This window comes from Elephantulus edwardii, unplaced genomic scaffold, assembly GCF_000299155.1.
Source record: "Elephantulus edwardii isolate Elephantulus edwardi_28Jun2011 unplaced genomic scaffold, EleEdw1.0 scaffold00278, whole genome shotgun sequence".
NCBI classification, from domain to species: domain Eukaryota; kingdom Metazoa; phylum Chordata; class Mammalia; order Macroscelidea; family Macroscelididae; genus Elephantulus; species Elephantulus edwardii.
In genome coordinates this window covers 811,180-882,595 of record NW_006400028.1, presented here as the reverse complement: position 1 = coordinate 882,595, position 71,416 = coordinate 811,180, and the positions used below count along the sequence as shown (strand labels likewise).

Here is a 71,416-nt window from a genome sequence, read left to right as displayed (position 1 = left end):
ATCCAAAGCAAGGGCATAGCACTGATAAGCTGGATGAAGATAAAACAAAGTAAAATCTGTGTACCATCATTCCTGAATGGTGCTGGTGATATTATTCCAGCAGTAGCCTTCTCAGTATCGTCTCTTTCCTCACCCCCCTTTAAGCAATGTCTTCCCACTGGCATTGCTTGTAAAACAATTTGCAACTCAACAGATGAAATCACGGTCAAGGTGAATTTGATAAACAAAATCTTTTTTCCTCAATTCTCTCATAGGGCTCTAGTTCCCTCAGAGAAAGATATCGTTATCCTCAAGCTGGATCTGACTCACAATGACCCTGATAGGCTTAAGAACTTAAAACACTGCCCAAGCCTGAGCCATTCTTATGTTTTCTGCTGTGAAAGTGGACAGTCTCTTTCCATGAAAAGCTTCCTGAAGACAAGGACTACACTCTATTTTTGTTGTTGATGACAAGCCCACATGAAAGTGTTGGCTGCCCTTAATCTTCCTAAGGGCCCAACCATTGACTCCACCTTAGAAGACAACAGATTATTTCCGTTCTTTAGTGTGTGCTGTTCATTCAAATGCTAATCAAATAAGGTAATCAAAAGACCAAATATTCCATCTCAGGTCTTTCATGTACCTCCTTGCTCTTTTATTTTCTGATTTGTATGTCTTTTTCTATATCATCTTCTCTAACGCAGTGTTGGCTGAAAGCAAAGGATTTGATAAGTAGCTAAGGAAGAATGCCATTAAAATGTTTTAAGCAGTGTTCATACAATGTACAAAGGCAGGCTAGTTACAGATCACAGTCTACCTAAATGCTAGTGCCACTCACCCCAGGACACAATCTTTCTGAGTCGTGTACTCTCCTGGGCCTCAGGGACCACACAGGAAGCAGAAAGAGGGTTTTGGTTACATCAATTTTAAACAACAGCGGGTGGCCCGGCACAGTCAGATACAGAGAGAATTATGCAGAATCATTCTAGTTCTCAACGGGAACTCCACCTAAAGTAACAATACAAGGACATCACGGCTAGCAGTTGGTGTTTTAGGACTTTGGGCAAATTACACTCTGGATTTTGCATTTCATTATCTGTAAAATGCCAGTCTTGACGGTTTGCTAGCCTGACAGCGTAAACTCAAGTTTACCTTTTCTAGGTCACGGGTTTCAAACCCAGCCCGAGAGCTGCTTAAGGTCCGGAGGGAAATTGGTGTCTCATGAAGGTCCCCATCTTTGTTCAAGATGGGGTGGTTTTCTTCCATTTTCCCTCAAATCGACCGGGTTTGGACGGAAACTCATTTGACAGTCCCAGAGAGCCTTCTGCGGGCAGGGCTCCCAAAGCCCTAAAGCGCTGTGCACCGCCCTGTGGCTGGCCTGGGCACAGACAAGGCGGAGGAGAGACCTACCTTCTCCTGGGCCCTGCTGAACTTCTTCTGCACCTGCTTGGCAAAGAGGCCAGCAGCACCTCCAGCCTTGCCCTCGGCCATCCTGCGGCTCCCCGGGGGCGGCTGCCCGGGCCCTGCGCCCTGTGGTTTTCTCGCCCCGGAGAGGAAGTGCCTGCTCCCAGCATGCCTCGCTTCCGGTGCGGGCGGGCCTCGCACTTCCCGGCTGCGGCCATGGCCTGCGCTCTGCCCGAGTCCTAGGGCGGCCTCGAGGCTCACCCCGAGCCCCCCAGCGTAAAGCCAGGCCCACGGTGCGGCCCTCTGAGACCTGCGGCAGAGTCCACTCGGAGTCCCACTTCCTGGGTACCGCTGCGGTCTGTGCTGAGGTCCCAAGGCCCTTCCACGTGGCAGCGGGCAGGGCCAGGCACATCGGGCCGACTGGGCACATCCCAGGTTGGGCCTGTTCGGCAGAGGTGGACACTGAGGCCTGCTCTCTAGAGGCTCATACTCAAGCCCAGCTTCTGTGAGTCCAGTTCAACAGGAATATCGGCCCAGTTAAACAGAGTTCACGAATGTAGGTCAAAACTCATGCTTTAGGGAAAGCAAGATAATGATGGCAATTAGCATGGAGTAATAACTGAAATAAGGGCGCTCTGGTAGCCTCGTGATAAGAAGCTGCGCAGCTGTCCCAAAGGCACTCGGTGGGAATCCAACAGCTGCTTTGCTGGAGAAAGAATGGATAATCCTGTGATTTACTGCCTCGGAAAACCCATTGGAGGGTCAGCTATTAAAGGTCAGCCCCGACTTCACGGTACACAACAAGGGTGTTGTATCGGGAAATGTGTTTCAGTTATATGATTATGTGCACTGGGTCACCAAGTAAAATGTATTTCTTACGAGAAGTTGCAATTTGAAAAATGGCAATCCACTGTTAGCAGTCTTGGGATTGATAAAGGGAGGAGACTGTAGACCGCATTTGAAAGGGAAGAAGTCTACACCATACCTCCGGCTCCTGATCTCAGTTAAAAGTGGAGGTACACATGAGTTGGAGAGACAGGAAAGGAGAAGACTTTTCCCTCCAGTTGGAGGGGGAAAACCCCACAGACATAAACACAGTCTTTGGGAAAAGACATCTTGCTGGTAAAGATGAGAGGAAGGTCCCCCTACAAGATGGATTGACACACTTACTGTAACAGTGGGCTTGTGCATATTGGAGATAGTGGTAATGTTGTAGGATAGGGCAAGTTTACCATCCCTTGTTCATAGGGTACTGTGAATGCAGTCAGCTCAGTGACAGTTAACTATGTGTGTGTACGCTCACAAGTTCTTCTAGCTAGATGGCTATGGGTGCACTTGATGGAGGTAGAATGTAAAGCGAGACATAAATTGTGCAAATTAGGTGGACAGGGCCAAGATTAGAACTGCTGCTTCTTTAGGGAGAAGGTCTCTAAATGCAGGACATTCCTTGGTCTGTTTGAAGAAATAGCTGGAATTTAGATTCACAGCAGTGAATTTTTTTAAGAATTTTTTTTCTAAGAATTTTTTAGTTGAGGTAAGATATCCATAAGGGAAGGAAAAGGGTCAAAATACAGCTCCTAAGGAAAGAAGGGAAAATCTGGAGTCCTGAGACAAAATTGAATGCTCTTTTCTTCTTTTGTTTTCCAGCTCATTTTTCTAATCCCTGCACTCAGGACCAACTATGTTGCTGGGGGTATTGGGAGAACAAAGAGAAATAAAGTACAATCCTTGTCCTGTAGATGTTAAAAGTATGGAGGTGGAGGGAGACTGTAATCAGATTATGTTATTGTTGTTGTGTACCACAGAGTCAGAACTGACCCATAGTTGACACTCCAATGGGTTTCCAGAGGCAGTTAATTGGGAGGAGATAACCCATCCATCTCACGCAGAACGTCAGGTGGCCTTGAACCACATGCCTTTGAGATTGCAGCACAGCTTCATGCCAGTCCAAATGAAATCAGGTTATAATGTGCCAAATTTCATTTTAGCTGCCATTGATATGGCCCTGATTCATGGTCATCCCAGACATATTAGGACAAAATGCTGCCTGGTTCTGTGCCATCTCTGTTATGGGTTATGGATCAGGTTACTGTGGTCCATAAGGTTTTCACTGATTTTCAGAAGCCAATCACCAGGTCTTTCTTCCTAGTCCATCTTAGTCTAGAAGGGCCTCTGAAACCTATTTAGTGTCATAGTTGCCGCACAAACTTCCACTGACAGACGGGTGGTACATTCAACCTAGTGGTGCAAAAGTGAGATCTCTCACTTGGTTGGCAAGAATTCTACCACTAAACTGTCAGTATCTCCATTAAATTCATTTATGGAGATGGACAGAATGTTTAGGTGGTTTCTCAGTGCTCACTGAGGATGGCCTGAGAGGGGCAGATGGAAAAAAATGGAAGGCCTTAACATTGGATGGGGAGGAGTGGGTGATGGCACGCACAGTAGGTGAAGAAAACACAGAGATGATGGTGATGATAGGCATGTCTTTAACAAGAGGCTGTATCTCTCCTAGGTTTTCACAGCACTCTTAATAAAGCTCAACAGTTGTCTCTCATGAAATTGTCCACAGTGTTAATCTCTTGGGAACAAGTGAAATTGGCCACCAAATCATGCAAAAACAGCCCTTAGAAGTTAAATATATAGGGAAATTGAATAATATAAAGGGTAGACAACTTGATCAAGATTATTTGGCCCCTCAGTGATGGAACCGGGAAGAGAACATAGGCTTCCTTACTGTAGTTGAGCTTCTTGCAGACAGTGCTTTTGTGTTTGTTTCCTTGAGGCCTCTGCTGACATACCTGACATAGCAGCCAATTCCAGAACAGACCTCAGACAAGTTTTCCTACTATGCTTTAACTACCTTAATACTTCTTGTTTGGTCTTCAGTGGCTGCTAGGAATAATTACTCCTTGTCACCTTAGCAGCGAAGCATGCACTATATGCACCAGTGCCCCTTGCTACTTATCCTCTTAGCCTCCTTTCGGTTCCCTTTTGTTTTCTCCCTGGTCGCTTTACCAGACTGGAGCCCCGGGCAGGATGAAGCAGAATTATCGGTTTCCCACTTCTCAGCAGTTTATAGAACCCTGGATCCGGTTGTCTATTTTAGTCCCAGCCTCCAAGTGCTGACTCATACTTAGTTTGAGGCCCCATATTGCTTCCCCTCTCCCCTTCTGTTCAGCCTTCCCCCCACCCCAGTGCTTTCCTTTCCTTTCTCACTATCTCCTTTTCTTCTTTCCCCCCTGTTATTTCCTCCCTAATTTATTTTCTAATTCATCCCTTTCTTTGTCTGCTTACTGCTTAATCCTACCTCTGGTGTATCCTGGTAGTTGCCAAAAGCTGGGAATGAGCACTAGTTCTGGGTCCTGATGAGGAAACCAAAGGGCAAGCCCTGCAGTCTATCTGGGAGAGTCATGCAAGTTTAGGTGGGACCATCTAAAGCACCCCATGCCTTTGAGTAAAGCACATGTAGAGTTGGGGGAGAACAGGTTAGTAGACAGGTAATATAGGTCCTAAAATAGCCCGGTGGATAATGTAAAACCACTCAGTTTGTGAATAGGTAGGGGTAGTGTCAAAGAGAGCACTAGACTAGAGTCGAGGTGAACTCTAATCTGGTACCTATAATCACCTTTCTTTCTGAGGGCTTGAATCCAAATAGCATGACACAGGATGAGAATGTATATTCTGTTTTATTTTCTTTGCTATATCCAGTTTAGTAGTCTCTTAGAATGGTTTCCTTGACACAGGATGAGAATGTATATTCTGTTTTATTTTCTTTGCTATATCCAGTTTAGTAGTCTCTTAGAATGGTTTCCTTGATGGCATCAAGTTTTTCTGAGGACTTAAGAACCACCTTGGGAAGGCTGTCGAATCCAGGAAAATGTTCAGTTGTAGGCAACGATCTGAAGGAAAACCAGTGAAGTCCATAATCAGTGACATCTATCTACCTCCCTTTTCTGTTTTCTTCAGAGTCCAGTTAAATATGACCTTTTAGTGAAAGAGTGAGGTGTAGGATGCAGGTTTCAGCTGTTAAGATACGTCATTGCACAGGCATATACACAAGACATAATGGCAAGAATGAGTTTCAAATTTGCTTATGAGCTCATCCTCATACTGCAAGACTCCAGAAAGTATTTCAAGCCTTGAAGGAGCAGGAGTTGTGGAGCTTTACCACAAGGTCCGTGTATTGTTGTAAAGAACCTCACTGAACCAAGGGGAGCTCTGGTGGCCTAGTGGCAAGAAGCTGCACTGCACTCCCAGAGGAACACGGTTCGAATCCACCAGATGCTCTGCCGGAGAAGGAGGCGCAATATCCTCCTGTACCAGTCAGATCTGATTTGACGGTACACGCACACAAAATAAAAATAAAAAAAAAATAAAAAAAAAGAACCTCACTGAACCTTGAAGCATTATTTAATATGGTAAAATTATGCTCCATAGAGTAAAGCAAATTCTCATAATGCCCTTAGAGCTTTTCAGAGAGGGTATTGGTGCTTCCCTCCCTTATCCAGAATGTTGGCTTTTCTGGAAACTCTTTCCACCTTGGCTTCAACAGAACAATACTGATATATGTCTGGTTCAAGCTTGCTGCTGCCACTGTCTTACCCTAAGCAATAAATTGTGTGATGAAACTTGCTCAATGGGTATGTGAAGGAGGACTCAGGATGATGACATAATTGAACAAAAGTGCTTTATGAAGAGAAGGGATGAAGAGCCACTTGAATGTGGTTGAGGAGGTGATGGCTTTCCCACACCAAGTTTGTTTCCCATCCCAGGTAGGGTGTGAATTCCTTGGTAATCCTATTTCAACCTCTCATTTATGAAAACTCACATTATTTATCCAAGAGATGTAAGCAGAGACCCGAGTGAAGACTGTGGGCTTCCTGGAGACGTTACAGCCCTGGCTGGACACGAAACTGGTCACTCCATGGACAGTGTACTGGCCGTTCACCAAGCAGTGCAGGGGTCCTCCAGAATCACCCTACGGTGAGGAGAAGCAGAATTGAAAAACTGCCCATCTTCCGATCTTTGTGTCTTTGCTTTGTCTCTTTTTTTGTGCCTGGCCCACGCCATCTCTGCTGGTAAAATGCTGTACAGTTTTAAAGCTGCAATTCAGATTCTCATCTGCTTTATGTCCTCACTATCAAGATGAATCTCTTTTTCCTTTCTTAATAACCATAGTCCCTTCTTCTTCTATTGCAACACTTATGGTATGGTTGGTTTTGTATTATAGTTTCATAATTTGTTTCCACCTCCCACTCATATTTGCTAGCTTCTTGAGACCGGAAGTAGGTCTTACTGATATTTTCCTTTCCAAATTGTTAACATAGAACTTTGAATGTCATAAACTCAGTAACTTATATTGGCTTAAATGAAACTTGAGGTGGGGAAATCAGTGACTAATACAAGGTAGGTAGTCAGCATGTGTTAAACTAAACTGGAATGAAAAGGAGAGAAAGAGATATGTTAGGTAATAGTTATGTGCACTCGGGCTTAGAATTTGAGAAACCTTTGTTTATAGAACATGACTTTGATCCTCTGCTTCCAGAATGCCAGAAGCAGTCCTATAATTCCAAAAATAAAATTGGAAGGTATTTCTCTAGTCTGTCTGACCAGTCTAGTAGGAAAGATCCTGACATTAGAGATCTCCTAAGAAAATTATCTTGTTCTGTCTGCCACCTGACAGAGAAGTCTATTACAGATAGACCCCATGTAACACTATGAGTGACCAGGTTTTTACATTTCCACTCTGTAATAAAAGCAACTGGCCAAGAATCGCCAAACATTTAAAGAAAACCATCAATATAAAACTGAAAGAGACAGAAAAAGATTATGTAGGTAGAATAATACTAGCAATAAATAAAACTTTAGATAATACCACACTCATGAATAAGAATAGCATGCTATTAAACAGAACATTCAGACAGCATATAGAAGCTTTGGAAAATATGAGAGGAGAAATAAAATATTAGAAGTGGAGAACACTTTAGAACAAGTAAGCAAAGCATAAGGAAAATAAGAAACAAATGTGAATAATAGACAACTAAAATGAAAAGGAAATAAAACCCAGTGTTTTCCAGAACCAAAAGTTCTAGAACTTTTACGGATTAGAAAAGTCCACAAAGTGTCCATTAAAGTGAATGCAATTAGAATCATACCAAGACTTAGTGGTAGGGTCAAGAGGAAATAAAACAGGTCACTTACAAAAGAATAGAAAGCTTAGGGCTGAGGCAGTGTTCAGTTGAATACTTAACCAAGCAAATGAAAAAGGCGAGATAATCATTAACTTTAGAGAAAACAAAAGTTATTCCGGAAATGAAAGTTCCAGAGATGTAGGATGATTCTTTTAAGTAGAAATTAGCAGTACCTTTCCCAGCTGCTTCTTAGAAAAACTGTTTTCAGAACAGTAGAATGGTGGAGAGGTCAGTGAAGGAGAAGAGGACCCTCAACCAGATGGATTGACACTTTGTAGCAATGGGCTCACGTATGTCAGAGATTGTGAGACTGGCACAGGATAGGATAGGGTTCCTAGGATAGCTGTGAGTTATACTCAACTCAGTGGCATCTAACAACAACAGTCTATCTAGGGGTCTTGGAACACAAGACTCCATTTTAAAACTGGGAAAATTTTGGGAAACCAGAAAGTTTTCACTAAAAGTTTTTCAAATTCATAAAAACTTCCTTTTTTTACTTCATTCTATTTTACCTACACTACTAGCCTTTTACTGACTTTTCTTTCTCCTCCACCTGGTTTGCACTTTATAAATTAATCTATAATCCTGTCCTTGTGTCTCAACCAAGCTGGAAAATACAGCCTTGGATGAATCAATTCCCTGTCCTACAACTGGGTCTTTGCATAAAACAGAGTGAATCCATGTGGTCATTACTATAAAAATAAATGGTCTTCAATCTCAGCCTGTTTGTAGCAGCTTGGAGGACAGTCCTCCCATTTCGCTTAACAGTTACTCCAGATATAAACAACCCATATTCCTAATGTTCCCCAGTTAACCTGACTCCTCCCAGGACGGTAGAAAATAGAATAATGTGGAACAGCTTCCAGCCACCTAACCTGCAAGTTCTTCCTGTTCAAAGCCAGCTCCACCTGTGCTTTTGGCTCCGTCTTTTCTTTCTCTGGACCTTGTGTTGTTATTCCTCTCTGACTCTACATGGTCCTACCCTCTCTTCCTATAATATGCTCTTTTCTCTTTAAAATCTCCCATTCTCAACTCATCACTCTCTTTACTTTTTAATCTACCATTTTATTTTGTTTGCTCTTCTTTCATCCAAGATTCACTGAGCACTTTACAATTCCCTGCTTTATTAAAGTCTGTAAATGGTGCCGTTTGTGCATGACTAACTTGAAAGCTTGGTAATTTGAACACAACCACAGAAGAAAGGCCTAGCAATCTGCTTCCATTAAGATTTAAACTTAGCTTGGGGAGCTCTGGTGGCCTAGTGGCAAGAAGCTGAACTGCAATCCCAGAGGCACACAGTTCAAATCCACCAGATGCTCTGCTGGAAAAGGAGGGACAATCTCCTCCTGTACCAGTCAGATCTGATTTGACGGTACGTGCACACAAAATAATAAAATAAAATTAAAAAAAAAACCACAAAAACAACAAACTAAAAAAAAAAAAAGATTTAAACTTAGCTCAACTCGTAAAGCCGAGAAAACTAGGGAGCCATTCTACTGCTAACACATGGGGTCAGCATGATAGTGCCTCTTCATTCCTTACCCTCTCCAAGTACACTTCTGCTTTCACCATTCCTCTGAAATTTATCTTTCAAAGTTTGCTACTGATACCCAGTTTCCAAATCCAGTCAACACTTTCATATCTTCTGGGACTCTTTTTGGCATTACATTTATTTTAATGAGCTGTCTCTCTTTAATTCTCTGTAAAATTTCTTTCACCAGGTTTTTCCTGTTACCTGTAACCATTTTTATCTCCTTGAGAATTGTCTTTCAAAATAGTTTATATTCTTTGGTGATTTCCCAACCTGCTGTTCTTTTGCCATTCTAAAACTTATCCCTTATTCTTGGGTATTTCTAACTCAGATCTTTCCCCCTAACTATATATTTTGATAGAATACAATTTGATTCCTCTTTATGTCCCCAGCATTATCTAGTACACACAACACCTTTAGTGACTGTTTTTGAGTTACATTAAGTAATCTGGAAGATGGTATGCTAAATAGGAGAGGATTCTTTTTATTTATTAAATGTAAACTATTATTAAAGGATTTGGACAACTTTCCTTTACCATACCTACCAGTATATACTGCCATAAATAATGCTAGGTTGAAGAATTGGTGGTGGTAGAGCTACAAGAAAAGTTGAAGATTGACAAGAGAGACACTACCTTATTCACAATTACGCCGCCAAGTGCCTGCCCTATCACTGACATATATCAGCACACGTGTTGGGCTTCTCGTCAAGCTTTTGAGGTAGGACATAAGCAAGATGAATTTTAAGGTCTTTTCCAACTATGTGATTTGGTGGATAGAGAGTTAAAAGCACAGAAGTAGAAAGCCAGAGTAGAAAATGGAATCTGTATGTGGGTGGGTAATTAAAAAGTGAGGAAAGGGTGGAGGAGGAGGCAAAGGAGAAGGACCCTGGAGTGAGGCTTCTTACTCCTCCTGTGTGTGTTTACCTGGCATCCGGAGCGAACCCCATCTCCACCAGCACACACCATGGTGTTCTTCACAGTGGAGCCCCAGTAGGAGGAACTGGAGCAGGTGGCGTAGTCCACAGTGGGCAAGTAAGCCTGCTGCAGAGTCTGGGCCAGCTGGCCATTGGCTGCATGGGACACACAGCATTGCAGGGTCAGTTTCAAAATCTGTTCAGGCAAAACCCCTCTATGCTCCACCAAGCCTTCTAAAGTTACTAAAGCTCTATTGAAAGCCAAACCTAGAGCAATTTCCTTTTCTCTGCCTACATCATTGTCATGGATCCCTGTGCTTATGTCTCTTTCTCTCTGTCAACTACAGGTTCCTTCCTCCAGGGAGTCATCCTTGATTACTCAAGCACCAAGCCACCAATTTCACTCCTGTCCTTTTTGCACTCTTGAATAACAACTGAGGAATCAGAATGTTCGTATTTGTTGACACCTTATCTGACTATTCTGCTTCATCTTTACACTGTAAAACATGTTTACAGAAACCATAGCACTCTTGTTTCTATATCCTAGTTACTTTCTTTTATCTGGCTCTTTGAACTTTTCAAAGACTTTGCACGTATATCATTTCTTTTGATCCTTACGGCAATCCTTTCATGTTATAGATCAGGAAATTGAAGCACAGTGACATTAAACAAACTGAGAACAGAGCCGATTAGAAGCATGTCTCTCAGATTTTCTTAGCTCCAGGTTTTCCTAGCAGATTAACTGCTCACAAGGCCTTGCTTTTCCTTCAGAAGTTTAAATCCTGCCTGGTGGCTGATGAACTCCTGTGTCAAGCCTAGTGGCTGTCACTTTTAACTGTTTCTGCTCATAGTCTTCCCACCTTTCCATCTGACTTGAATGACATTCACTACCAATAGTCATCTTCCCATGATGACTAGAAGAAAGTTGAAGCTTCCTCTGTCTCACTTACCTGGACCTGAAGCTAACCCTGTTCAGCTACCCCCATTCCAACCCACAGCCCATTGACAACCTGTGGAGGTAGCATGATGGTATAATGACCATAAAAGTGGACATTAGGATGCCTAGGTTCTACCCTCAGCTTTTTGTCAGCCAGCCATATCGTCTTGTACAAGTTCCTTAATTTTTTTGAGTTCCTGCCCTCTCACATAGAAGAAGGGGTTGATATGGAATGAGGTAGCCTAGTGGATATCTTTTGACTGCTAACTGAAAGGTCTGTGGTTTGAACCCACCAGCTGCTCAGCAGGATAAAGATGTGACAGTCTGCTTCCGTAAAGATTACAGCGCTGGAACTCACTGAGGTAGTTCTCTGTCCCACAGGGTCATTATGAGTTGGAATCTACTTGATGGCCACAGGGTTGGTTTAGTACAGAATACTTTCTAAAATAAGGCTTTTGAAGTTAGAAGAATCTATGTATCTCTGACTTGATAATTTCACATCCCATTCTTTTCTCTTTGTTGTTGAGTTGGAATCAACTCATAGCTGACCTCCCCTTTGCCCTGTTGGGTTTCTGAGGTTATAAATCACACAGGAGGAGCTTGCCCATCTTCCCCCTCAAAGGATCCTTTGTGAACTTGAATCACCAACTAGGTGCGGCTTTTGGGTTAACACAAATCCATGTGGACCATGCCACAACATTCCAACTATTTCCCCTCCTCATCTCTCTTAATGCACCAGCTAGACAGAGAAAAAAGTCCCCCATGAGCTGAGCTGCCATATCATGTTCCCTGTGATGTTGTTGTGTACTGTCTAATCAAAACCCACTCATAGCTGACCTGCCATCAAGTTTTCAGAGGCAGTTGATGGCAAGGAAGGAGATAGCCTGTCTTTCTCCTGCAAAGCAGCTAGTGGATTAGAACTGTATGTCTTTGGGTTGGCAGTACAACTCTTTGCCACTAAGCCACCTGAGCTCCCTAAGTGGGTAGATTAATGCCAGTGGAAGTGACTAAGTAGATCATTAGTGACTAAGAAGCTATCGAGTGCTAATGGAAATTACTTACTCATGGTCCTGCCCCAGCCTGTGATATAGCAAGGACTGTTGTTAGGCAGGATGGTTCCCTCTTGGGGCAGAACACCCAGCTGGACATAGCTGTTGAGAGAAACGCTCTGGGCCAGGCGCAGCAAGGCAATGTCATAGCTGCAGGAAGAAAGGAGACTGCTTACTTCTGGGGTCAGTTCTTCCCTCAAGTCCTTTATAGGTGGTTGTATCCCATGGGAACCAAGACTCTGAGGACAATAACAACAACACAATCCTGAAAACAAAGATGGTAATTTGCTAAGCCTCAAACTTGAGGAATTAGTCTTTTGGTTAGCACTGTGACTCATTACAGACTATGCCACAGGAGCTCAATAGGAATTAGTCATTTGGGCTGTAGGACATAAGCCGTTTAACAGTAGCACCTGCTGGTGAGGCCTTGATATTGCAGCCTAGTTCTTGTTGCTGTAACCAAGGGGAATGGTGCTTTCAGCTAGGAAGAAGGAACAAAATGATTTGGTGGCAGAGAAGAGCGCTTATAGGAAAAAAAAAGCTGTATTTAGACTCTAGAAGCTTTGCAGGAATATCCCAGTTACTTAAATCCACCCAGTTCTCCAACCCCACACTATAGAATTGACTGCCATTTTAATTCCCTAACAGAAGTTTACAACTTGGTGTTGTAAGAGTTCTTCTGTTAGGACCTACTTGAAGAAATTAAGTGAGCCAATCCTGTAATCCACCCTCTTAACACACACACACACACAGAGTGGGATGTGACTCATAATGGACCTTTCCTTGGGCATCCTAGGCTACTAGGCTATAAATCACCCAGGAGGAGATTGCCCGTCTTTCTCCCATGGGGCTACCAGCATGGCCTTTAGATTAGTGGCACAATGCCCTGTGGACTATTGTGCAAGGTAAATTCTCAAAACTTTCCTGGATAAATGTACCAGCTTAATGCTCCACTCCAAAACATGGCATCTTCTCTCAATCTCAACTGGGACTCTCTACCAAAAGCAAAGCCACAGACTTGGTATCAGACTATATTTATATACCTATAACCCCCGCTAGTCATAGGTGAAGAAAGCCATGACCACTATAGCCGAACCAACCAGCCCTCCACCTCCCAGCCCAGAGTCAGATAATAGCCCTGTCCTTACCCAGCAGCCACATTATTGCTGTTCCAGTAGGGATGCACCACAATCCTCTGCACGTTCACATACTGCTCGGTGCCTTCATTCTGGTACAGGTTGTGGTCTCCGACCACTACACGGAAGGTCATTTGGCTGGAGTAAGAGAAAGAAATCCTTAGTAATTCAGAGACTTCAGCCTTCTTTTCCCTCCTTAGAGAAAAGTTGGAAAGTCATCCAACATCTCATCTTTAGGACAGGAACCCATCTTAACCAGCCCAGACAGAGGAGGAGGTAGAAGATGAGAAAGTAACACTCTCCTATTCCCTAATTCATTATTTTAAGTTAATGACAAAACTCCTAGCAACTTCTTTTTCCTGGTTTATTGGGCTAAACATCATAGGCTGAGTATCTAGTACTCTGTGACAGGTGTGGTGAGCCTAAGTAAAGTAATGCCTCTCATCTCACAGGGGGATTTTGAAGGACATAGAAAGTTCTATACTAATAGTTTTTTTTTTTTAAAAGCACTTTTATTTCATTATTTTGTGTGTGTGTGCCATCAAATCAGATCTGACTGGTACAGGAGGAGACCGCCCCTCCTTCTCCGGCAGAGCATCTGGTGGATTCAAACCGCGTACCTCTGGGATTGCAGTGCAGCTTCTTGCCACTAGGCCACCAGAGCTCCCCTATACTAATAGTTTTTAATTAAAGCATGGTCTCTGAAGCAGCAGCATCACTTGGGAATTTGTTAAAAATGCGAATTCCGGACTTGATTCTGGGCCTACCAAATAAAAAACTCTACCAGATGGGCCCAGAAATCTGCACCCTCAAAATATTTCTGATTCATGCTCAAGTTTTAGAGTCACTGCTCAAGAGAAATAGGAATAGTTACCAGGCAGATTTTGAATAGGTACTTGCTAAATATTTACTCACTTATAATTATCACAACAACTCCACAAAATAGGTGTTATATAGGTATTGTTATTCCATTTTAATGAGAACAGACAAGGAACATAGATAAGCTAAATTTCCCAAAGTTACATAGCTAGAATGTGGAGTGGAATTTGAAATAGGACCTGCCTGACTCCAAATCTGTACTTATTATACTGTAGTGGAATTGTATATTTGGAATCCAAACACAAATAGAAATAAATAGGCCATCATCCATTCCTTAAGGTGGTGCCCAGAGAGTTGGGCACCAGAGTTTGTCTTTTCCTAGAAGAGTTAGGCATACAGACTCTTCAATTCTTAGGGGCCCAGTAAAGCTGGGTTTTGCTTTTCTCACCTGTCCACACAATGAGCAGCTGTCATCACCCAGTTCTGTCTAATGAGGGTCCCTCCACAGGTGTGATACCAGGAACCTCCGGACAAGTATTGAAGGGAAATCTAGATCAAGAGGGAAGAAAACAGAAATTTCTTTTTCTCAAAGGGCATTGCCCCAAACTATATTATAACACCTTACATTTCTGCCACTGGGCTTGAGATGACAGGTTTCATTTGGCCTGCCAATTGCTTGGTCATTTGGTAGTAGGTCCCTGGAGTGTGACGTTGAGAAGGGGCATGCAGATGCCTTAGTAGATCAGTAGGAAAAGTGTTCCACTTTTGGATGATGTTTTCTGCACTAGGGAAGTGAAAGATAAATATATTTGGCATCCCTGCTAGAGGTTTTGGCAATGAGCCTATAACCCAGGTCCTTCCTTTTTTATTTTTCCTTATTGAAATGAGTCCATCAAGTAAGCCCCACTGATTTAGATCTTCAGAATTCCTTTTCCATTGTTCTCAAGACATACTGTTACTAGGTACTTGTATGTCAACTATGATTCATAGAGATCTTACAAACAGCGGATCTGAGCCTTGCCCTGCCCTGTCCCATCTTCACACTCTCCTCCATGCTAGAGTCCATTGTTACAGTTACAGCATCAGTCAATCTTGTTGAGGGCCCTCATCTCTTTCTCTGACCCTTCATCTTTCTTTTTCCAAGGACAGGCCCCTCAAAATGTAGCAAAAACAAAACAACAAAGAAAAAAACCACCTAAAAGCCAAAATATATAAGTCAAAGTTTCTATCATCTTTACCTCAAAGAAGCATCCTAGTTGCACTTTCTCCAGCATAGACTCGTTTGTTCTTTAGACAGTCAATGGATGCTCAGTACTCTTCACCAACACCACAGTTCAAAGGTATCAATTCTTCCTTTGTAATCCTTGTTCATTGTCCAACATTTAGATGCATAGGAAGCAACTGGAAATATTATGGCTTTCATCTGGCTCACTTTAGTCTTTAAACTAATGTCCTTACTTTCTAGTATTTTAGAGAGGTCTTTGACAGCAGATATCCCCAATGCAACACATCTTTTTGATTTCTTGGCTGCTGCTATCATGGGTATTAATTGCGAATTCAGGTAAAAATGAAACAATTTACTTATTTTCTCTATCTATCATGTGGCTTATTGATCCAGTGGTGAGAATATTTGTTTTCTTGATGTTGAAATGTGATCCATATTGATCTCCTGCAGGAAGTGCTTCAAGTCCTCCTCACTTCTGCTAGGTTGTATCATCTGCATAATCTCCCCCCATTTCAGAGGATACTTAGAAGCACTTTTGGAATGCCCAGTTGATCAGCTCCTGTGCTCTCCTTTAGCGCCATATATTATACTATAGCTCCGCTCTTAAAAATTGGGCCTCAAACTTTGGTAAATTAAATCTAACTCTGACTGTATTGGTTCCTCTCACAATGTGACATTTAATACCAGTTATCCTGACAGTTTTAAACGTTTGTGTTTACTTGAATCAAGGCCCAGATGATGTGTTACAAAAATGGGACCTCTTTATATAGTCAAATAAGCAAAATCTTCTACTTGTGAGTGAAGTATGTGTGCCAGTGCATGTGTGACACACTGTATGGAGTGGTTGGTTATGTGTGTCATTTGAATTTGCAAGCTTGCAGTATGGTTGTGTGACTGTGGCACAAGTGGTATTGCTGGGAGTAGAAATAGGGTCTTTATTTGGTGTGTGCCTGGTAGAGAAAGTGAATGTTGTTGAGTTTTCAATATTTTTCTCTAAATTTTCTGCATTTAGAGACGACGTATGTCTAGTCTTATCTATCTTTATATCGACAGTGTAGGCAGTCAGAGCCACCTGTTCATGAGAACATAGTAAATGCCTCTGTATGCTCCAGCAACTCTTATTTTGGTGGGAATCAGAGGCAGTGAGGAAACACCCACCTGAGAGGGCCAGGAATTTCTCCTGGACTCAGTCCCTCCGACTACCCGGGCGTTGGTTTCCGGAAAGTCCTCGGTGCTGTGTCCTTTGTGAGGCAGAAGAAAAGTAAGTGATGACTAAGCGTGGGATCAGCTCGAGTGGGGGAGTGGGAGTTGTGCTTTGAGGAATGTTAGCGTTGTCTGCAAATTCACAGTCTCCTCTCTAACAAATTAGGGGCTTAGCTGTATGTTCTCTGAACCCCTTCTGAAAGCTGTCTGCTGCTCCTAGGTGTCCCCAGAAGTCTGGCAAAGTGTGCAGGACCCATTTCATACACCAAGCTGGGGCCCCAGAGGTATCCATCCACTCCTCTAGACTCAGGCTCCTTGAGGTCTCAGCTCTGCTCAGAGTCATTCCTTCATCTAGAGACCTTTCAACCTCTGCTTTAACACGGTTCCTCAGGGGACATTCCAATTGGGTATGAGTGTTTCTCTCTGTCAGTAGTGGTGTTGGGGAAGCCCAGGCCCTCTGAAGAGGCTGCTCTGCTTCATAGATCAGGAATCTGCCACCTGGGGGTGCTGTGTGGCCCTGATCTTTTCTATCATGGACTTCGGAGAGTAAAGTTTTTGCTTATAGGCAGTGTTCCACCCCTCCCTGGTACAGGGATCAGGTCTGGACATAGGGACAGCTTTCGGACCCTTTTGTTGAAGTCCCCCTCACACTAGCACTAGGGCCAGATGACCCACTTACCATAAAGGACCAGGGTGGCGAACACCAGGAAGCGCAGCATGTTGCCAGCAGAGCAGACCACTGCCCCCTTGCACACACCAAGCCCTCTTTATATTCCTCTTATCAGCAGCTTTGCTGACCTTCCTCCTGCCAGCTGGCAGGGCTTCGGGTGGAAGTCAGGGAAAATCACAGGTGACATGGAAATACAAATGAAAAGATTTCTTTTCAGGTAAACTCATTTATCTGTTGTTCAAAGACAGAACAAGGTCAGGGCCAAATTAATCATCTGCTTTTAGTTGAAAAGCATCCAACAAATTCTTTTTTTCAGCAATGGAGATCTGGAACTGGAGTGCCCCCTCATCAAAGTCCACCACTGCTGTCCTTAGTGCCCCTATATACAAGAAGTGGATGCAAGGGTGGAATGGAGGGCAGGAGCATGGTTAGAGGAAGCCAAGCCAAGAAGAAGTCAGCAGCATCCCCAGGTTTCAGGATGCAGAAATAGCTACAAATGCAAGGAGATGAAAGCAGGAGAGAAAATTCTGATTGAGGAGAGTACTGAGAGACAAGCTTCAGAGAGCCAGATGGGAAACCAGATTGAAAGAGGAGAATGTGGAATGGATCCGAGAAAGCCACCCTTAGGACAAGGAAATATTGTGAGGGGTTTGAAGGTGGAGGGTAGAGATAGCCAGAGGTGGGAGTAGGCATACTTTGCAGGAGATGGAAGGCAAGGAGAGGAGAAAGGAGGGAGGCACAGGGTGCCAAGAGCATTGTAGGTGGAGAACTTTGGGTTGGGCGTAAAATACGCAGAGCCATTGTAGGCCCCAGAAGAGAGGTGGATGCAGAACTGTGGGTGGAGCAGTGATGAAGGCAAAGCATGGGGTTTTTATTTTGGCAAGGAAAAGCCAGGAAGCCGAGAGGGAGGCAGGAGATTTACCTGGTTCACCTAGGAACTTCTTTGCATTAGACACGCCAGAATTCAACCTATGCTTATAAGATCTCATAAGATCCTATAGCTCTAGGAAGGAGATTCCAAGACAGGCTCAGAGTTCCAGATCACCCTCTTTTCAGACCCGTAAGCTGTGCAGGGCAGCTGTACTTTGTTTTGCAGCTTAGGTATCCTGGAGGACTCCCTTTCACCTAAATGGCCTTGGGAAAGACGGCATAGCTGGCTTAGATAACCCAGGGCTTCTTTTATTATTTCCTCTCCTACTTGCCTGCTTTCTCTGGAGAGAAAGGAGATAGCTTTAGCTGCAGCATGAAGAGCTGAAAGGGAGCCTGTAAGGTCTCCTAAAGCCCCTTGATTCCCCTCCTTTAATGATACATATTCCAGGGTGATGGGCATCCAAGTGCAGGGGCCAGTGTTTTCTCCATCTCTGACTTCAAGATACCTTGCGTAAACCTCAGCTTGAGGACCCCAATACGTACTTCAAAACCAGACCCTTCAGGCAGGCCTCCACTTAATGCTATCTCTGATCCACTTAACTAGCCTCACCTCCCATACGTATAGTTTGGCCTACTTTTAATTCTTAATGTTAGCCATGGACTACAGTCTAAGTTTAAATTCTGAAGTCTGCATTCCTTCTGTCTAATTCCAATCCTAATACATCCTTTTGCAGTCTTTGCAAACACAAAAATAAATGTACAAGGATATTTGTTAGAGGATACCTTATCATCATATAAAAGATTTTTTTTTTTACTTTATTATTTGTGTGTGTGAGAGTGTACCGTCAAATCAGATCTGACTGGTACAGGAGGAGATTGTCCCTCCTTCCCCGGCAGAACATCTGGTGGATTTGTACTGTGCGCCTCTGGGATTGTAGTTGCAGCTCCTTGACACTAGGCCACCAGAGCTCCCCTTAAAAGTAGATTTAAAAAAAAACCCAAATATTCATCTATAGGGGAAGTTTAAATTTGGTTTGACCATATGATGGAATGTTAAAAATAATCAGAATTAAAGGGACTGATATGAAAGAAAAAAAATCCTTAATATAGTGAGAGAGGAGGGTAGGTGCAAAGAATAGGTGTTGGGCTGCTAATGGAAATGTTGGTTGTTCGAATTCCTCAGGAAAGTTGAGGCAAACAGCCTCTGTAACGATGAGTAGCTTTGGAAACCCCATAGGGCAGTTCTGCTTTGACCTATAGTATCCCTATATGTTGAAATACACTTGATGACAATGGGTTTGGTTGATTTTTTTTTGTGTGTACATATCCATTGAAAAAAGATCTACAAGAATCAAGAATAAGATTTAAATGAGGAATGGATAGGTATGGGAGGGGGTGAGTAAAGATTAACTTCTTTTTCCTATTGTGTTTTTCTTTATTGACTCCTTGATGATCAATTAACAATGGAACAAATCTGGGACATCTCTCCATCTTTGGCAATGCTCCACACTTTGCAAGTGGGAAGTAGCATTAAGCAGCCCTCCAGTGCTCAGTCATTGCTCATGTAAGCAGCCTCAGGAACCAGACAGTAACCCAGAGTTAGAAGCAGTTTTGAGATTTGGGGGCCCTAAGTTATCTCTGAGAATGGTGAGAGCAATGGGTTTGAGGTACCATACAGATGTTGGGATAGTGTAAAGTTGGTCTAATGGACAGGTCATGAAGCTGGTTTTTTGAGCCTTCCCATCATTACTGTCAGCACCCTCTCCCTCATCCCAACTGCCTTCTTTTCTTAGTCCTCCCCTCAACCCCCAGCTTGAGCATATGTTCTAGGTATGATGTGTAGTCTTTCCTCCCTCCTGTTAAGTCTCTTACCTCCTGTGAGTTACTTATTCAACTGCTCCTGGGAGAGGCCATGATCTTTTTGGGCAAGAGTAGGGAAACTTGACAAATAGGGCTCTCTGGTAGGACATGTTTCAACAAGTTTGGGCTGGGGAGTTGTTAGGAAACGCTATAGTCAATATGAAGGATGATGGAATACTTGGCAAATTGTCAATGCTTGATTGATGGTGAACACAGAAGAGAACAAGGCTAGGATTAGAGTAAGAATTTATGGCTCCTTGTATTTATTTGATTTCTTAACATAGCCTTCAAAGCCAGTCTCAAATGGGCTCCAAATCACTCTTCTACAAAGCTGGTTTACACAGTTAATAGAGTGTTTAGGTACTACAATACTTTAGGAGTTGATGAAAACATTTTCATTTCTTTAAAAATTATTAGGGAGAAAAAGCAAATGCAACCTAGATGATATTTAGCTTTCTACCAACACAGATGTAAAATGTAACTTGATTTTTATTCATACAGATGTAAAATGTATTTTACTTTTATTCAATGGAGCAAGGGTTCCAGGAAGGCAAATGGGTTTAGAGATCTAGTCTGTTCAAGGTGGTTGGCAGTAGACAAACTGAAAGTATTTAGGGCCCACAGATGTCATGATTCAGCCTTGTATGTCTGATCTCTGTTCCCCGCACTACCTCACCCTGATGTCCTTTTCAGTTTTCCAGGATCACTTGTGTCTCTGTGCCTTTGCCCATGTGATTGTTCCCGTTAGAACTCGTTCCTTGAGTTCTGAAGTTAGATGTCACTGTCTTTTTGAGGCCTTCACAGATTCTCCTAAGAATCTGTTCCTTCTAACTCACCTAGCACATATCTTGAATATCCCCTAGCTTGTCATTTCTTTATCTTGTTTCCCCAGCTAGAAGAATGTGCTGTATTTGAAAAGGTCCTCATTTTACATCTCTCCATGCTTATGTGTACACAGTGCTCAACACAGTTTATAGTCTAGATTTGGGCCAGAGGATGTTTGGAGACAAGAAAATGGTTCAGTTCATGAAAAATACAGGAGAAGAGAAGCTCAATACAAACTTTTTTTTTACCAATGTCATAAGACATTTATTTCCTGCTGAGATCACATGTCCAATTCTCTCCTCTTCCAGAAAAGAATTTTTTCCCCTTTCTCTACCCCAGGTCGTCTGCTGGCCATTTTCTTCTCTCTTTGGCTGGGTACTCTAGAATGTCTCATCTCTGCGGTCCCAGTGGCTCTTCAGGACCTGGATATCCAAGTGCAGAGGTGCGGGATAACGGAAGGTAGCTGCAGTCCAAAGGCGCCCTCATGTGGCAATGCCCAAGATGACAGCCTGCCACTGAGAGGTAGAAGAAACACAGCTGGGTAGAATTTTAGTCCTCCCTAGGAAAACAAACAGATTCGTCCTGGAAAGGGTTAAACCGGGTGGCTCCTTGGAGGCAAGGATTCTGAGGCTTCGTCTAACATACTTTGGACATGTTGTGAGGAGAGACCGGTCCTTGGAGAAGGACATCATGCTTGGGAGGGTGGAGGGACAGCGCAGGAGGGGAAGGCCCTCTATGAGGTGGATTGATTCAATGACTGGGGTAATCGGGATGGGAGTGTCAGAGGCAGTGCGATTGACACAGGACAGAGCAGAGTTTAGGGCTGTTGTACATAGGATCGCTATGAGTCGTAAGCGACTCGACGGCACATAGCAACAACAAACAAGTCAGCTGGACCTTCTATTTCAGACAAAGAAGCCACTGGGGTCCAGCTGTGGTCACGTGGGTGGCGATTTGCTTGGAGAAGTGGTGACATGCATGTCATGGCTGCACCACTCATTGGGTGCTTGACTCTCTCTGCACACAGTCCCTGCTTCCTCGGACTTCTCACAGCGCACATTAGCTTCAGGAGCTTAGGTTTCTAGCTTCACATTTGCCAACACTCTGCTGTGTGGCCTTGAACAAATTATCTCCTGATTCATTTTACAATATGAAAATAATCAAGTGGGACTAAAACAATAGTTTTCAGTTGTGCTCTATAGATTCTTATAAGTTCATGTGCTGGTAGGCATTGCTTTCTCCTTCAATTTCATCCACAGCTACTTTGCCTGTTACCCACTTTATATATATATTTAATTATTTTGTGTGCGTGTACCGTCAAATCAGATCTGACTGGTACAGGAGGATATTGCTCCTCCTTCTCCGGCAGAGCATCTGGTGGATTCAAACCATGTACCTCTGGGTTTGCAGTGCAGCTTCTTGCCACTAGGCCACCAGAGCTCCCCTGCCTGTTACCCACTTTATATACAAGGTTTTGGGTGTGGGGAAAGGATGGGATCTGGACTTACATTTGAGAATCATTCGTTTCCATGAACTAGCATTCAACACCAACATCTCAGAATTCCCAAATGAGGTCACTCTCAATGAGACATTATCAGAAGTGGAGTGGGAAGAGGGACCAGGACAGTTGGCTGCTAGTTATCTAGTGTTCTTGTGATTTGGGAGAAGGAGCCCAAACTAAGTTGAGGATTAAGCCTCAATCCTGGCTCCCCCATCCACTAGCTGGGGCATTTTGGGCCAGCACCTTGATAGCTCTCTGCCTTAGTTTTGTTATCTGTGAAATGGGCAGAATTATTCTTGGTATGTCTTTCTCTAAGGATTTTTGTGCAGATGAAATAAGATAATGGATACTGATCCAGATGCTTTCTGGAAACCATAAACAGTACTACACACTTTGAGTAATAGCAAGGGAGGCTGTCTTGGACCTCTACTCTCTCTATTAAGACATATTATTTGCCTATATTCTGTGATGCACTGGGTGACAAGGGATTGAGAACACAGCTACAGAGGTACTTCTCTTGAATTCAGTATTATTGTCCTGGGTGCTTCTTTAGCCACCTTCTCTGCTTTGGAGGTCTCTGATGCTAGGACAGAGAAAAAAAGTCCTAAACCAAATCCTTCCTTCAATCTGTGCTTTCATGGCTGCAGCCCATGGATTCTGCAAGGAGAAAAGCCCTGTCCTGCCTTGACTTTCATTGGGTTTAGAAATCCATTGTCAAGGCCTATGAAAGTGCTGATGATCGGTTTCCAGGTATCAGCAGTCCTGTTTCCTGAGAGATTGTGGAGGCTCCACTCGTGTGGATTAAATGAAGAGCCAGTTCTGGTGGGGATCACTGGGGTTGCAGGGGACCATGGCTGGTTTCTTGTCTTGGGATGTCAGACAGGTACCAGATCCTAAGTTCCTGATGAGCCGATCCTAAAAGAAGGCATAGCAAAGGATTGACTTGGGCTGTACAAGATGGAGGAGCAATACATAAAAGGCAAAGGAAACCTAAAAGACGTTTCCAAAGTTCTCTCCTCCACATGCCACTTAGATATCTTTGCACCATTTCCCCACCCTCAACTTTAGCCTATGTTGCTGGCACAGAAGAACACAGAAAGATGGATAACTGAAAAATAAAGACAAATCAACCAAAATCCAACTAATGACAATAACTGGAAAATGCTTTTAGACTCTCCTCACTTATCCCTGATGAGGCTTCAGACCTGAAGCCACCACTGTTCATCTCCATTTTCTGTCTCTGATCATAATTTATTTCTTACCTTAAACCCTCAAGGTTCAGCTCCTCTTTACCTAAGCCAGGAACTAGAGATTGGGGTGGGATAGAGTGTGGAGGATCATGGGGGACTGATTTGTATTGTGAAAGTTACATTATATATCTCAAGGCCCTGTGGTATATGTTTCCAAATCAGATACTGCACCTGGCATTCAGGCAGTAACCATGAGCTTCACCTTCATTGACTTGGATTCAGCCTAAAAACTCTCAGGCCATAGCAGAGCTGACCATGGACCGTAATCCCTAACCTCATTTTCCTGTCACCCCCAGTAGCCATCCCCTGAGAAGCTTGCCTGTGACCAAGCCTTGACCTCTTAAGTTTTCTATATTCCCTGACCCACCCCTTGGTGGCTCAGGCAAATGATGGTGTACATAAGCACAGGAGTAATAGGGGTGTCAGCTTGATGTCAAACTTTCTGGTTGGCACACTCACCTGGGTTAGTTCCCATTCCTCGTCCTTGGGGACCTGGCTATTTTTGTTAGTGAAGTGACACTTCCTAAGGCCCAGAGTGCCAGCACTGGCATGTAGACACAGCTGCTTTGCAATGTTGTGGCGAAGGTCCCTCTGAGTTGTGTACTCAAAATACTGGAAGGCAAGATAAGAGAAGTCCTGAGAGCGAGGCAGAGAATTTGCCCATGGCCTTCTAATACCACCAACTTTAAGATGCCAACTGCGGCCTAGCCAGACCCAGAGGAAAGTGAGCAGGCTAAGACTTGCCTTGACCTTGGTGATTACATTGTGCTACCTTCAGGATTTTTACCAGGGTTGGGTTACACAGGAAGAATAACATTTTATTTTTTCCTTGTAATTAAAATTTTTACTTAGCCACATTCTAAATTTTTGTTATTGCTGCTGTGTATCATTGAGTCAGAACCAACCCCTGCTGGAGGTCAATAAATCACATAGGAGGAGAATGTTCATATTTCTCCCACAGAGCAGCTAGTAGATTTGAACCACATACCTTTGCATTGGTTCCTTACCACTTAGCCACTAGAGCTCCCTCATTCTAAGTAATATCTGTGACACCATGTATGTAGCAGACGAGCCGTTTTTGCTTGAAGCTACTGTTGCTGAGTCAGTCCCAAACTCATGACCACCTCACATACAATGTCGTAAGAAGCTAGCTGCCTGGTCCTGCACTGTCTCCATGATCAGAATCAGACTGTTGCGGTGCGCAGGACTTTCATTTTTGAAGTTACATTGTCTGTCCTGAGGAAGAGCTCATGCTTTCCAGTCAGAAATATTTGGGCTTCAATTCTCGGGCTTGCCGCTTACTGATTTTCAGTCCTTCTTCTGCCTTAGCCTGGAAGCGCCACTGAACCTGCTCATCGTCATAGCCACACAGAGGCCTCCACTGACGGATGGTGACTGCCCATCAGGTGCACGGCCTGGGAGCTGAACCCAGGGCTCCTGCACAGACGGTAAGAATTCAACTACTCAAGCACCAATGCCTTGGGTTTCTTCTTTTGATAATAGATTACTATTAAAATTTAAAAAGTTAATAAATTTACCACCTACAATCTTTCAGCCCAGTCTTACAGAAAACTGGTTTAGAATGACTTCATCTTCATGCCACCTGTTCATTGTCTCCTTTCTTTGTTTCAGCTCTGTTTCATTCAGAGTAGATTGAAGAACTCGGGACAGGGAGGTTAGTAGGTATCATTCAGGAAAAGCATGGAGCATTGTAGTGCTTAGGGTAAATTATCAAGATGCTAGGTACCTGGGAGTATCATGGAGTCAGAACTGACTCAGAGCTGACCCTGGAGCAGGTTTTTCAGAGGTTTAAATTACACAGGAGCAGACTGCTCATCTTTTTCACACCTGGTGGTGCATTTGAGTCGGTAGCAAAATTTCTTACCCACTAGGCCATCAGAGATTTCAGTAAGTGGTTGACATTTGGGGACACTGCAGGGAAGATAAAGTTGGAGGGGCAACTTCTGGCAGTTGGGGGACACTGAAGATTAAATTTGAGTGTAGGGGAGTGAAAGCTTTCAAAAATGTCCACACTCCGTGTCTGGCATCACTTTGCAGCTCACATCACCCAGGAAGCCTCTCCAATTGCAGGCCCTCTAGCCAGGGCTCTCTCTGGATGTTCCTAATCCAGATCTCATCTATATCAAATATTCTCCCTCAGACCCTCAGGAGCATCTTGAGGGCAGGGCTGTTATTTCTTCCTCTTTCTCTGGATCTTCCCCACTCTAAGTCTCAGGAAAAGACAGTTTAGGGTATAAAGGGGGTCTATGAGGAGAGAGAATGCCCCAGAGGCAGGCTTTTTGAAGATGTGCTTTCGTGGGGCTCTGCTGCACACCTGGTTACCGCCGAGGCCATGGCAGGCGTACATGATGAGAGGCTTTCCGCCAGAGTTGTTCTCTCCCACATCCAGGCATTGACTGATCCCAAGGTTCTTGATCTGCAAACAGAGTGCCAGGCAGAGAAGACAATCAATCAGGAGTTTCCTAATTTGAGGTGTTTCCCCTCTGCTCATCAATCCAGATGCCTGGAATTAATAGTAAAGTGAGACCCAGAGCCCCAAATGCTGGGCTAGGGCAGTACGAGACATCCTCCAGGTCTCAAGAAGCCCTCAGCACATGAGAGTTCCCTTAAGAGTGATTCACCTGGGAACTTGCTCCCTCTTCATCATCAAGTCAGAACTGACTCATAGCTGACTCTCTAGCTGGTTTTCAGGGGCTCTAAGTCTTACGGAAAGAGACTGCCCATCTTTTCCCCAAAAAAAACCAGCTAGTGAATTTGAGCTGTCTGCCTTTGGGCTGGCAGTGCAAATCCTTACCCACTAGGCCACCAGAGCTTCTTGAGAACTTACTAGAGATGCAAAATTTCAGACCAGAAACTGGGGGCAGAGCCCAGCAAGATGACTTTATCTAGTCTATCCAGCTCTCTAACATCTGATGATCTGGCTTCTGGGTAGTTTTCCTTTTGTCAAGGTTTTTAGCTAATTGTGGAAACCCCAAAGTAGCCACTCAGCCCTTTTCCTAGATTAAGGGGGTGTTAACTGTTGTTTGGTACTGCAGAGTCAGAAATGACTCGAAGTTTACCCTCCAGTGGGTTTTAGAGGCAGTAATTCGCATGGAAGGGTATTGTCCATCCTTCTCCCTTGGAGCAGCTGGTGGATTTGAACCAGGTACCTTTGGGTTGGTAGCCCTACCACAAGCAACAATAGCTCCTGATAAAGGGGACATGTAGGGAAAAAAATAAATTCTCATTTGCCATCTGTCTGTGGCTAAGTGGTTCTGAATTTCTCTAAGGGATGATATGATGGTAGATAAGCAGATTGCTTTCAAGACTTACGGCTCCATGAAAGGTGGGTTTCAGGTCAGGGACAAACATCTCTGGATAGACATTGTGCAGATACCAGGAGAAATTGTGACAGTGTAGTTGTTCCTTTATTTTTAGTCTTTCCGAAATGTCACCAAAGGATTTCTGTCAAACAAACCAGCCCCTAAAAGTCAGTGCCACTCTTGTGACCTTTCCATCTGTTTGCAACAGTCCAGACAGCATGGAATTCCTGGGGCACCTTCCCCCAAGTGTGCCTCAGGTTCATTCCTGCTCAGGACTTGGTGGGGCTATTGTCTTAAACTCATACTCAGGAACAAACCCCCTGCCTTGACCTCTCTTCATTTATAGCCTCCCCTTCATCTCTGGTGACTGTCTACTACTTTTCTCCATGTCCTCAATTCCAGACCTCTCAGAGCAGTTCCTTCTGCAAGAGGCTCTTCCTCCCCTTTCCTCCTAAAGGATGTGGCACCCTCAGGGAGGGGGGACAAAAAATGTTCCTCTTCTCATTCATCTTTCAAAATCTCTGTGCCTGGGACTCTCCCTCACAGGTCTGAGAGAGGTGAAGGAGAGACCAGCTTGGATGGCAGAGATGGGGTGTCCTTTTTCATGAGACCTTAACCAGCGTCTGGGATTCTGCATTTCTGTTGATTAAAACACCTCCTGAGTACCACTACTCTTACCTCTTGAGCCATCTTTGCTGCCTGCATGTTTCTCCTGTAGAAAATCTCCTTGTAGCCATCCATCCAGACTTCAGCCAGGCGTACTTGGTTGCGAGCAATGACATTGATGCCTTTGGGGAAGGTGTGAGGGCTCTTGGTTCGGAACACATGGCCTACCACAGAGCATGGGATGATCTCCAACTGGCCCCCACACTGCCACACCTACCACAGAAGAAACGGCAGGAACTTCAGGGCTTATCCGAAAAACCTCTCTTCACACAGCTCTGTTCTGTGTCTCAAGGTCCTCAAGGTACTAGGGGTCAAGGTAGGTCTTTTGCCAGGTCATGTCTACACAGCCTTATGATCTTGGATGTTAGCCCAATCAGACTTAGGCAAATAGAGATTTGCAGGATCCTGAAGGTTATGAAAAGGAGTCTTGGTAGTGTGATGCATTAAGCATTGGTCTGCTAACTAGAAGGTGGGAAAAGATGAGGCAGTCTGTGTGCATGAAGATCTTGGCCTTGGAAACATTATGGGGCAGTTCTAAAGGGTTGGTATGCGCCAGAATAGACTTGATGGCTGTGTTCTTTTGTCTGTTGTGGGATTAGAGTGGGAGGATTACCAGGGCACTCCCTAGAGAAAAGACAATTGGTTAACAGTGTGCCAGTATACTTACTGTGAACTTTGGTCCCTTGGCTTTTTACCCTGAAAATGTGATTTTTATCAGCTCATCTAATCATTACTGGAAATTACAGCTCCTCAAGTCAAGATAAACTTGTCAACCAAAGCAGAGCATCAATACATTGATGGTGATGTTGCCAACTGCCAGGTGGCCTGTGTAGTCCCCTGGGCCTTTAGCCCACTAATGCTTCAGGAGCAAGGTTGGCTAGAGGACAGGCGCTTATTGGAGAGGCTAAAACCAGAGCCCTGGAAGTTACGGTAACTGGGTTGTTGCAAGCCTGGGAATTGTGCTGTTATTAATTTCTAGTATAACAACAACATAAACACATTGTAATAGAGTATCAGCAGTTACCAATTACAGGTTTAACATGTGCCAGGCACCATGAGAGGTGACTTCATAAATGAGCTCATTTACTTGTTTGTTACCTCTCTACAGGCACAGCAACTTGTGCAGATTTTATGGCAAGGAAATTTTCCTGTCTTGATCCTGATCAGCCCATTTCTTGGAATTCCTCAGAGTTCTGAGATCCACTAGCACTTGGTCCACCATCTTGTCCTGCAGCACTTGTTGAGCACAGGGCAACTGCAGGGCCTCCAGAGTGTAAGTTCTATGACCTAGGCAGGGGAGCTTTTTTAGCCCCCAGAAAAAGGATGGTGATTGGATTCTGAGCAGTTTGCATCTTCATCCTTTACCCACAGACATCATGAAAGATGTCACTTATTCCAAGATGTCCCTTATGGCCCCTTTCTCCTGAGAGGTGCTGCCCCATAATTTGTCCAATCTGATTCTCTCAGACTTTCTGCCTTGGACAGGAAGAGGTTCAGGGGAAAGGTAGAACTTTGATGAGAATCAAGCATCCCTTTATGTTCTGTTCCATTTTGTGACATCCCTGAGGCTATTGCTCTTCCAGAGAAGAGCTCTCAGGTGTACCCTGGGACATTGTGATTTACCACCCTCCCCACAGAAGCCTTTTTCACTCTCACCCGGAAGGACATTTCCACGTTCTCCCCTCCCCAGATCTCCATCTGATTATCATAGGTACCGATGTGATCAAAGTAGTTCTTGGAGATGGAGAAGAGGCCACCAGCAAACGTCGGGGATCTAGAGAAACAAAGAAGTATGTGCATATTCTAGGGTGAAGAGCATCAGGAGTTTGGCATGGATTAGCCATTTGTGGAATCACCTCTAATACCTCCTCCCCTTCGACGCCCACTTGCCCTCTCGCTGCAGATGTACACTTCCTCTCCCTCTAAGGCCTTCATTTTGCAACATTTCCTGAGCATTTACTACATCCTCTTCTCCTAAGAGAGCTCTGGTGGCATTATTTATTACACTGTTAGTGAAGAGATCAGCAGTTTTAATATGACCACTGCTCTGCAGGAGAAAGATGTGCAGTCTCCTCCTGTAAAGATTTACAACTTTAGAAACTTGATGGAAAATCTCTATGAGTTAGAATCAACTTGACAGCAGTGGGTTTGAGTTTTTTAATTTGTGCCCTCCTAAAGGCCAAGAATAAATGTAATCATTCTGTCTTCCAGGCACTGATTGATTCAACCAACAATGTATTAAACACCAGCTTCTGGAACTTATGCTATACACTGGACATTCAGGGCACAGAAGGACACAGAGCTCATTCTTTGCTTAGTCTTGTCACATACAAGAAAGCTAACATAGTTTGCTTTTTGGCAGTCAAGTACCTAGAACATAGTAGATACTCAATTACCAGAAGTTGTTTGAAATTGATTCTGGAAATGTATAGATTGAAATAATGAATGAACAAAAATGATCAACTGGGCTGGCTCTATATTATTTTAGGTCACTTAACCCTTCTGAGATTATTGAAGAAGAAGAAAAAAAAATCAACAACCAGCCAACCTCTTGTCATTGATTTTGACTCATGGTGACCCTGTGTGTCACAGAGTAGAACTGCTCTATGTCATTTTCTTGCTGTACATTTTATAGAACACTGCCACGCCTTGTAGAGCAATACTGGGTGATCTTGAACTGCAGGCTCTTTAGTAAGTTGTCCAGCACAAATCAGGGCACTACTCTGTTGTTATTACATGCTGTTGAGTTGAGTAGGACTCACAGTGGCCCTATAAACAACACATCTGACCTCTATTCTATCTTGTGACATCCTTATGATCTGTGACACTCTTGAGCCTATTGCTACAGTCACTGTGTCAATCCATCTTCTTGAGGGTCTTCTACTCTTTTACTGCCCCTCCACCTTCCCAAGCATGATGTCCCTCTAGCATGAATAGCCCCTTCTAGCAATATGCCCAAAGTATGTGAGACAAAGCTTCACTGTCCTTTCCTTTAAGGAGCACTCTGGCTGCATCTTCTCCAGGCCATATTTGTTTGTTCTTTCGGTAAGGTCCTCACAACTCAAACCCAAATTTGTTGCCATTAAGCCAACTGTAATATAAGGCTACTATTGTATTGGCATCCTTGAGGGATATAATTGCTGGCATCAGATAGATCTTGGCTGAAAGCATAGAACAGCAGAATAATATCTATTCTAATATGTCTTATTGATGATGCAAAAAACATTTGACCATGTAGCTCATAAAGCTGTGGCTAACATTGAGAAGAATGAGAATCTCCAAACACTTAGTTGTGTTTACATGAAACCTATACCTAGACCAAGAAGCTGTCATCTGAACAGAGCAAGGGAACATTGCATGGTTTAAAATCAAGCAAGGTGTGCATCAGGGCTGTATCCTTTCTCCATACAATTCAATTTGTATGTTGTTGTTGTTATGTGCCGTCAAGTCGCGACTCATAGCGACCCTATGTACAACAGCTCTAAACTCTGCTCTGTCCTGTGCCAATCTCATTGTCTCTAAAATACTCATCCTGATTGCCCCAGTCACTGAATCAGTCCACCTCCCAGAGGGCCTTCCCCCCCCTGTGCCTGCCCTCCACCCTCCCAAGCATGATGTCCTTCTCCAAGGACCGGTCTCTCCTTACAACATGACCACAGTATGTCAGACGGAGCCTCAGAATCCTTGCCTCCAAGGAGCCGCCTGGTTTAACCCTCTCCAGGATTAATCTGTTTGTTTTCTTAGCAGTCCATGGTACCCTCAACACTCTTCTCCAACACCAAATCAAAGGCATCAATTCTCCTTCTATCCTCCCTGGTCATTGTCCAGCTTTCTGGTGCATAACAAGTTTTTTGCAAAGACCATGGCCTGTACCAGACGCACCTTAGTCTCCAGAGACACACCGTTGCTCTTCAGTACTTTAGAGTGGTCCCTAACAGCAGACTTTCCCATCGCAATACGCCTTTTAATTTCCTGGCTGCTGGTGCCAAGAGTGTTGATTGTGGAGCCAAGCAGACTAAAGCTGTGAACAACCTTAATCTCCTCACCATTCATCCTGATGCTGCCAATTGGTCCAGTGGTGAGAATCTTTGTCTTCTAGACATTGAGTCTCAATCCATATTGCAGGCTACAGTCCTTGACCCTCTGCAGCAAGTGCTTCAAGTCCTCCTCAGTTTCAGCAAGCAGGGTTGTGTCATCTGCATAACGCAGATTGTTGATAGATCTTCTGCCAATCTCCACATTTCTCCTCAGAGAGCCCAGCCTCCCACATGATCTGTTCTGCGTACAGATTGAAAAGGTATGCTGAACAAATAATTTAAGATGCTGAACTTTATGAAGAAAAATGTGCCATCAAGGTCAGAGGAAGACTCATCAACAGTCTGTGTTAGGCAGATGACACGGCCTTACTTGCTCAAAGTGAGGAGGACCTGAAGCACTTTTTGCAGAAAATTGAGGACTACAATCTATGAAATGGATTGTATAGCCACATTAAGAAAACAAAAATCCTCACCACTGGACCAATAAGCAACATAGATGGAGAAAAGATTTAATGAATGATTTTTTTTTTTTTTTTTGCACCAGCAGTCAGGAGATGGATTGCATTGGGAAAGTCTGCTGTCAGGGACCTCTCCAAAGTCATGTAGAGCAGTTATAAGAGTTTAAAGACAAAGAAGCACCCGATTCATGCTCTTTTCAATCACCTGCTATGCATTTGAGAGCTGAATAAGGATGACAGAGAAGAATTGATGCCTTTGAGTTGTGGTATTGGAGGAGAATATAGACTATCCCATGGACAGCTAAAAGAATGAATAGATACGGCTTGGAGAAAGTGCAGCCAGAATGCTCCTTTGAGGTAAGGTTGGTGAAGCTTAGATGTGAAGCTTCACCAGTCTTGCCTCACATACTTTGGACATTTTGTTAGTAGATGCTATTCCTTGGAAAGGGACATCATGCTTGGAAAGGTGGAGGGTCAGTGAAAGGAAGACCCTCAGGGAGATATACTGACACAGTGACTACAGTAATGGGCTCAAGTATGTCAGAGATGATACGAAAGGCACAGGATCAGACAGGGTTCAGATCTGTTCATAGGGTAACTATGAGTCATAGTCAACTTGACAGCACTTAACAATACAAACAATCTCTGGTGGCCTAGTGGTAAGGAATTGCACTGCCAACTCAAAGGCACCTGGTTTGAAACTCCATGTTTCATGTTCCACAGGAGAACGATGGGCAGTCTCTGCCTGTGCAAATTTACTGCCTTTGAAAACCTACTGGAGGGTCATCTATGAGTCAGCTGTACCACACAACACTCATGCTTTAAATTGTGTTGTCCAAAAAAAATCATGTATGGTATGATATAATGTGGAAACTATGTAATGATCCTCCATGATCTGATAAACTAAATACTTACAAAAGGATTAGGGGTGGAGTACCCTTAATCCCATCATAGCCCGGTTGTTTCCCTAAGGTGAGCCCTGTAATACCTTTTATCTCACAAGAGATAAAAGGGGAGGGAATCAAGTTAAGGGGGAACTTCAGTTAACACCCAGAAGAAATCATCAGGAGTGGAGAGCATCATTTTGGACCCTGGTCCCTGTGCTAGGAAGATCCTTGACACTCAGAAAGGCTGAGACACATGGAGACCTCTGAAGAATGCCATCCTTACGGGAGCTAAAGGAAACAGAGACATCTAAAACTGGCAGAAAGAAAGCTGTCCCCTAGAGCCAAACTTCCAGCCACCTAAATTGTAAAAGAATATATTTCTGTTTGTTAAAGTCATCTACTTGTGGTATTTTTAGCAAAAGATAACTAAGACAGCAACCTATAAAAATCAAACCCTCTGGTGAGCTCTGTGGCCTAGTGGCAGGAAACTGCACTGCAATCCCAGAGGTGCACAGTTCAGATCCACCAAATGCTCTGCTGAAGGAGGAACAATCACCTCCTGTACCAGTCAGATCCAATTTGACGGTACACACATTAAAAAAAAATAATCATCAAACCCTCTGCTGTCAAGTCTGTTCTGACCCATAGAAAATGTGAAAGATAGGGTAGAACTGTTTCTTAGGGTTTCCAAGACTGTAAGTCTTTGAACCATGTAGACACAGTTCTCACACTTAGGAACACCTCCACCCCCCCCCACCCTCCCCCACTCCAGGGCCCAGCAGCACAGACATCACATGTTTCCTGGTAAAACCACTTACTTTTTTTCTAGTGGAGTAGCTGGTGGATTAAAACCTTTAACCACCTATTTGATTAGCACCCCAATGTTTAACCAGCCATGCCACCAGGGCTTCTTAGGGTGGTCTTTAGAGCTCCCTATATGAGAAGGACCCTGTCTGTCAGCTGTGTTGAAGAGGGGAAATTGAAAAATGGTATTCTGGAGAATAGGATGAGGTGAGAACAAACTCAATTTGGATTAAAGGGAGTGTTTAGAAAGTTATAAAAGTTTATGTTTTAGACAAAGGGAAGGGGCAGGGTATAGACTCCAGATAAAAAAAAAAAGCAACAACTCATTGCTTTAATTTAGATGATGTGTTCCTAGTAAGAGGAGCTCAGTATTCAACAGTAAGATTACCCAGTAGCAGAAGAGGTAACAGAAAGGAATGAGAGAGGCCCAGCATAGGCCTGGATTTGCTTGGCTAAGGGCTTTGCTGCTCTCAGTGGGTAGTTCCAACTAAGCAGGAAGACACTGACTCCTCTGTAGGCCCAAAGCAGGTTGAAGTGCCTCACACATGAAACCCACACGAAAACTGCCTTGAGTAAGTTTTGATTTGTAGGGACCCTCCATCATGTTTCTGATGCTGGTAATCTTTACGAGAGGAGATTACCCATCTTCCTGCAGAGCAGCTGGTGCATTCAAACCACCATCCCTGCACAGTACATCATACATCATGCAACCACAGCTCCAAGGGCCTTGCACCTAGCAAGGCTCAACCAGGGCTTATCAGACCCACTTATGTGGGTGACCACCCAAGCCTGCGCCAGATGACCCTGAGGCTCCTCTCGTCACCTTGACGTTGACTATACACAGCCACCTTCTGTTATAAATGTCAGCCAGTGAATCCTCACACTCAGGCTGACATTCTGTTACTGGTTTTGTGCCTCCATATAGGGAATTCTGGTGGCCTAATTAATGATAATGAGTTGCACTGGCAACACACAGGTACACAGTTAGAATTCACCAGCTGCTCCTCAGGAGAAAGATGGTCAGTCTCCTCCTGTGTGATTAACTGTCTCTGAAAACCCACTGAGGGTCAGCTATAAGTAGATTCCAACTTGATGGTGCACAACATCATTAGAATCCAAGCTAGCCCACGTGGGATTTGGAGAGGCTCAGAAAGTCCTACAATCACAGATAAATACTTGAAAGCTAAGCTCTTTTTCCTTAAGGATTCTGTAAACCTGAGCCCATGTGGATGGGTACCTTCAGGCTAGTACCCAGTCAGAAAGTCACTGACAAACCAGCTCTGAGGATAAGCACCACTTGGGGAACATCACATCTTGACAGCTAGCAGGCAATCTCTGGAAAACACCCTAGTATTTCCTGGGACCCCTTGGGTCCTCTAACTTCTCCTCTTAGCTTCCAGCTAGCTTTGAAAATTCTGATTATGGGTACTGCCAGCAGGCACCCTAGTGAAGTTTAGTGCAAAGCACTTTGGGCTAGTCATTCCAGCTACCAGGGCTTTTGGACTGAGGAGCAAATTCCTTCCACAAACACTGCAGCTTTGTCTTCCAGCAGCATGGTTCTGGGAAATTGGAGCCGGGATATCAGTGATGGACAGGGGCCAGGTGCTCTGTTTCTGTACTGCCATGTGCCTGGCCATGCTGGGGGGCTCTGCTGTACACCCTACACAGAAGGCATCTATGAGACAAGTAGAAGGACAGTAAGGGAATTCTGGTTTCCTTCATTCCCCTCCCTTTCTGCTGCTGCTCCCCTCACCCTACCATAAAGTCAGCAGCTGGCTCTTCAGGCTCCATGGGCATTCTCCTTGGGATGCCCCCAGAGTGTCTCTTTGGAGCCTCTGGGTAGTATCGCTCAGGTTTCTGGGTTCTGTGAAGCGAATGGAATTCCAGCCCCCTCTCCTTTTAAAATTACTCTCTTATTGCCAGCTATAGGCTCTACAACTTGCCCTTCCCTCCACCCACAATGTACATTCAGTTGTTCTTTGGTTTCCTGACCAATAGAGAAAAACAATGGAGAAGATAATCCAAAACCAAATATTCTAAAAGTCACTCCCCAACTGTTAAAACAAACTTGTGGTCTCTACCACCACCACCACTAGGCAGTCTGGAAAGGAAGAACAGGGTGACTGGATCAGGGGGAGGGGAGTTCACTTAGGCCTTGTATTAACAGATACTCAGAGTTGGATAGTCTCTGAGTATTTACCATGTAGGAGTGCCTGGCTGGCACAGTTAAGTACTTGACTACTAGTTGAAAAGTTAGCAACTTGAACCCACCTAGAGCTCCCCTGGAAGACATGCCTGGTGGTCTGTTTCCAAAAGGTCACAGACTTGAGTTCTACTCTTCACATGGGGGATGAGTTGGAGGCGTTTCAGGGCAACAACGAAATCCATCATACACTAGGGATATAAGGATTGATCGGAGATTGGCAAGCCATGGCCAAATCTGGTTCTGTAGTCTGTTTGTAAGGTTTTGGAGTTAAGAACAACATTACAGTTTTTTAAAGAGTTGTAATACATGTAACAGATTGTTTGGGGTCTGCAAAAGATAAAATACCAGCTGTTCCTTTGCAGAAAAAGTTCATGGCAGCTGTGTCAAAGAGCAAACTACAGGACACTAGTCTCTTAATAGATTCTGTCCTTTCAAAGTGACCGGAGCACACGTGGCATGTCTTCCGTTCTAAGGCTATTCAGCAGTGACCTTTACACTCCCTTTCTCACCCACTCTACAAGTACTATTCTTGCTCTTCAATGTATGAGGAAGAATAAAGGAGATAAAGTATGCTAAAGCCTTTAGCCTAGTTCCTGACACAGAGTGGTTGAATAAGCTGTGAGGGTATGAGGCAGTATAGTGCCACAGTTAAGAGTAAGGGCTTTGGGCCAGGTAGGCCAGGACATATCTCCTTGCTTCATCATTTGCTAGCTAAGCGAACGTAGTTCAAATAACACAGTGAGTCCCAGTGTTCTCATCTGTGAAACAGGCTAATACTTAGGGAATGAGGCTTAAATAACAGGTGTCACATGCTTTGTACAGTGCTTAAGAAATGTTAATGTGAGATGGTCAGGTCCCTGGAAGTGGGCAGAATTGGGGCCACAGAGGGCAGGTTGGGGGCTTCCCAGGCTGTGGTCCTTACTTGATGGGGTAGGTCTCATCCTTGCGCCTCTGCTCCTCATGTTGAGGGACAGTTTCCCACCCAAAAGTCAGGCTCCAGTCAAAGTTGCCCCGGCTATGGACTCTGCCCTGCTGGATGGGCTTGGCGAACTGGAATGTGTTCAGGTCGATAGTGACGATGTCTGGGCTCACCACCACTGTCTCATCCTCAGCGATTCTAGCCAGGAGGGGCTCCAGCCAGCCGTGGAAACACTCACCTGTAGGCCCAGAGCAAGAGGCAGCAGTCAGGGACCTGCCTAGGCCCATCCCAGGGGAAGACCCCCTCTACTCACTCCTTGGTTACAGAGAAACAGCAGACTCCACTCTTACACCCCAGTTATTTCAGATGGAGGCAGCTTTAGAGAGGACGATGGGAGCCCTAGAAACTTCCCAACTCATAGACACCACCCTCAGGGATGGCACCTCCAGTGATCCAAGGTTTCCACTCTCTTCACCCAATAAGGTTTCAGGAGGGGGTATTTCCTTTCCCAGGGGTATTTGCCTCTTAAGTTTTCTTTCCAGCTGTAGAAGAATATGGACAGATTTTCAGTGAATTTCTGCATGGACTACTTCATTTGGTTCCCAGAGCAATAATTTCTGTTAGATGAGTAAAGTCAGAATCTTCAATCTCACTTAACAGAAGAGGAAACTGAGGCCCAGTCAGTGGCAGAGCCAGGAGGCAAAGCCAGGTCTTCTGAGTCCCATGCAGACTCTTAGGATATGTTTTTCCCTGATAAAGGTTGGGAGATATTTTGGTTTGAGACAGGATGAGAGGTCTTTCTGGCTCTGTGTAGACCTGGGAAAGTTCCATAGATGCCAGCATCAGTGGTGGTGGGGGTGCTGAACGCAGAACAAGGTTCAGATGGGAGGGGAGGGGGTCTGGAGGGAGCTGGGGGGAGGATGGAGGATCACAAGCTCATTCCTTGGGATTTTTTGGTCACTGGGAATTTGAGTATTGCTTATTTCTTCTGAAAAACCACACTGGAGTTAGAAATGACAGAGTGGGAAAGGCTAGGATGGGCCCGAGGCAGGAATGGGCTTCCGTGACGCTCCCTACGGTCCCAGCTTTCTGTCCTACCAAGGAGGACGCTGAAGCCCATTGAGAAGGCTACGGACTACACCCAGGCCTCCTGGCTGCCAGGGAGCACCCCTTTACTCACAGTGGGCATCCAGGAAGGTGAGCACCTCTGCCTGTGCCACGCTGGCCCCCAGCAGCCGGGCAGTGATTAACCCTTTCCGCTCCTGCTGCCTCACCACCCTCACGATCTGCAGCTCCTTCACATACTGGTCCAACTGCTCCTTTAAGTACTCTGTAAAGAAGGGACAGTGTCATTGTTGCCAGCTCACCACTTTGTTGCAAATCTAATCCCCTGTGGGCACCAAGCCCAGGTGCTCTCTGGGTCTCCAGCAGGCCTGCATTTTAACCCTCCGGCACCTACTTGCACTAAGCAATTCCAGTGAAGCTAAAGTGGGGACAAGGAGTGGGATGAGGGAAAGGTAGGGTGTGCAGTCAAGCCCACCTGCCATCTGAAGTTGACCCTGTCAGGGCAGTGGCCCTGCAGTGCTGGATGTGAGCCTATTTACCTAGGCACCCTCTCCAATGGCAGAATAGCACCTCAGGGCTGTGCTGCTTTGCCCTCAAGTCAATCATCTGCCCAGGCTCTCAGACCCCCTTCTTGTGTCCCTGCCCTCTCAGCCACCATCTGTCAGAGCTATGATTCTCCCCTCTTCCCTTTTCCACACCTGGAGTTAGTCTATGGACCCTAGTCTGTCAGACACTTCATGTAGAGCATACTGATATTTTGATTTCTTTCTTGGTGGGTCAGCAGTGGGAAGTCTTATCCTTATCCTCTTTATTACCTTCTCTGCATATGGTATTCTTTAAGATGAAGAAAAGACGCTTCAGGTGCTGACACCAGAGCAGGCACGGTGCTAAGGATTGGGGTACAGGGTGAGCCTGGGTCAGGTGGCCACTCTCCTAAGGAGTCATTGCCACCTGGGGGCAAGGCCCGTCAAGAGAAGGTAACAGCAGGACAGGTGATACACCTGAGCCCCCAGGAGGGAGAGTCATCCCAAGTTTCAGGGCAGGGAAAGGTTTTGAAGGGAGGAGTATTACTGCATTGAGTATCAGCTTTTTCTGAGTTGGGGCTTACTTCACAAACTTATTTCCAATCTGTAATTCTCAAAGCTTTGAAAGTAGGTCTGTTTTGAAGACATCATCCTGAAACATTCTGAATCCTGTTTTATGAACTGCAGTTTGGTTTTCCTGTGCTGTTATTCTGATTCCACCTGTGAGGGCTCGAGTGGGCTTTTCATTTTGGTCTGTGACCTTGCACTGAACACACTGTGGGTCCTGAAATCAGCTTATTGGCTTGTGTCTCTCTCACACACACACACACACACACACACACACACACACACACACACACACACATATATATCCTTAAGCACCTACTATGTGCCACTCCTTGACCTCCTTTTATGTTTACTGTCTTCTTTCATCTTCTCCATGAAGGCTGCCGAGTCCCTGGGTGATTCAGACAATTGATGTGCTCACCTTTAACCAAGGTTGGAAGTTCAGGTCCACCCAGAGGTGCCTTAGAAGAAAATCCTGTTAACCTACTTCCAGTATGTCATCTGCTGGAACCCTGTGGAACACATTTCTCCTCTGATATATGGACAGACCTTGTCTGTGGTTGCTAGGAGTCTGAGTTGACTCCATGACAACTATGGTTTTGTTATTGCTGTTGTTTTCAGTGAAATAGCAAATATCTTCCCTAGTTTTTAAAAATGGGAAAACTAGGAATCCCATAAACTATACTAAAGTGATGTGTCCAATGTCATTAAAAGAGAAAAAGGCATTTCCTAACCTGAGGATTCTTACCTCTGTAGTTTCCTCAGGCCTGCAGGGCCTTAGCCACTACCCCATGAGTGAAACCCCACAGGCAGGAGGAGAGAAAGGAACTGTATGATCTTCTTTAATTTGGGTTACTGCCCAGGATGGAGATTTGTAGGGGGAAAAAACCTTTCTGTAAATGGATGCCCCAAACTCGTCTTCCTCACTTCTGGATAGACAGCACTCCAGAAACTGTGCTGACTTATGAAAGAATTCTTCAGCAATCATCTGAGCATCATACTTCAGGAAGGAGACCTTTTGTTTGAGGCACCAGGACCTCTTGAATCAAAATTAGCTGTATGTGGCAGCTTCAGCCCACCACTCCCTCTGCAGATTATCTGCTAAAACCCTACCCAGAGCCGAAATACTATCCTGGGTAGGGAGGGGGCTGGTCTAGATCCTGTTCTCAAAGAACCCTCAGACTCCTAATCTAACTGTAGTCCCAAGTGCTGAAGGAAGAGGAAGCCCTGCCAGGAGCCTCACCTTTTCATCGTGGCTGGTGTTTTCTGGGAACCTACATAATTGTGCCCACAGGAAGTTTATAATGGTAGAGAAAACCCACGGACAAAACATCACAGGAAGTGGGTTTTGTGGTAAGAGACTGAGAAGCACTGAGCTGTGAACCTCAGGGGGTCTGAATTTTACCCAGATTCATCTTCACGCCTTCTTTCACATCTTAAGTATTAAGACTGAGCCTGAGAGGTGGGGCTCCTCTGGGACTCCCCAGAGTTCTCAGGCACTGTCCTCATGCCCTTACAGCGGAATGAGACAACTCCCTTTAATAATGCCCTTTCTGTTAGTCCTCCACCCACGTCAGCCCTGGTACACACTGGACATACAACCAAGAGCTGAGTGCACAGACACAGGTGTGCCTGCCCATACCCTTTCACACTTTCCAGATGACAGTCTCTCAAGTCAGGTTTGAAGAATGTTGAATATACCATGAAACTCCAGAAGACTGAACAAATCTGTTTTAGAAGTATGGCCTGAAGCTTCTTAGATATAAGGATAAGGAGACTTTGTCTCACATACTCAGGACATGCTATCAGAAGACCCAGTCACTGGATTAAAGGAGGTCCTCAATGAGATGGATCGACACAGTGGCTTTAACAAAGGGCTCAAACAGCAATTGTGAAGATGATTGGGCAATGTTTTGTTCTGTTGGATGAAGGGTTACCGTGAGCGGGAACCAGCTTAATGGCCCTTAATAACAATAATAACCCTGACCCTGGCCAACCTAGCTTTATTCTACATAATTCCAGTCCATGAGACCACTGTGCCCCCAACACACACTCTATCCCAGAGTTCAAAAAACTAGGTTTAAGGTTAGTCCAAGATCGATGTGTGGCTGAGCAATGTTTTAATAAATCTTAAAATAAATCCAGTCTAATGCTAAAAAAAAATTGTATGCAGATGCCTGCCAAGTGTCTCTTCCTGGCCTTGCTTATCTTTACTTCACTGTCTAGCAGAGCCAGTCATTGGCTAAAAAAGAAACTCTAGAATCTCCTCCCAAATGTACTTGATCCCCAGTCTCCTTGTGGCAGTACCAGCATCACTCTAGCTACTCAAACTAGAAGTTGTATGAGGTCTCCCTTTTCTCACCCTTCTCAGCCAGTCTTTCACCAACTCCTATCAGTTCTGTCTTTATATCCTGTTGTCATGCCAGAATAGCATCTTAACTGGTCTCCTGACTTCTACTGTATCACTCTTTCTTCGACCTATTCTTGACATAGTGGCCAAAGTTAGCAGCAGACTGTCTCTTAAAACTGTAAGTCAGATCACACAAGTCTAATTATTTTAAATGAATTAAAAAGAAATTCATACCCTCATTAGACTAGCAATGATTAAGAAGACAGAAAATTAAAAGTGCTGGCAAAGTTTTCGAGAAACTGGAACCCTCCTCCATTGCATGTTTGACTGTAAAATGGCATAACTACTGTGAAAAACAGTTTGGTGGTTTCTCAAGAAGTTGTACATAGAACTACCATATGACCTAGCAATCCCAGTCATAGGCATATGTATCCAGAAGACGTGAAGGCAGGAATACAAACAGAAATCTACACATCAGTGCTCACTGTAGCACTTTTTACAGTGGTTAGAGTTAAAAGTGAAAAACGTGGAAACTACCTAAATACCCATCAGTGAATGCATAGATTGCATTTCAACAAAATACGTGGTGGTGGTGTTGTTAGGTGCTGGTGCATCAAGTACGACTCATAGCAACTCTGTCAACAACAACTCTAAACCTGCCTTATCCTCTGCCATCCTCATGACCACTGACATGCTTGAGCCTATTTTTAGAGTAATTGTCAGTCTATTTTGTTGAGGGTCTTCTTATCTTTTGTTGACCTTTTACCTTTCCCAATATGATGTCTTTTTCCAAGGATTGGCCTTTCCTGATAACATGCCCAAAATATGTGAGGTGAAGTTTTATTCTTGCCTCTAAGGAATACCAGTTACGCACGCTTCCTCCAAGACAGGTTAGTTTGTTCTTTGGCAGTCCATAGGACATTCAAAACTTATTTCCAACACTACACTTCAAAGGCTCAATTTTTCTTCTGTCATTTCTTATTCAGTATCCATTTTCCAAAATGAACCAATATTATTCAGCCCTACAGAGGATTAAAATTTTTATGCATACTGCAACATCCATCAACTAGCCTTGAAAACTTTACGCTGAGTAAAATAAGGCACACACAAAAAAGATATATACTGTATGATCTCACCTCTATGAAATAAACAAATTAGTGCAAACTTAAAGATTATTAGTGGTTAACAGAAGTAGTAAGGAGGAGGAAAGGGGAGCTTTTGCTTAGAGAGCATTGTACTTTTGTTAATGACTGTGGAATGATTTGGAAAAGAAGAGCAATAGTGAAAGCACAACATGAAGAATTTAATCAGTGTCACTGAATTAAACAGTAGAATCATTGAATAGATGAGTGCTTTGTTGGGTATATTTCACCCCAAAGACAAATCAAACCAAACCAGATGCATAGTGAGAGCTACAAATCATGGTGAACATTATTAAGCACTGAATTGTATACATAAGTATGCCTGAAATGGCAAATGTTTGCTTGTATGTATGATACCAGAATGATACAACACAACAAATCCAAACCATCGTCATTACTTACAGAGATCTCCATGACTCAGTTCTAGGCGTCTCTGTAAACTCTCTTTGCACTAGTGCCCTTTATGCTTCTTTGCTCACTTCCCTCCAACCTCACTAGCATGCTTTCTGTGCCATCAAAACTACTAAGCCTCTGGGATTTTTATTTACTTTTACTTAGAATACTCAGAGCAGCCTTTCCTGGCCACACTGACTGAAAAAAAGAAGAAAAGAAAAAAGAAGAGAAAAAAACAGGTGTCACTGAGTAAATTTTGACTCGTAACCTGACCCTATGCATGCCAAAGCAGAACTATTTGCCACAGGATTTTTGATGGCAGACTTTTTGAGAAGTAGATCACCAGCTCTTTCTTCCAAGGCATCTCTGAGTGGATGGACACTGTCCACCTACTTTCCAGTTAGTATGTGAGCATGTTAACTATTTGCATCACCCAGGGGACACCTCACTAAAAGAGCAAATTACTCACTATCCCACAACACTGCATTCTGCCCCCCCCCATCCCCACCTTAAATAGCGCCCGTTATGATATGAAACGATTTTTTTCCCCTGTCTTCCACACTAAAAAAGTAAACTCCAGGGAGACAGAGTCATTATCCATCCTGTTTGCTGTTGTATCCCTCTGGGTCTGGCACAAGGTCTTGGACCTAGTAAATACTATGTTGTTGTTGTTAAGTGCTGTTAAGTGTTGAGTTGTAGAATGAAAGACCTAAACATGTGTATAACTTTCATCGTTTCTGCATGTTCATGTCCTTAGTAACACATCTCTTGCTTGACTTGTAAAAGACTTAGAAAAAAATGGAACTCCTTTTCTTGTAGGGAAGGCTGTCTTCTAATTTTCTGATTTTGTTTGTTTTTTTTATTCTGTTTTCCTGCTTGTCCATATTTTACCCAGTCTCAAATCTAATTGTGATGGGAAATTTTTCTAATCTCTTAGGAAGAAGAAATACACAAGCATGCTTACCTTTGGGGATATGCTGTGATTCACCTTCGTAGGTAGAGCATTTGGATGCTAGACCATAGTCTTACTGTCCAACTTTTAGGGTAAAGAGTTGACTGGCAGATAACATTTCCACTTGAGAGTGGTATATAATTATAAGGAGATAGATAGGTTGGGGTAGGCAGTGAAAGTTGTAAATACTCTAAAATCAAAACCTTAGAACAATTCATTTCCTGACATTTCTTAGAAGTGCTGGTAGCCAGAAGATGAACCATCACTTAGCTAATTCTGACAGCGAGAGGTGTAGGAGTGGCTCAGACTGGGAGAACTAGATAGTACCTCACTACCACTACTGACCACCCCGAAAAGGAGCAGAAAGTCCCGGGGAGCAGAAAATGTGCAACAAAACTCAAAATCATAAAAAAACCCCACTAAGTTTGATGGTCTGACTAGTAAGAACAAGTCTTACTGGTATTCTGGTGGGACTACCAGAACTGTGGCCCTCAGTCACCTTTTAAGCCTGGAACTGAAATCCCCTCTGTGATTCAACTTCCAGCCAAATGTCATTGTTGTGGTTTGCCATCAACTCATAGCTGACCCTCCAATGGGTTTTCAGTGGCAGTTAATTGCACGAGAGGAAACTGCCCACCTTTTCCCTATGGAGCAGCTGGTGGACTAAACCACAGAGTTTTGGGACTACAGTGAAGTTTCTTACCACTAAGCCACCAGAGCTCCCTAGTCAAACCAGGCCTGTAAAGTGGTAACACCAGGAAGGGAATGAAAATGTAATCTTTAGAAGAATCAGCCTGTAAGATCAAAAGAGCAGCATCTGTCTGGGGACAAGCTTAGAAGACAGGAAGGTACAGGAAAGATGGATGAATAGAAATTGAGAACCCTGTGAGGACTTGGGAAGAATGCTGTTACAAAGTAGGGATTATAATCAGTGCCATGACATAATGTGTATGAATTGTTGAGTGGGAAACCAAATTGCTTTATAAACTTTCACTTCAATCACAATGAGAAAGTTGAGAAAGGTGGGAGAAGGGGATATCTTGGGCTTCCCCAACATGCTCTGGTCTTTCCCCCTACGTCAGAGACAGTGCATTTCCCAACTTCAAGTCTGTCCCTTTTCCTTCCACTTCTGATTTCTCTACTTTTGCTTTCTCACAGCAACCCCTCTCTACTAACCTACCTTCTCACTGCTCCCATCTCCTTAAATGACTTGCTCAGGCTCATTGCTGGACTCTTCCAAAGCCCTGAGTATATGTCTGATCTCCCCCTCCATTTAACTAGCAAAACCCTCAAGAAGGGAAACTCAGGCTTTGGACACTGAGTACCGTTGGCCAAATGACGTGCTCATGGAGCACGTCACAGCAGGTCCTGGCTACAGATTTGGCCTGTCATGAGTGAAGTGTTGTACTGACTTTGACTCTGAATTAGGAAAGAAATAGTTCCTTAGCCTGACACTGAGCCTCTTCTCCCTGTATCAAATGCTATTGTGTTCATGGCTATAGAGCTGCTGCTGGGTGCCTGGGTAGAATAGAGAGCACGGACATTGTATTTCAGCAGAGACATGCCTTTGTGTATGTGTAATGAGAGCCACTTAATCTGATCAAATGGGCAAATATGTGGGAAATTTTATCCCACTTTGGACAACAGAGATTTCTGACCATAGGCATGAGGTTTTCCCCACCCTTCTGTCCCCACTGAGCTGAACATTGCTTAAAGTATCTCTAGAGTCTGAAAGCCTTCAATGTAGGCTTGTTCTTCCTAGGGTCCACCAACTCCTTGAAATTCCATGCCAAAAGATGTGTGGGTATGCATACTGTTGTGCATGATTGCTCACTGTTGCAGGGAAAGGAGAGCAGGACTCGGAAAAGTAAGAATGGCTGGCTTAGGTTTTTTGGGGAGTGATTTAAAGATGCTGGAATTGGACTTAAGAGAAATTCCAAGACATTAAAGGAGAGATGGCCAGAGAGAATGTGAGTATGTGTTTGGTGACCTCATAGGAGCAGGCACTTTGGAGGGTTGCTGCTAGTTATGTGCCACCAGGTGCAGGAGACTCTGACCTGAGATGCTAGACTTGCACCAGGTCACTTGTCTAATCTGGTCAGTGAGGTTGCCCAGCTGGGCACTGTATGAGCTTCCGAAATTCTCATGACAAGATGAAACAGTGGTTCAGAGAGAAGTAGCTTTCTGGAGGATAGTGGCAGTGTTAGAGGGAGAAGAGTCAGGAGAGACCCAGGATAAAGAAGAAGCCCAAGAGGCTATTTGCAAGACCCTCCTTTCTTTGTCAGATTTTGCCTTTCCCTTCTCAGAAGGCTAACCTGTGCTCTCCTTATCCACTAGATGACCCTTTTCACTGCATCTTGGTGTGTGCTTGCTTTTGCTTAGTGTTGCTAAGTATCTGCTCTCCCAGGGACAGTGTGAACTCCCTGAAGACATGGACTCCACATTGCTCATGCTTATTCCTCCTTCCCCAGCCATGGTCTTGTTTGGATAGAGCTCTGGTGTCATAGTGCATGACTTGTCAGGCTATTTGCCAAACCTTGAGCACGCCAGATGTTCCACAGGAGAAAGATGAGCAAGTCTATTCTCTTAAAGATGTACAGCCTTGGAGAACCAATGGAGGATTACTGTGATACAGAATTGACTAGGGAGCAGCAGCTCGGGGTCATCTTCTTTCACATCCCCATTACCAAGAGGCAAGAGGAAAGCTGGGGAAGGTAATGTGATGGCAATAGCTCTCTACTGGGGTTGTCCAGGGGCATAGGATAGGAACTCTCGAGTCAGTTTCTGCCAGCCTGGGAGACCCTCAGATGTCACATGCCATGGAGGAAGAAGGCTTAGCTCTGGGGAAATCCCAGTCCCACAGCCACTCTCCCAGTACTTTACTCTCAAGTGATTTTGAGAACATGCTCTCAGAACTCTGGATGCCCTGCTTCTCTTTCTGACAGTTATCCTCATCTGCCACGGGCACCAAAGTTAGCACTGTTCTGAAATAGCTCAAACACTGCCAGTGACTCCATATTTCTCCCTAAACACTTTGAGCCTGGCATGGATGTCAATATCTTTTTAGTCTCATCTTTCACAGTAAACCTAGGCGTTAGCACACCAGGTCTCCCAAAGTTCTATACATTCCTTCGTGTATCTCTTGTTATGTGCTGTTGAATCCACTCTCACTCATTGTAACCCTGTGTAAGACACAACAAAACCTTGCACAATCCTGTGTCCTCGCAATCTCCAATGTGCTAAAGCTCATTGTTGTAGTCACTGTCAGTCCATCTCGCTAAGGGCCTTCCTCTCTTTCACTGACCTTTTATCTTTCCAAGTTCTATTTATGTAGTTATATTCTGAAAATGCTTTTAATTCCCTCTTCTTTCCTAGATAATCATTCATCCATTAAGGGCAAGCTCCACCCACTGAGGGCTTCCCTGTGAGGCCTCAAACTATGTCAGGCAGAAGTAACACTCCCTGGTTCAGCCCTTCCACCGTTCATAGTTCCTATACATATAGTGGAATTGATGCTTATGGAACTCTTCCTCAACACCAAGTACCTTGTGGCATGTGAATGATCTCAGTCATTATGTGTTTTGGATCCCTGACCCATATGTGAGGGAATCAGTTGTCCTTATTTTTGGAAAATGAAACTAAGGTTCAGAGAGGCTAAGTATCATTAGTCAAGGAAGAGTCAGAACTGGGATTTGAATCCCTGGGTGTGGACTTCTGAGTCTGAGGCCTTTTCTGTTAGTGGCTGTGTTGTAAATGGTTTCCTGTCCTGGGAGGGCTGGTATCCTCTTCAGGCCAGGACCAGCTATGTTTGTCATGGTGTCTTCCAGTCCTTGGTCAGTGCCAAGCACAGGCAGGAGCTCAGTAGATGTTTATAGAATTGCCTTGAAACATGGGAAGTTTGGTGAGCAACCTCACTTACCTATTAACAACCAGAGCAAAGAGGGTTTTAGAGATAGCATATTTAAGAGAAGAATGGTGGTTTGCAAATAGGATAGAGAAAGGAAGGCCAATCTCCCCATCTGCTTTGACCTCTCCCAGCATTTCTGACTTGTGGTTGGGCTCAGCAGAGGTCCTGGAAGTCAGAACTACAAAGGTCTTGGGTACCTTTGGGCAAAGTGTGGATGAAGTTCAGGTTTTAGAAATGTCTTTGTTGGCCTCTGTCCCCTGCTGCCTTCTTTTTGTCCATTGCCTTTATAATGGGCTGTGATGCCAGGACCCAGCCTGGGGGTGATGGCCTCTTCCCTTGAGACACCCTGTCTTTATTCCCCGGGTGCCCATGTGAGACCCTGGGCCTCTCCTCAGGGCCTTTTTAGCTTTACCTTCAGTGCTGGCATCATCCACTAGTATGATCTCCTTCAGGAAGATGGCAGGGCTGGTGTGTAGGACGCTGTACACTGTTCGCAGAAGTGTGGACCAGGCCTCGTTGTGGAACACGATGATGACACTGGTGGTGGGCAGTCGGGGGCAGCGCCGGAACTTCTGGTCCACACACCTAGAGGGATAAAAGTGCAGACAGTCCCTGTGAGCTCCTCAGGTGGAGAGGACTCTGCCCAGATACTATCACCACCTTCTGCTCTTCTGAACCAGCAGCTACAGTCCCTGTCGTCCAAAATATTATGCACTCCCTGCCCCCAGCTCAGATCCCTAGTGCTGCAAAAGGTTAACGTACTTGGCTGCTGATGGAAAGGTTGGATATTCAAGTTCACCAGCAGCACTTTGGAAGAAAGGCCTGAAGGTTGTTGTTAGGTGTCACTGAATCAGCTATGACTCATAGGGACCCTGTGAACAAACAACAGATCTGAATCTCGCCCTATCCTGTGCCATCCTCAGCATCTCTCATATACTTGGATCCCTTGTTACAGTCACTGTGTCAATCCATCTTGTAGAGGGTTTTCCTGTTTTTGGCTGACCTTTCCAAGCATGATGTCTTTTCCCAAGGACTGACCCTTCCTAACAACATGCCCAAAATATGTGAAATGAAGTTTCACCATCTTTGCCTGTACGGAGTACCCTGCTTTCATTTTGCTTAAGACATATTTGTTTGTTGTAGACCTACCATAGTTGTTTTTTTCCCCCTTATATATATATAGCACACCCACATACATAACCTGCCAAGCATAAATAACAAACATGAGGTTTGTAGGAAGAAGGAGAAAAATTAATAATGCACACCTTATTTGTTGAATATACAATAATTTCAAGAAATCAGGCATTGAAAACTCTATGAATAGTTCTACTCTGACACACATGAATTAGAACTGACAGCAGCTGACTGGCTTAACTAGACCCTGACTCACTCTGAGAAGCCCTGGTGCTGTTGCAGGTAATGTATTGAGCTATTAACTGAAAGGTCAGTGGTTTGAATACAACAGCTGCTTCACAACAGAAAGATGGGATGTCTCCTATAAAGATTTATAGGCTCAGAAACCAGAGGGAGGGTTCCTGTGAATTCTAGTAGACTGTCCAACAGTGGATTTTGGTTTCTGACTCACTCTGTGTTTGCCACCTGTCTCTGAGCCTCGTTACTGGTCCTCACTAACCCACTCTAAAACCCATATCCATAGAGATGGGCCCTTTTGCTGTGATACTGAGGGTTCACTTATCTGTTTCTTGCTATCAGGCTGGAAGCTCCCAGAGCTAACTCCTTCTTCTTCAATAATATATGCGCTGTGATCCAATCTAGAGGTCTTAGAGGGGTAAGCAATATTGGCAAAATTGTCATCTGAGCAAAGTAACTACAATTTCCATACTTAACGAGAAGAAAAAGCCCCTTTCTCTACAATATGTGTTACTATTGTTAAGTACTGTTGAATCAGAACTGACTCCTAACTGACTTTCAAGTGGATTTTCAGAGGCATTTAATTGCACAGGAGAAGTTTGCCCTTCCTTCTCCCTCAGAGCAGCTGGTAAGTTTGAACCACATGCCTTTAAGATTGCAGCACAGCTTCTTACCACTAGACTACCAGGCTCCCTCTACAATATATGTTGTTATTAGGTGCTGGGGAGGCAATTATGGCTTCTTGTGACCCTATGTAAGGACAGTCAGTATAGCTCCTTAGCTCTCAAGGGATCATTTGGCCTCACATCCTTTCTTTTATTTTTTTTTTGTCCTTTAAAAAAATTTGTATTAGTTTTTTTACAAAATTCAAATACATTGTTTTTCAGACCAGATTCTTCCAAATTCCCTCACCCCCAACCATCAAATTGTACAACCCCGTGATTAATCCCCCCTCCCCCTGCACAACCTCATCCCTCTGCTTCCACTCCCCGCCCCTTGGATCCTCATACTCATTCTACAATAATGGTTTTATACAATATTTATCTTTGTGGGACTGAGTTGGTTCACTCAGCATGATGTTCTTCAGTCTCTCCCGAGTTAGGTAATAATTTACAAAATCATCGCTCCTGAGTGCTGCATAGTATTGTTAAGAATGCACCATAATTTCTCAATCCATTCAATTGTGGTTGGACATCTGATCTATTTCCATGTTCTTACAATGGTGAATAATGCTGCTATGAACACTGATGTACAGGTCTCTGTTTGTGCCTCAGTTCTCAGTCACACTCTTTCTTAACCACATGTGCTTGTCAGAGAGACTGCTCATGGGCCCTCCAGAGGTGACTCCTAAACATCCTCAATTGGCTGCCCTCATACCCAATACCCTTCTTTGCTGAAGGTTTCTTCATTTCCACTGGCTCCTTTTTCTGGGGAATAATACTTGTTCCATGTCTGAGGTCCCCACAGTCATAGCCCAAAGGAATAATGAATTTGGTGATGGGGCTACCATAGAGAAAAGGCAAAAAAGGCTAAAACTCAGTCAAGAGGATAGAGTCTAAATGACAAAGACACAAAGTCTAAGTTAAGGACAGTGAGACCATAGCCATGGCTGTGAGATGCCCGCAGCTCAGAAATGTAAGCGCTGGTTTTCAGTATCGAAACCCAGTGCTGTCAAGTTGATCCTGACTCATAGTAGCCCTTCAGGACAGAATAGAACTGTCCCATAGGGTTTTCTAAGGTTATAAATCTTTAAAGAAGCAGACTGCCTCATCTTTCTCCCACAGAGCAGCTTGTGGGTTAGGTTGGAACTGTGGGCCTGGGAGTTAGTAACCAAATGTTTTAATCACCATACTACCAAGACTTTTTTACTATAGAAAATATAAACAAGTGCCAGATAAATTAGGGATGAATTCATGGCCCCATGGGACTTCAGTGAAGGAAGCCAGGAGGTGTGGCGTGTCCCTGATCCCCAGGGCTGCTCTCGGGAAATGCTCTCCAGCCCAGCAGCCCAGCACTGGAGTTCCACAGCCTTGGGAAATGCAAGGCACCATAATCACAGCCTTAAATTAGTATTTCCCCGATGTGTGGCTTCTCTGTGCCAGGTCCAAGTCCCAGCTCTGTATTCTGCCACCTTCATAACCTGTCAGCTTCACTCCTGCTGCTCTCCCTAAGCCCATTGCTGTTGTTATGTACTGTGGAGACAGCTATGACTCATAGAGACCCTATGCACAATAGCTCCAAACCCTGTTCTGAGTCAATCTCACTATCTGTGACACACCTACCCTCATTACCCTAGTTATTATATCCATCTCATCGGGGGTCTTCTTCTCCTCTCAACTGTCTCTCAACCCTTCCAAGCATGATATCCTTCACCAAAGACTCATTCCTCCTGGCAACATGCCCAAAGTTTGTGAGGAAGAGTCTCATAACCCTTGTCTCCAAGGAGCAGCTTGGTATCACCTTCCCCAGGGCAGACCTGTTCATGCTCTTGGCAGTCCATGATATGTTCAAGACTCTTCTTCTAAGCACCTAGGTTCACTATAATACTGTTGAACCCTAAACCCAAGAGATCAAAGAAAGTGGTCAGAAGGATGAGTATAAAGCTTAGAGGCAATATCACCCATACTATAAAATCCCCTTCTGTACTTGACTGTAGAAGAAACCTTTGGTCACACTAGAGGGTTCTGTTTGGCTAATAACCAAAAATTGAACTACCCAGATCTTATAATCTACTTCTGAAAGATCATAGCCATTGAAACCCTGTGGAGCACAGTTCTTGGACAAACAAGGGGTTGCTCTGAGTTAGGGATGACTTGATGGCATTTACCCGTTAGGGGGACTGCTGATAGTTACACTTAATCATAGCTTTGGCAGAGCCCTGTTCTCATCCCAGGATTTTGGTCCTACTTACTCAGGTGGCCGGGTGTCTGGTCCTAGTGCCCTCTGCAGGGAAATCCGGTCACTGGCAAAGGCATTGAAGCAGTGCTTCTTATAGCCCTCCTCTTTCTCCCGGGTCTCTTGAGAGGTCCATGTGCTCTTCTCAAATGCTTTTCCATCTGCCCCAGGACTGTTGGGATCCTGTGGAGGACGTTCCCAGAAGGGCTTTAGCTCAGTTGGGGCATAGAATCCAGGCAGGCAGGACTGGTTTGCGGATATCATGGACTCTTGGGGCTCTGGAGCCTTGATCTGGAGTTTGGGCATTGAATCTCTAAGGTTGTTCACAGCCCCCAGCATGAGGTCCAGGACGTGATCTTTCTGACTCACTAGGGACTTTAGCCATGGTTTGTCTGTGGCTTGTTCTCTGTTGCTTACGTCCCTTTGCAGGATGAAGAGAAAAAGCACAAAGGCGCTGCCCACCACGGCCAAGCGCAGGGGCATGTAGCGTCTACGGAGGAGCCACATCCTCTAGAATCAGCGCTGGGCCCACCTAGGAGACAGCTCTGTGTGTGGTGGTGGCCACACCTTTGGACCTTAACCTGTAAAGGGAAAAGAAGAAAGATAAATAAGGCAAGGAAGGGGTGAGTAGGGAGCAAGAGGTATGAAGTTTGAGTCCCGGGTTCTGTCGTTCCATAGTGGCATTCCCTTAGTCAATAACTTAACTTCGTAAATTCCCTTCATCTATAAAATGAAGTGACCGGGCTTAGTGTTTCTTTCCTGCACTAAGATTCTGAGCTTCTTGGATCTAGAGAAACTAGAATATGGAAACACTACAGCCAACATTACTCTTGTCTCACACATGGCATTCAAATGTACATTGTTCATGCACAAAGTAGCTCTAGTTTTTGAAACTATTGTCATAATGAGAAATGTTGGATAACAAGATAGTTGAAAAGTAAGGAGTAAGTGTAGTCATACTATGGAACAGTCTAAGCCATAATGGTGAGTGAAAAAGCAAGTTGCAGAAGAATAATATACTATGCTTCCATTTATATAAAAGTAAAATACATGTTAATGGAAAATGATGTTATTTAAGAATTAAATATGTAGTAAAGCTAAGAAGACAAAGATTCTCACTACTGGACCAATTGGCAGCAACAGGATGGATGCTGAAGAGATTGTTCAGTTTTAGTTTGCTTGGCTCCGCAGTCAACACTCTTGGCACCAGCAGTCAGGAAATTAAAGAAGTATTGTGATGGAAAAGTCTGCTGTTAGGGACCTTTCCAAAGTACTGAAGAGCAATGGTGTCTCTCTGGAGACTAAGGTGCATCTGATACAGGCCATAGTCTTTGCAATCACTTGTTATGCATCAGAGAGCTGGACAGTGAGTAGGAAGGATAGAAGAAGAATTGATGCCTTTGGGCTGTGGTGCTGGAGAAGAGTGTTGAATGTACCATGGACTGCTAAGAAAGCAAACAGGTTCATCCTGGAGAGGGTTAAACCAGGATGCTCCTTGGAAGCAAGGATTCTAAGGCTTCGTCTGACATACTTTGGACATGTTGCAAAGAGGGACCAGTCCTTGGAGAGGGATATCACACTTGGGAGGGTAGTGCAGGAGGGGAAGACCCTCTATGAGGTGGATTGATTCAATGACTGGTGTAATCAGGTTGGGTGTGTCTGAGACAGTGAGATTGGCACCGGACAGAGCAGGTTTAGGGCTGTTGTACATAGGGTCGCTATGAGTCACAATCGACTCAATGGCACATAACAACAACAACAACAAGAAAGCTATAAAGGAAACTAATGGGATGGTAAACCCAAACTTTCTGAATAGGAAAGAATGGTATAAGAATAAATATGAGCATGAAGGGGACCTTTTTCAAAAACACTGTGAGAGAGCTTCTTCTAAAGTAGTGATGATGGCTCCTGGTCATACTTCTTTATACCCTGTTGCTGGAGAGTGCTGTTAAGTTGATCCTGACTCATGCTGTTGTAAGGTGCCATGGAGTCAATTGCGACTCACAGAAACCTTATGAACAACAGATCTGAACCTTGCCCTATCCTGTACCGTCCTCATCTCTAATGAGCTTGATTGAGCCCATTGTTTTAGTAACTGTGTCAATTTACTTTTTGAATCCATTTATTCTCTTTCTCTACCCTCCATTTTTCCCAGCATGATGTCTTTTTCCAAGGACTGGTCCTTCCTAACAACGTTCCCAAAGTATGTGAAACAAAGTTTTACCATCCTTGCTTCTAAGAAGCACCTTAGTTCAAGGCAGATTTGTTTGCTCTTTTAGCAGTCCATGAGTGTATTCTCTAACACCACAGTTCAACAGCATTGATTCTTCTTCTGTCATCCTTATTCATTGTCCAACTTTAACAGCATAAGAAGCAACTGGACATATCATGGTTTGCATTAGACACACCTTGATCTTTAATGTGTCATCCTTGCTCTTTAACACTTTGGAGGGGTCCTTACAACATGTCTTTTGATTTCTTGATTGCTGCTCTCATGGATACTGATTGTGGAGTCAAGTAAAAGGAAATTTTTGACAACTTTATTCTTTTTTCCACCTATTAATAATGTTGCCTATTGCTTTAGCAGTAAGAATTTCCCCCCTTTGCTGTTTACATGTAATTCATATAGAAAGCAAAAATCTTCATCAGCAAGTGATTCACATCTTCTTCACTTTATGCAAGTAAAGTGGTGTCATCTGCATAACCGAAATGGCTGATGAGTCTTCCTCTAATCCTGATGCCACATTCTTCTGCGTATTGTCCAGCTTCCGGAATGGTATACTCAGCATACAGATTGAATAGGTATGGAGAAAGGATACAATCTTGATGCTCAACTTTTTTGATTTAAAACCATGCAGTATTTCTTTGTTTAGAGAACAGCGTCTTGGTCTATGTATAGATTTCACATGAGCACAATTAACTGTTCTTATAATCCCATTCTTTTCAATGTTAGCTATAATTTGTTGTGATCCACACAGTAAAGTACCTTTGCATAATCAATAAAATACAAATAAACATCTTTTTGAAATCCAGTGCTTTCAGCCATGATCCATCTGATATCAGCAATGATAACCCTCATTTCACAGACTCTTTTAAATCTAGCTTGAATTTCTGGCAATTCCCTATCTATGTACTGTTCCAGTTATTTTTTCAATAATCTTCAGCAAAATTTTACTTGCATGCAGTATTGATGATGATGTTGTTGTTATATGCTGTCAAGTCGCCTGCGATTCATAATGACCCTCTATGGACAACAGCCCTAAACCTTGTCCTATCCTGAGCCAATCTCACTGCCTCTGACACACCTACACCTATTACCCCAGTCACTGTATCAGTCCATCTCATCGAAAGTCTTCCTTTCCTGCACTGTCCCTCCACCCTCCTAAGCATGATGTCCCTCTCCAAGGACTAGTTCCTCTTTGCAACATATCCAAAGTATGTTAGATGACCTTCTGAATCTTTGCCTCCACGGACCAGCCTAGCTTCACCCTCTCTAAGACAAACCTGTTCATTTTCTTAGCAATCCATGGTATATTCAATACTCTTCTCCAACACCACAGCTCAAAGGCATTAGTTTTCCTTCTGTCATCCCTAATCATTGTCTAGCTCTCTAATGCATAGCAAGTGATTGCAAAGACCATGGCATGTATCAGGCACATCTTAAGTCTCCAGACTGACATTGTTGTTGCTCTTCAGCACTTTAGAGAGGTCTCTAAACACAGACTTGCCAATTGCAATGTTGTTGTTATGTGCCATCAAGTCGCTTGCAACTCATAGTGACCCTATGTACAACAGCCCTAAACTCTGCTCTGTCCTGTGCCAATCGCACTGTCTCTGACACTCCCATCCTGATTACCCCAGTCACTGAATCAATCCACCTCATAGAGGGTCTTCCCCTCCTTCACTGTCCCTCCACCCTCCCAAGCATGATGTCCTTCTCCAAGGACCAGTCTCTCCTTACATGTCAAAGTATATTAGATGCAGCCTCAGAATCCTTGCCTCCAGGCAAGCTCTGGTGGCCTATTGGCAGGAAACTGCACTGCAATCCCAGAGGTGCACAGTTCAAATCCACCAGATGCTCTGCTGAAGAAGGAGGAACAATCGCCTCCTGTACCAGTCAGATCTAATTTGATGGTACACACATTAAATAAATAAATAAACTTTAAAAAAAAAGAATCCTTGCCTCCAAGGAGACACCCAGTTTAACCCTTTCCAGGATGAATCTGTTTGTTTTCCTAGCAGTCCATGGTACTCTCAATACTCTTCTCCAGCACCACAGCTCAAAGACATCAATTCTCCTTCTATCCTCCTTGGTCATTGTCCAACTCTCTGATGCATATAACAAGTGATTGCGAAGACCATGGCCTGTATCAGATGCACCTTAGTCTCCAGGGAGACACCATTGCTCTTCAGTACTCTGGAGAGGTCCCTAATAGCAGACTTTCCCATGGCAATGCGCCTTTTAATTTCCTGGCTCCTGGTACCAAGAGTGTTGACTGTGGAGCCAAGCAAACTAAAGCTGTGTACAATCTCAATCTCTTCACCATCCATCCTGATGCTGCCAATTGGTCCAGTGGTGAGAATCTTTGTCTTCTTGACATTGAACCTCAATCCATATTGGAGGCTGCAGTCCTTGACCCTCTGCAGCAAGCGCTTCAGGTCCTCCTCAGTTCCAGCAAGCAGGGTTGTATCATCTGCATAATGCAGATTGTTGATAGGTCTTCCACCAATCTTGACCCCACATTTCTCATCATAGATCCCAGCCTCCTGGATAATCTGTTCTGCATACAGGTTGAAAAGGTATGGAGATAGGACGCATCCCTGGCGTAATTTCCTGGCTGCTGGTGCCAAGAGTGTTGACTGTGGAGTCAAGCAAACTAAAGCTGTGAACAATCTCAATCTCTTCACCATCCATCATTTTGCTGCCAATAAACCCAGTGGTGAGAATCTTTGTTTTCTTGATATTGAGCCTTAATCCATACTGAAGACTTCAGTCTCTGACCTTCCACAGCAAGCGCTTCCTCAGTTTCAGCAAGCAGGGATGTGTCATCTGCATAACGCAGATTGTTGATGAGTCTTCCTCCAATCCTAATGCCACATTTTTCCTCTTAGAGCCCAGCCTCCTGGTTAATCTGTTCTCCATAAAGATTGAAAATGTATGGAGATAGGATACATCCCTGGCATACACCCTTCCCACTTTTGAACCATGCAGTGTTTCCTTGCTCTGTTCTGACAACTGCCTGCTGGTCCAAGTATAGTTTTTGCATTAACACTATCAAGTGTTCTGGGATTCCCATTCTTCTCAGAGTTAGCCACGGTTTGTTTCCACAGAGTCAAACATCTTTGCATAATAAATGAAACACAGATAAGACATTCTTCTGGTACTGCCTGCTTTCAGCCAAGATCCATCTAACATTAGCTACAACATTCCTAGTACCACGACCCCGTCTAAACCCAGCCTGCACTTCTGGTAGTTCTGTTGATGTGTTGTTCTAGTTGTTTTTGGATATTCTTCAGCAGAATCTTGTTTACATGTGATATTAATGATATTGTTCAATAATTTCCACATTCTGTGGGATCACCTTTCTTTCCACACTATTGTATTATCTCTTTTAGTGAATGGAAACAAAGAGGGATTTCTTCCAGTCAGTTGGTCAGAAAGCTGTCTTCCAAGTTTCTTGGCAGAGGCTCATCATGACACCATATACCCTAGATATATTTTACAAACATCTAAAAAAAAAATTTTACAAACATCTTTTTTACCTCCTTATATAAAATACTTTTTTTGTGGCAAAACAGACATAAATTTTGCTGTACCTCCTCATATTTAATGAAAAGAATTTGAAAGCATTCTAAGATCTCATGATAGCACCTTCCGGTCAGAACTAGAATGCTTCTACTCCCCAGGCATGTGGTCCCTTGGCTCAGAGGATGGATGAATGCTTGCAAAACTTTCTGTGAAAGCTCTGGGAGTGTAGGGCCACTGGTTAAATGCCTGCTGGTGGCAACTCTGGACACCAGTCCCAGTTCTGCCCCTTCTAGTAATAGCACCTACTTCCTAGTGTTGTTTTAAGGATTAAGTTCAATAAACTCATTCATGAAAAAAGCTTACCTGTCTCTACACTTGGTAAATTCTCAAAAAGTGTTAGTTTTTTTTGTCATTAGCAGTTTTTTGACCCTTAAGTAAATTACCGCGGCCTCATTTTCACCTATAAAAGGAGAGTAACTAATACCTAACTTACAGGGCTGTGGTGAGGATTAAATTAGATAATATACATACAGTACCACAATCTTTATGCAAATGACATTCATGTTATCAGGTTTTTATAAATAATTCAGGTAACCTCTTGCATTATTTTTTAGGGTGCACTATTTTCTATGCTTATTATTTATATGTGTACCTGTGTGGACATATTATATGCAAAAACAGGGTAGCTGGTATATACCAAGAGTTCAGAAAATGGTATAAATTAATTCTATTATAATTAATAAGTCCCTATTCAGTTTTCCAGCAATTATCCTTAAGCACCTGGCCCTTGACCAAAGCCCTACTTGTCACTCTTCAGCATGCCTTACTTCTAAGTAACTCCAGTAGAGCTGTTTCAGGATGTTATTTAAATACACAGGCTCCTGTTACTGAGAAACCTTGTGTTTGAAGTCATCTGGATCTAGGGATACATGGCACTATGTTTTCAAGGGGCAGTAGGATTAATTCTCAGCAAGGGAGATAAGTGGTTTGTTTTGTAACATCAGAATCAGCAGAAGTAGAAAAAAATCATATCAATGAAAATAATTTTGAGTGTCTCGTTTGTATCAGAGAGCTCTGGTGGCATGGTCTGTAGAGGAATTGCATTGTTAACTCAAAGGCAGGGCTTCTTTGGTGGTTTGACTTCACCAGAGGCTCTATAGGAGAAAGATGGGCAATCTCCTCCTATACAGGTTAGAGCACTGGAAAATCCACTGGAGGGTCAGCTATGAGTCGATTTTGACTTGACAGCAATGAGTGAAACTCTGTATTGGGTGTTGTCTCAGGGACAGGAGAGGATATGTGTTCATTCTGTTTCTGTCTGTTAAATGCCTATGGCAGATATTCTGCAAGATGTCGGAATACAGAGATGAGCAAACTCGGCCCTCAAGTTGCATACAGCGGCTGGCAACTCAGACTTTAAGCTGAAAGATCACTCGGTAAGAAGAAAGCATGGGAGAGGGAACTCAGCTGCCAAGGGAAGAGAAAGCACAGGAAACTCAGCAATTGGAGCTAGAAGGGCATCTGTGAAGAAGTCCTGCAGAAAGACAATCTTGGGCTAGCCCTAACCTGTGAGCAGGAGTTGCAGGCTCGGAAGGCACATTTTGGAGGGAACAGCATATGCACACACCCAGAGGTATAAGTTAGCACAGTCAACCAGAGCAATGCATGTAGTTTGGTATGGCAGGAATATGAAGGGTGGTGGGAATAGGCAATGATGGACCTGGAGAGGCAGCGGTAGCCAAATCATGAGGGCCTTGTATATTATGCTACAGAATATTCCTTTGACTTGTGGTGGTGGGAAGCAATAAAGGATCTTCTGGGAACCAAGCATTACAGAAAGAACAACATGACCACTATGTGGAGGGTGTCTGGCAGATAGACCTGATTGGCAGCTGGATGGCCACTTAAGAGAGGGTTGAGGGTCTGATTGAAGATAGTAGCAATGCTGATGGCAGAAGTAAGATGTGATGCTAGGAAAATTCTCTCGGGTGATGGGGTGGAAAAATTTACCCCAGCAGGAACACAGGTAGAATAAGAAGGTATGAGACACAATTTCTTTCCGCAAGGAATTTTGAAAACCAGAACTGACAGCACTGAATCCAGGAAAGGGTTATGAGCAGGTAAAAGAGCTTTCTTTCTTTCTTTCCTTTTTTTTTTTTTTTGGGTAACACATCACTCTTGGAAGCAGGAATGGCATCCACTTCCATAATAGCTTGCCTCTGGAAACCCTATGAACCTGGAGAAAGGACGAAAGTTATACAGGTGTCCAGGACTTTTGTTCATAGAGTCGTTATGATTCTTCTACAACTCAATGGCTCTTAACGACAACAACAACAGCACAGAGAGAGAGAGAGCAGTTGGCCTAGCAGACAGAAAGTCATGCTCCTAATACAAAAGTGGGTGACTCTACTCTGCCATGGCCCTCAGGCCTGCCTTTAATTGTTTTTGCTGAAACATTCTTCTAGGGAGTGTAACCTCTGTATGTCCACTTGCTGTACAGAGGTAACTCATGGTTGCTGTGAAGCTGAACACTGTGACACTGATGAGTCACATGCCTTAATGGTTACCCATGGTGGACAGTGTTTGGTGAAGCTCCCCAATTAAAACAAGCTTAGAAGCAGGAGTAGCATCCACTTCCACAATATCTTGCCTCTGGAAACACTGTGAACCTGGAGAAAGGATGAAAGTTATACAGGTGTCTAGGACTTTCGTTCATAGGGTCGCTATGAGTCGCCTACGATTTGATGGCACTTAACAACAACAATTTCCTTTACTATATCCATCACCTCTACCTCATTTTTTTAATATTTTTTGTTTTTTAAAAATTGTTATTAATTTTAATGAAAATTTACAGAGACTGAATTTCCATTCATTCATTGTTGTACTTTTCTCTCTGCCCACCCCTCCCCTCCAGTTCATTCTTCTCTTTGAAAAAGAAAAGAAAAATTCTTTTATTGTTATACAATCCCTCCCCCCAAGTCCACTCTACTATGCAGCCTTTGTTCTGGACTCCTGTCATGACAATAATACCTAATCATATATACCTTTTAAACAGTTCTCTCTCTCATCTATTCCAATGCAATAAACATAATTTATCCCATCTTTCTCAGTCTCCCTTGCAACCCCAATGTCAGTCCCGTTTTATAACAGTGGCACTATGCAGTTGTCCTTTTGTGACCGAGATATTTCACTCAGCATAATGTCCTTCAGGGTCATCCATGTAAAAGAGCTTGCTTTCTTCACTGAATAGCTTTTCGATTTTAGATCCTGCCAGTACTGCTAATTAAAAATGAACACAATTATATCTTAATAATAGCCTAGTAAATATCAAGTAGAGAAAAAGGGAAAGTTCCTTGTGGGCTTGACGAAGCCTTCAAGGGAGATGGGAATTCAGGAGAGGCAGTTTCCTGTCCTGGGGTCAAAACTAGGGGTTCTATTTGACCTAGACATTTCATTAGTTCTGGTTCTGTCTCAGCAAAGTCCAATCAGAGGGTCAGCACACCAGAAGCACTTTTGACTTGAGTATGTTGAACTATCCTGTGGCTACATCTTCCGTAGTAATTTCTGTCCACCCTCCCTCTCCAGCAAGAAAGAGAGAATGCAGAAACAAAAGCTTAATAATAGCTTCTTGTTGTTAAGTGACCTTGAGGCAAGTACGATTCACAGTGACTCTATAAATAACAGATCTGAACCCTGTCCTATTCTGAGTCATCTTCATCATTTCTGACATATTTAAGCCCATTGCTGCAGTCACTGTGTCAATCCATTTGGTTGAAGATCTTCTTTTTTGCCATCCTTTCACCTTTCCAAGCATGGTGTCCTTCTCCAATGAATAGTCTCTCCTAACAACATGCCCAAAGTATGTGAGATGAAGCTTTATTGTCTTCGCCTCCAAGGAGCACTCTGGCTCCACCTTCTCCAGGATGTATCTGTTTGTTCTTTTGGCATGGGATATTCAGTCATCTTCTTCAGTACCACAGTTCATAATAATAGAAAAGAAGAAAAACAATAAGCAGAAAAAGAATAGTTTAATTACCAGCTATTGCCAGTGCTCCAAACTCACCTCCAGAAAGGTTTCCTGGACTGACCACTCAGAAACATCCAGGTCATTCCAGTATCTTCTCTTCTTGCACTGTCTTGTGGTCCCTCACAGTGGGGTTCATCTTTGCTGTCTTTTATTTCCTCTGGAGAAACAGACCCAGAGTTAGCTAGAGCCCTTTCTAGACATTTACTCTCTGATCCAACCTGGCTATCTAAAGCTCTCTCTGCAGCCGGCAGTTCCTCAAGGTGCTGACCACATCCTGAATGAAACAAGACACCTGTGATTAGCCTTATCGGTAAGGGACACACTCTAGTCTGTTTGCTAAGCAGAAGGGTAACAGAAGAGATACTTACCCCAATGGAAGCCAGGCAATTTTGAGATTAAATTTTCCTGCTATCTACTAAGGAACTGATTCCCAGAAGTGTGGTGAGTGAAGTCTGGTGGTTCTCCCTTCCCCAGCCTTATTGAAAGGAGAACCCTTACACTAGTACCCTGCAAAGGATTTTACAGGATCCTTTACAGGTGTCCTGCATAGCTCCCTTACCTTCAGAGCCCACAGGGATTCAGGTGCGTTGGCAAGGTGCCAAACGTTATCAATTCATCCCCACCACTGCTCCCCAGTTGTTAAATGTTCACTCCCAAGACTTTTCCTCCAGCCACTCTTAAGTCTGCAACTCATGAAACAGTCATGGGCTTTGTACTGAGATGGTGCTAGAAATTCTCTTCATCCAGGAAGCCTTCTTAGACAGAACAGATAAACTTGATTCTTTGGCTGTGCTGGCTGAAAAAGGAAATTACCATCTATTTCCGGCATTAAGGGAACTGAGGCTTCACTCAGAGTAGGGTCCTTCTCAAATTGCTAATTGTGACCCATTACAGGATTGTGAAATAAACTGAGTGTTGTAAGTCAGCATGGTACTTTTCTTAAAAGATCAAAACGGAATAGAATGAAAAAAGAAGATATCAAAGTATATCACATGTAATATGGATACCTAGTATTTTATAAACTTTGGTTCAACCTGTTATAATAATATAGTCACTCCCTTACTCATTGCCATTGAATCAGAACTAACTCCTGGCTGACCCTTCAGAGGGTTTTTGGGAGGCTGTAAATCCCACAGGAGCTCCCCCAGAGCAGCGGGTGGGTTTGAGATCCCAGAGAGGCTCTGCCCTTGGCTTAGCAGCACAACTGCCTATGGACTATGCCACCAAAGCTCCCTTAAATGCAGATACTGTAGTTAACGAATTCTATTGATCCATTTTGTAATTAATGTTATAAAAATGTATGTGAAAGATTGAATGAAATTACAGTATATAGAGTGTACCAATATCTTTATTGGTTGCTGTGGATTCCAACTCATGATGAGCCCACACATACAGCTGTGCTCTAACGGCTGATATTTTGGGGCGTAGACCACCAGTCCTTTCTTCTGAGGCACCTCAGAAGAGTAGAGGTGAACTTCTACCCCTTCAGTTAGCAGCTGAGTAAATCAACCGCACTTTCTAAGGTCTCTACAAAAAGTCTCAGTGCATTTATAAGTTTTAATAACTTTAGGAGAACAAATTCTGTGGACTTACAAAGAACATCTGAAAGATGTTTTTGTTTGGTCTTACTTTAACATTTATTGTGGTTTGGGTGAAAGTTTACAAAGCAACTTAGTTTCCAATTCAACCACAATTTATTGTGTGACTCTGATTTGCAGTTCCCACAATGTAATAGTATTCTTCTCATTTGCTCCCTGTTTACCCTGTTTCCATTCATCTTTCTTCCTTTGTGAGCTTTGTATTTAGGTAAATGTCCTTTTGGTCTCAGGTAGTTGGTAGTTATACTACCTGAATTCCTCCCTGGTATCACTGGTCACTTTAAAAGCCTGTCTACCATTTGGCTGAAAATTGACTTATGGGAGTGATTTTTATTCCAGGCTTGAAAAATGTATAAGGGTCATAGTCTCAAGGGTTCAACCAATCTCTATCAGTTAAGTCTGATCTTTTTACAAGATTCTGAGGTTTTTCAATTTTCCCCCAACTCTATTTCAAACTGTCCATGGTCCAAGAGCCAACAATCACAGACAACAATCTGAAATTAACATTCATGACAACATTACTCTGAAACTGAACCACACACAGAGACACACAAAGTATAATAAAGATATGGGACTAAATATAGAAAACAAGAAGTCTTAGTCCACAAACGATGGCAACTACAATGCAAAAAGATGGAATAAGAAGTGCAGTTATAAGACTTCTAAATGGAGAGGAAGTCAAGGAACGTTCAAGATTAAATGAACTATTTAGAATTCCATTGTCTATAAGAGTTTAGAAGGCTCATTATTTCAGAAATGGATAGCCAGTTCTGCTTCTTAGTCTGTTTTAATCTGAAACCTCCACTATGTGAAACTTCCCCACTTAGCTTCCAGCATCACAGCAAAGTGCAAGCCACCCACCACAGTAAAGCAAACAAACCGATGAATGGTGGATTTCATTTTTCATGGATCCACAATCAATACCTATGTTAGCAGCAATCAATAAATCAACAGACATGTTGCAGTGGAGAAATCTGCTGTGAAGGCTCTTTCCAAAGTTCTAAAGAGTAATGATGTCAGTTTAAATTCTAAGGTACACCTGATCTAAGCCTTGGTGTTTTCACTTGCTTCCTATGCCTCTGAAAGTTGGATAATGCATAAAGAAGCCCGAAGAAGAATTGATGCTGCTGAACTGTAGTCCTGGTGAAGTGAATTGAATATACACTTCAAAAGGGCATATTCAAAAGCCTGCTAAAAGAACAAACAAATGTCTCTTGAAAGAAATGCAACCAGAGTGCTCTTTTGAGGCAAGGATGGTGAAATTTTGTCTCAGTTACTTTGGGCATATTCTCAGGAGAAACCAACCTTTGGAGAGAGTTATCATTCTGGGAAAAGTGGAGAGTCAGAGAAAAAGAAAAAGGCCCTAAACAACATGTCTTGACTACCACAGTGACTACCACAGTGACTTTGAACATACAGAGATGCTAAGTACAGTAGAGGATAGGGCAAGGTTCAGATTTGTTGTTCACAGGATCACTGTAAGTCATGGTTGACTCAACAGCACTAACCACAAAAGCAATTTTAGAATTGGGAATAAAAGAATTTATAGGGTAACTTCCAAGAAAACAGGGTAACAGCTAAGAAACATCACCAAGATGAAAAAGAGAAAAATTATATTTAGTTAACACAGAAACAACAGTACTGAAGGAAAAGATAAGTCATAAGCAAAATGAACTCAGCACAGAAAAGTAGATGGGACAAAGAAATCATCAACACCACAAAAAGAATGCAGCAGAAAACACTATTACATGGATGCATTTCAGGGGCATTATGCTAACCAAAATAAGTCTGTCGCAAAAGGGCCATTATGGTATAAGACCAATGTTATAAAAACTTAAGGAAAGGTTTACATACAGAATTAGTTTGGGATGGCTACCAGGGATAGGAAGGGGAATAAAATTAATTGCTAATTTGAGTAAAGGGAAAGGTAATATATAATATATTGACATTATACTTAACTATTAAATCCATTTTGTAATTGTTATGAAATTGTATAGGAATGATCAAATGAAACTGTAATTAGTTTAATAAAACAAAATGTATGCAAATGATTGAATGAAAAATTAATATGATCTACAAATTTTCCCTCAAGTAAAATAAAGAAACATCTGTGTAAAAAAAAAAAAGACTCGTCTTTTTTATCCTAATCAGAGTAGTCAGTTGTAGTAGCCAGGCACCATCTCGTTCTTTTGGTTTCACGGTTGTGTGGTGTCAGAAACTTTGAAAATTGGGGTTTCTGTTCATTGCATTAGCCCTCACTGGGGGCATGGTCTCTAGCTATCTTAACTGTGGACACGGGACTATGAAGACACTGTGAGAGATAGTGGTGGAGAGAGGGTGAAGATACTGTGGCACTGTTGTGTAGTAACTGTGGCAATGAGTGACCAGAGGAACCTTGGAAATGGAGCCATAGTTAAAAAATTTTGCTTGCTGGATGACTGAAGGAAAAGCTCTGAGATTAAGTTTGCTGGACAATTGAAGAAACCAGAAGTTCATCTGTGGTGCTGAACTGAACCTAGACTTTCACTTTTGACTAAGAAGCTGTCTGAACTAATTGAGGAATTGTGCCTTGTTAATCTCACTTGGGACAACTGGACTAAACCTGCACTTGCACTGTGTGATATTCTTTGCCTCTTCCACTCCTCAACCTATTTTCCGAAAAGATCCTACAACTGTGAGTAAAGTCTGTGAGTCAAGTTGCAACGAACCTTGGCCCCCATGATTGGTAGAAATAGGTGCAGGAGTGTGTGGGGTGGCGTGTCTGACCATACAGTTACTTGTATGGTGTTATGGATGTTATTGATGGGGAATGTTCCCCTTTATGAAGCAAGCAGAAGTCAGACTTGGCCACCCCCATATTGCAACTGCTCCTTTTGCAGTGCAACAATGGAGGCTGAGGTTTGAGTGGTTCGTGAGTTCTTTGGACTAGCTGTTTCCTAACAGCTTTGATTTTCTTCATACTTCCTTGCTCCAGATAAGAAGATGTAATAGTTTTGTCTTGGGTCACTACTCACAAGCTTTTAAGACTCCAGTTGCTATTCACCAATATAGAACTTTGTCTTTATCAATTAGGCCATGCCAACTGACTTTGATGTCCGCTGAGATACTGGCCCTAATCTCCAGATCCAGTACTCATTTCCTTAAGAAAAGAGTTAAGTTATGGCTAAAAAGTTTCTATAACTTTGCCTCTCTCTCCTCCAGAAGGCTCTACTATATACATGGATATATTCACAGCATGTATAAATATATATGTAGAAATATCCTCTGCCAAACCTAAATATATTTGTGGGTATGATCCCGTTTGGCTTCTTCACACATTAAACTTGCATGTCTATCTATGTATCTACTTATTGTTTGAAATACTTATTTGCATTTTTTTACCATTATTTTCACGAATCCTAAATAATTTTTTCTAATTTTAATGTTTGTTTCAGTCCACTAAAGATAGAATGCCTAATATAAAAGTGAAAATTTCTAAAATTTTTCTGAAAAAAATCAAAATTTATGAAAATAAATAAAGGTAACTATACAAAGAACTGAATGGCCACTTTGAATCAGACAATCACATGGTATACTATGATGGGAATGAAAAACAGAAGAATGGCATTGCTTTCACAGTTAAAAAAGAAAATTTCAAGTTCTACCTGAAATAGAGTATTATGAATGATATTATCCATATGCACACAAGTCAGACCTGCTAATAAGACTCAAATACTTGCACCAATAGCTAAAGCCAAAGAGGAGGAAATTGAAGATTTTTACAAAATCTTGCAATCCAGAATTGATCAAACATGCAGTCAAGATACATTAATGACAATTGGTGACTAGAATGCAAAAGTTGGATATAATGAAGATGGAATGATAGTTAGAAAGTATGGACTTAGTGACAGAAATTAGGGCAGAAACAGAATGATTGGATTTTGTACACTCAATGACTTAGTCGTTGCAAATACCTTTTTTAAAAAATACTAATGGCAACTTTACACATAGAAATTACCTGATGGACTGAATAGGAATCAGATTAAATACTTCTGTGGAAGGAACTGTTGGAAAAATTAAACATTAGCAGTAAAAACCAGGCCAGGTGCTGACTATGGAATAGACCATCAATTGCTCATGTAAAAATTCAAACTGAGGCTGAATAAAATGAAAACAAATTGATGAGAACCAAAATATGATCTTGAGTCTATTCAATCTGAATTTAAAAATCAACTTAAGAATACATTTGAGCATTGGAGCTGATTGAAGACCAGATGAGACATCATCCATGAAGAGAGCATAAGGTCATTACAGAGGAGAAAGAGAAGATAAAAAAATGGATGTCAGAAGAGACTCTGAATGTTGCACTATAACACGGAGAAGACAAAACAAATGAAGAAATGCTGAAGTAAAAGAACTGAACAGAAGATTTCAAAGGGTGGTTCAAGAAGACAAAGGAAAGTGTTATAATGGAATGAGCAGAGAGCTGGAATTGAGAATAGAAAGAGAAGAACATGCTCAGCATTTTTCAAACTATAGGAATGAAAAACAAATTGAAGCCTTGAGTTGCGATAATGAAAGATGTTAAATCTTGGGCAAATCTTGAATGTTCAAGGTGGCATCAAAGAAGATGTATGGAATATACAGAATCACTGTACCAAAAAGAATTGTCCTATGTATGGGGACCCAAGGGAGAAAAGGGTGGGAGCAGAGGGGTGAGGATGGGTAGGAGTGAAACCACAGTGTTTCATAATTTGGTGGGTTGAGGGAGATGGTAAAGGAAATGGGAAAGGTCCAACAGGGACCTGAAAAGATAGGTAATGATGGGCATAGTCCAATGGTGATTAATTTTAGAAAATATAATGCATGGGAATGATTATATGAAACACAATGTGAATGAAGAATAGTGTGAAACAAAATGTATACTAACTTTGTAACCAAGCCAATATAAAAGAATTTTTTTTTAAAAAATCCTCTCCAAATTATTGATAAACAATGATGTCAGTTTGAGGACTAAGGTGTGCCTGATTCAGGCCATGGTTTTTCAGTCACTTGCTATGCATCTGAGAGCTGGACAGTGAATAAGGATGACAGAAGAAGAATTGATACCTTTGAGGTATGGTGTTGGAGAGGAGCACTGAACATTCCATGGAGGCCAAAAGAACAAAGGGATATGTTTTGGAGAGGACGCAGCCAGAGTACTCCTTAGAAGTGAAGATGACAAAGCTTCGTGTCATATCATGCTTGGAAAGGTGGAGGGTGGATGAAAGAGGAAGAACTTCAAACAGATGGATTGACACACTGCAGTAATGAGCTCATGTTTGTCAGAGATGCTAAGGATGGCACAGGATAGAACAGGGTTCAGATCTGTTGTTCATAAAGTTGCTATGGGTTGTATTCTGGTTGAGGGCACCTAAAAAAGAACAACCAATAAAGGTAAAGAAATGTTAATTGTTAAATTATTTTTTGTTGCTGTCAGCTTGCAGAATTTTCTGATGCTATTCAAGGTAAAACCTGCTCTTGAGATTTCTGGAGTACTCTGTCAGTACTCTGGAGTACTCCTGTGAGTACTAAAATAAGATAAAACTAAACCCATTGCTGTCAAGCCAAGTCTGAGTCAAAGAAGCCCTCCAGTCTCTGAGACTATAAATCTTTATGGGAAGACACTGCTTATCTTTCTTCCAGAGAGATGGGTGGATTTGAACTGTTGACCTTTTGACTAGCAGTCTGACATGTTATGAACTATATTACCTGGGCTTCTATATGAGTTCTAGGCATTGTGTTCTTATTGTGGTCCAGTTATGTATGTTTGAGAGCTAGTCTAATGATTCCATTTTATATACTCCTGGAAGCCCACTCTGATTTCCTAGTAGAATCAACACCCAGCTGGCCCCTTTTGTATACTGTTTATGCTTCTACTCTGGCCTCATTACAGCCTGCTTCATGTCAGTGTCACCTAATTATGGGTCTTTTCTTCCCTATAGCTTGTGAACCCTTAGACCTTAGAGGTTAGATCATGTCCCCCTTAGTATTGCTTCCAAACTGTTTACTGTTAATGTTAACTAATGGCAAAGTATAGCAAAAGTATCTCATATAGTAGGTATTTCATAAGGAGTTTTGGTGGCAGAGTAAGTGAAGTGGTGTTGTTATGTGCTGTCAAGTTGCCTGCGATTTATAGTGACTCTGTGTACAAACCTGCCCTGTCCTGAGCCAGTCTCACTGACTCCGACACACCTACTCCCATTGCCCCACTTACTGTGTCAATCCATCTCACCCGGGGTCTTCCTCTCCTGCCCTGTCCCTCCACTGTACCCTTCCAAGGATGATGTCCTTCTCCAAGGATCAGTCCCTCCTGACCATGTGCCCAAAGTATGTGAGACCGAGCTTCAAAATCCTAGCCTCCAAGGAGAAATTTGGTTTCACCCTCTCCAAGACAAACCTATTTGTATTCTTGATGGTCCATGGGATGTTCAAGACTCTTCTCCAGCACCACAACTCAAAGGCATCAATTCTTCTTCTGCCATCCTTAGTCATTGTCCAGCTCTCTGATGCAAAGCAAGTAATTTGCAAAGATGATGGCCTGGATCAGGTGCTCTTTAGTCTCTAGACTGACGTCATTACTTTTCAGTCCTCTGGAGAGGTCCCTGACAGCAGATTTTCCCAGTGCAATTCAACTTTTTTTTGCAATTCAACTTTTGACTTCCTGACTGTTGGTGCTAAGAGTGTTTACTGTGGATCTGAGCAAGCTGTACTTGTTAACAACCTCAATCTCTTCTCCATCTATCATGGTTCTGCCAATTGGCCCAGTGGTGAGAATCTTTGTCTTCCTTGATGTTCAGCTTCAATACTGAAGACTCCAGTCCTTGACCTTTTGCAGCAAGCACTTCAGGTCCTCTTCAGTGTCAGCAAGCAAGGTTGTGCCATCTGCATAACGTAGGTTGTTGATGAGTCTTCCTCCAATCCTGATGCCACATTCCTCCTCTTAAAGCCCAGCCTCCCAAATGATCTATTCCACCTATAGATTTAAAAGATATGGAGACAGGACACATTCCTGATTTTGAACCACGAGTTGAACTCTACCAGCCTCTCCACAGGAAATGATGAGAGGCTCCTCCTGTTAAGATGTACAACCTTGGAAACCTGATAGAGGGTCATCTTAAATCAGATTTGTTTCATCGCAGTAAGTTGGGTATTCCATAAACTCTTATTAAATCTGATGAGAAAATCAGTGCCAGAGAGGTAATCATCAGTTATTAAGAACTGGCTTTACAAAATGATGTTCTTATAAGACATTTATTACTACAAATGTTTTTTGATTTATCTGACATGTTTAAAAATTAATCTTTCTTCCTTTTGTTTGAATTGTGATAAAAATACATACTGCAAAATTTGTCATTTTGACCATTTGACAGTTCAGTAGTATTGTAATCTTTGGGTGGTACAAATAGTTACTGTACCTGGCTGCAAACAAAAAGGCTGGAAGTACAAGTTCACCTGCAAGTGCCTTAGAAGAAAGGCCTGGCAATCTGCTTAAAAAAAAATAAAATCAGTCACTGGAATTCTATGGAGCATAGTTCTACTCTGACACACAGGGGGTTGCAGTGAGTCAGAACTGACTTGGTAGGTATTATCACCAAAAGCAGAAACTCTGTATCTATCAATCAGTAATTCCCCTTTTCTCCCTCTCCTTTACTGGAACTCTTGATGTAACTACTAGGAAGTCTATAAGGCATAGTAGAACTGTCTCATAGGGATTCAAGGTTGTAATCTTTATGGAAGTTGACTGTTACATCGTTCTGCAGAGAGGCTGGTACATTCAAACCATCAGCTTTGAGTTAGCAGCTGAACACTTTATCATGGAGCTACCAAGGCTCCTTCCTCAGTCTCTAGTAGCCACCAGTCTGCTCTATACATCTGACTATTCCAGATATTTTAATAAAAGTTGGATCATATTTTTCCTTTGTGTGATACTCTTACATGACATACACATGGGACTTTGACTGGGTTAATCTGTAAGTGGAGTATTCTCATTCCTTAGGTTAGGATAGCGGCTCTGTGACTTCTCTAGCATCACAGGCCTGGTCTCCTAATTCCCAGGTGCCCTTTCACCACACAGGTAACTCCCCAGGGAGTCTTGGAAGGGGGCTGTTTGCCTGAACTCCCTTACTCTCCTCTTTTTTTTTTTCTTTCTCCACCTATTTTTTTAAAATATTTTTTATTTTAATTGT

At 43.2% G+C, this 71,416-nt stretch overlaps 3 protein-coding genes across 3 annotated transcripts in view; all 3 read right to left on the bottom strand.

The window, feature by feature from the left end:
• BIN2 (bridging integrator 2) overlaps nt 1–1,470 on the bottom strand; it is a 47,407-nt gene extending 45,937 nt beyond the window's left edge. Inside the window, exon 1 of the mRNA XM_006900217.1 lies at nt 1,390–1,470. Within this exon, the coding sequence (XP_006900279.1) occupies nt 1,390–1,470 (81 nt within the window). The remainder of the gene's footprint in view (nt 1–1,389) is intronic.
• A 3,756-nt stretch (nt 1,471–5,226) lies between these two features.
• CELA1 (chymotrypsin-like elastase family, member 1) lies at nt 5,227–17,112 on the bottom strand. Its single transcript, XM_006900216.1, has 8 exons — nt 17,073–17,112; nt 16,349–16,431; nt 14,414–14,514; nt 13,159–13,284; nt 12,024–12,160; nt 10,035–10,180; nt 6,215–6,364; nt 5,227–5,285 (listed from the first exon to the last, which is right to left on the bottom strand). Exons 1-8 carry the CDS (start codon nt 17,110–17,112, stop codon nt 5,268–5,270), a joined length of 801 nt encoding a protein of 266 aa, XP_006900278.1. The 3' UTR covers nt 5,227–5,267.
• Nucleotides 17,113–22,823: 5,711 nt separating this feature from the next.
• GALNT6 (UDP-N-acetyl-alpha-D-galactosamine:polypeptide N-acetylgalactosaminyltransferase 6 (GalNAc-T6)) lies at nt 22,824–52,345 on the bottom strand. Its single transcript, XM_006900215.1, has 10 exons — nt 51,852–52,345; nt 47,982–48,154; nt 37,850–37,999; nt 36,673–36,907; nt 29,015–29,132; nt 27,371–27,571; nt 26,703–26,834; nt 25,705–25,806; nt 23,829–23,981; nt 22,824–23,034 (listed from the first exon to the last, which is right to left on the bottom strand). The coding sequence occupies exons 1-10, from the start codon at nt 52,340–52,342 to the stop codon at nt 22,921–22,923; spliced, it is 1,869 nt and encodes a 622-aa protein (XP_006900277.1). The 5' UTR covers nt 52,343–52,345; the 3' UTR covers nt 22,824–22,920.
• Between the last annotated feature and the right edge of the window lie 19,071 nt (nt 52,346–71,416).

Excerpts from the sequence above, each read along its gene's own strand:
- GALNT6 (XM_006900215.1), bottom strand. The coding sequence starts at position 52,342 with ATGTGGCTCCTCCGTAGACGCTACATGCCCCTGCGCTTGGCCGTGGTG. Across the intron at positions 26,835-27,370 it reads CAGCAAAGATGGCTCAAGAG|AAATCCTTTGGTGACATTTC; the intron begins GTAAGAGTAGTG and ends TTTGTTTGACAG. Across the intron at positions 23,982-25,704 it reads ATGGCCTCGGCGGTAACCAG|TATTTTGAGTACACAACTCA; the intron begins GTGTGCAGCAGA and ends CTTGCCTTCCAG.
- CELA1 (XM_006900216.1), bottom strand. The coding sequence starts at position 17,112 with ATGCTGCGCTTCCTGGTGTTCGCCACCCTGGTCCTTTATG. Across the intron at positions 16,432-17,072 it reads CGCCACCCTGGTCCTTTATG|GACACAGCACCGAGGACTTT; the intron begins GTAAGTGGGTCA and ends TGCCTCACAAAG. Across the intron at positions 14,515-16,348 it reads GAAATTCCTGGCCCTCTCAG|ATTTCCCTTCAATACTTGTC; the intron begins GTGGGTGTTTCC and ends CTCTTGATCTAG.